Consider the following 72,089-nt stretch of genomic DNA (forward strand, 5'->3'; position numbering starts at 1 on the left):
CACTTTTCTCTTGGTAGATGGTTTAAGTCTTGGGATCAGGCCAGGCATCTTCCTACTCCCCCTTCTAACTCCCAATCTAATTAGGTTTCAAACAGAGGAACACCTAGGTGTCCCTTAGCTTTAAATATTTAAATAGACTCTTGGGTTTCCCAGCAATTTACACCCCAAACTTCAGCACAGACTTGTAAATCTCTAAACTGTGTGAGATTCCACCCCCCTCCCTTCCCTTCCTGTGAGATTAGTGGCTCCTGTGGGGAAAGGGACACTTGTAAGTTCTAAGATTTACAAGAGTGCTGTGCTTTCTAAGGTGTAAATTGCGAGGAAACTCCAGAGTGCCATTAAACGTTTAAACGTGGTAAGCATTGTGCCCCTTTATCCTCTGGGGCAGCAGTTGCTGAGAAAGAAAAGAGCAAGGGAGGGGGAGCAAGGTTTGGGTCTCCAAGTCCAGCACCAAAGTGTGAAACTCGGGTTGGAGGCATCCTGAATTCAGTAGCAGAAATACAAGCATGTCCTTAATAACTTGTTCTTTTAGTTGTCATGTTAAGGATTTAACATGATCAATTATTTAACACATAACTGGCATGAGCCTAGGTTTTGAATGGCTGAAGCACATATTTCATTTAAACAGTGCAGTTATTAAAAATGTGCTTAATGTCTATCCCCTCACCATTAATTTCACCCACATTATTATAAATACGTGCAATAACCAAAACTTAAAGCAAATTTATAAATGACTTTGCCTTAGACAATATATCTGTAGACTGAAAATGGAGAGGGCTGTGGAGAGTGACTTGCCAAAAGTCACAAAGGTAGCAAGCACCAGTTGCATTAAATAAATAGAGTTCGTAAGGGAAGGTCTTTCGAATTTATTTTGACTTCTGGAGTAGAATACATTCTCTGCACAAGATTTTCACAGCCATCCAAGAGAATGTTGAAAAGGCTGTGGCGAAAAATACTGCTCTTGACCCAAAGATATTCATATAAAGACCAAAACGCAGGTGTGATTGTCCCTGTGCCCATTTTGGGCTGTGAAGTAGGGCCCCAGGATTTTCTCTAGAAGTCATAGTTCTACTTGCCAAATTTATCACCTAAGACTCCCAGGTGCAAATATATACACAAAGAGAAATAACCAATTTCAGCTGAAATGTTTCTTGCAGTTAAGTCAATGTTGTTGCCTTTGGCTCCTGAATCTCCATTTCTCCTTCACCGACTTTGAATGAGAAGGAGGTGACAAATGGTACTATTCCAAATGATGAAATCCTAACAACACAATTTCTCCATTTTGGAGAACAGGATAGAATGACTTTATTTTCAAATAATCATACCCCCACTTTTCTAGGCAGGATTACCAAGGCAATGGATAGAATTTACTGGAGGTTTGGAGTTTCAAATCCAGCAGCACTAGAAGTAAAGGGAAATGGAAAAACAGATGTAATTCTGAAGCTTCTTGTTGCCAAAAGAAACATGAAACCAGGGACATGTTCTCGCTCTTTCTTTTCTTCCTTTGTGTCTTGGTTTGCACCAGGATCTCCTCACGGCAGCCCTCAGCTCTTCTCGCATCTGGGTTGCCTTCATGTGGAAAGTTTGTGTGTTCCATATTAAACCCTTTTTTGTTCCCATTGTGTCCCATCCCATGTCTTAGTCTCCAAACTGTTATTACTTCAATTGAGGGATTCTAATTCTTCAGTTTTCCTCCTTTATTTTCTCCTTTGAGTTTAGTTGTTTGTGCAACTTAAATTTTTTCATTTTCATTGTTAGACCACTTTATGATTTTGCTTTATTCTATCTTGTTTATGCTCTTGGGGAGCTATCTGAAATACATTTTAAAATATATGTTTTAGCCCTTCTAGTTTCACTTGTCCACAGACTACCTCATCATTTTTTCTTTACACATCTCTCTTTTCATTTTCATTTTTCCAGATGTTTTGGAGAATGTTTGAGAATATGGAATTTGGAGTTGACTAGTGTGGTTCAAATCTCTTCCCATTCACCAATTCTGTAATTTTCTTAACCACCCTAAGCCATATTTTCTTCATGTATTAAATTGAGATAATGATACTTGACAGTGCTGTTGCAAAGATTAAGTATAATAATGTTTGAAACAGTCAATCAGAATAGTTGGCTTATAGTACACACTCAGTAAATAAGTATTATCATTATATTAATCTATAAGACAGAGGGAGAGGGGGAGTATATTTTTTGTTTCTAGAGGAAAAGAGTAAAATTTGGGAAATGTTAACATTTAACTGAAGATGGAAAAGTCTTACACTATTCATCTAATGTAATTTTAGGAACCATCTTGAGAGCGTGTTTGGAATATAATATGCAAAAGGTAGCATAGCACCAAAATAAGAACTAAGTGGTAGGCCCAGACAAGTTTTTATTCAAGTCAATATTCCCTCCCTCAATTTGTTATGCAGATGTAGTCCAATTACTTAACTTTTCGATCTTCAATGTTATCATCTGTTAAACAGAGATAATAATAAGTATCTTACGCTTGTGGTAAAAATTGCATACAAAGCTGCTGCTTTGTTGTCTGGTGTATAATTTTATATAATATTATTAACTTGGGAGCGAGTTTAAAAAGTCTGCACTCGTATTAAAAACCTCTATATCAGTATGAATTCCATTGAGCCAAAAGGACACATTTTTATGATATGCATTGATATTGGTATTCCTTCTCACATTCTGTATAGAGGCAACTGAAATGAATAAGTTATACTCAAACTTGGAAAACCATTTAATACCTTTTATAAATCACATTATTCAATAAATTCGTCAATTTGGACATAATTTAAGTGTATATATGTGGACAGACAAAACTTACATTGAATGACCTCTACTGGTTCTTTCCTATAGGTTTCTGATTTATTTTCAAGAGGAATTTCCATGGAACTGCTTTACAGTCTACTGAGCTTTCTGGATTTGATAAGCAGCTCACTGGGTCTAATAAACCTATAGACAAAGTCTTATATTACGCAATTTACAACTACTCACCACCTAAAGGATGAACTGTTGTCTTGGAAACGCCTTAAAATCGCATAGCAGTATTTAAACCAGTAGACACTAAGTTAAACCACAGATTTCTTATTTGCTTTTTCTAAATCAAATGTGCTTTTTTAAAATCAGTGTGGCCTTCTCATCCACACTGATAATGACTTCATACATGCTTTTTCTTACAACAAGTATTTTATTGCCATAAGAAAAAATAAATATTTCTGACATGGGTGAATTAACTTTTAAGAATTTATATAAAGTCAGTCATTCTAATTCTACTGATTTTCTATTAAATGTGTAACTAAATGATAAAATTGATTTTATAGTGACAAATATTAGATATCAATCTTCTGGTTTTATATGTACTGGGAATTCAAAGATGACATAAAGATTTTAAAGTTTAACTTTTGGGCAAAAATGAGGTGAGCAATACTATTATTCTGTAAAAGAAAAATGGTATACAGTCCACTCTTCTAAAAGCATCATTTTGACTAATTAATCCCTCAAATGTTTTAGTGATCTACTGTGTCAAATTACTATTGTCTGCATTGCCATAGAAGAGGAAACTGAGGCATAAGGGTTTAAGTAATTTCTGCATAATGACACAGATAAAAAGTGATAGCTCTGGGATTCCAATCCAGTCAGTCTGGCTCCAGAATCCAGGCTAATAATAATGTATATATACACAGAACATAATCCTAAAAATGAAGATGAAGATAGTCCATTTAATACTAATTTAAGAAAAATAGCATTTAATTAAGTGTAAATCTTGTATAGTTATGTTTTTGAAATAAAAAAAAAAACCTTAACAGAAAATTGAAACAATATGCTTCCCCAGGATTGATAAATTAATATAGCAAATGCTCTCTAGGTCTCTCAAACCTTAGAGGGGTTTAATTAGAGGGTATCAATATCATTTAGTTAGTATTGAAATCTCTAAGACTGATAAGAAGCTTATTAGTGGGTCAGACAACCTAAGTTCAGGAAGAAAATTGCTCAATTTAAATGTGTGTTTTGGATGGGGTGAGAGGTGGGTGGAAGGGAGAAGAGTTCTAAAGAATCTGAAGAAAAAATAGATCTTCTACTCTTAAATGTAACAATTACATGTTAGTTAGTAGCAAATAAATCAATATACCTATCATTACTGCAGCAAGGCAATGCCTCCTCTTGGTTAGAGATATGCCCTCACTTAGAAAATTATTACTGATGTTTCAATATATGGATGACATAAAATCTCATTAGGTCATAAATCGGTTAAGTAGCAGATAAAAGGTGAGAAAAACTAGTTGGAATTATGAAAGAGAAGACATTCTTGAAAAATAATAGCTACTACACCAACTGGCTTCTCAAGTTCAAGAAAGTCATGTCCCTTTTCTACTTTTATAATTTAGTTAGGATCTGTGAACTATTTTCTAAAATGTTTTAATACTTATATCTGAGCATATACACATTTTACTATAATTTATATAACATGTTCTTTCTGGCCCTAATTTTTTCTCATCCCCTTAATAATTATTAATGAATATCTCCTATAAAGGAGACTAATTCTTTTCACTGACAGAAAATCTGATGAATAAAAACTCGATTGATGATAGAAGAGGCATAGAGATAATTTTCACACGCAGTTAACATCCACCATACTTTCCTAATGATGACACTTCCTCCCTCCTTATTCCATGAAAGCCAGAATAGTCCCATAGTCTTCTTCATTCAGCTCTTAAATTCATCCACTATTGTGTGCATATGATGTCTGCATGTTGGAAGCACATTCTGATATAATGGATTTCTTCATGAAGGATGAAAAGAGGTCATATCCTTCATTGTTTTTGTTTTCATCCTGAGAAAATATGGAAGATATTTACCATGTAAAAGAACAAAAAGAACTGTGACCTATGTTTCACAAATAATCTCTAGTTTCACATGCCATCATGTTACATTTTGCATGACTGTATTTTCTGCCCTCTGATACATCACGATCTTTATACTGCATATTTTAGGGGAAAGAGGGTTGACACATTGTGCTATGGAAAGAGGAATAGGTCTTTAAAGCTCGCCATCATGTAATATTGACTAGTTAATATGTAAGCTATAAATGGGGAATGTGAAGAGGCCTGGGGATACCTTGTACTCAAAGGATGCTCATACTTAAAATATTTTCTTGACTTCCTTTGTCTCTGTGGCAGCTGGTGTAACAATGATTTTCATTCCTTCCCTGCCTGGCAAAACTGATACCTGCTAAAACAATGCCCGGGTCAACTAGGTAAAGACGGGTTTTGTTTATGCAAAATTATATTTACACGAAATTGCTTATACAAAATTGTTGATAATTCCATTCATATCTTTAAAGTAATTCCTGGCATAAATAGACATAACAAAATGTTTTCAACAAGTGAAAATTCCTGGAGAAAAACCTAACAATATCCTAACATATCTTACAATTTTGGAAAGTAGAGCATCTTCTTAAGTTAGGTTTATTTTGTTTTTTTTTTTTTATTGTAAGACTGTATCTATACAAATGCACATGTATTATTTGAAATCATTCATTCATTTGTTCATTTTGACAAAGAAATGAAAATATTGATTCATGGGAAACTAAACAAGAACAATCAACAAAATTCTCAAGCTTATGGGGACCAGCATAGTTGGGATGCCAAAGGGCTGTCTCTAGCTGGCAAATGCTAGAACAAACTTTCTGTTCTGGCTAAATTTTACTAGATTCCATACATTCTGCTTGGTTCTAGAGTCTCTATGATTGGCAGTTGTCCCAGCCTGATTAGTCGTTAAAAACTTGACCTGTTACCACTAAAGAGTGGAATTGATAGCAAAGGGAAGTAGACCTTTAGAACTAGGTATACGAAAGACCAGGAGAAACCCTGAGACAAAGGTACTTCTACTACATAATATTCTTAGAATAAGGGCTATGATAAAGCTGGTTTATTTATTTTTTATTTTTTTTATTTTTTTAGTCTTGTGCTCACATTTCCAATTAGTAGCTCTATAGGAAGACAAAGTTGATTTTTAAAAACAGAAATATCTTTCTCAGTAGATATTTGACTTTTTACAAAGTAAGCCATTTCATTATTGCACTACCATCAGTACCATGCACAGTGTATTAGATGTCACATTAGCTTCAAGCAAATGGTACCTAGAATTCCTCTAAAGACTAAACTTCTCAAAATGTATTCAAAAGATCACCTCCATCAGAATGTCTTGAGCTCCTAGTTAAAAATGCAAATTTCTCTAGCCTACCCCAGAATGTTGAATCAGAATTTCTGAGGGCAAAGAAATCTGTATTTTAATAATTCCCCCAAATAATTTTTACACATTTTGAAATCTTTTCCCAAGAAAGGTCAAAAGATACTTTCTGGTTCCTGACAGGTGTCAGGCCAAGGGCTCAATACAAATTGAAATGATGCAAGTATTTTGTTATTATCCAAAGTGTGATTATACACCCAGGAATTGCCTGAAACTATCATATATTGGATGGTAGTAAATGTACACTTGCAGAAGTGTGTCCTCAGATATCTACAGAGTTAGATTAGATGATCCTATTTAATGCCAACATAGAAACAAGTTTTAAAATTGTTTCCTATCAGAAACATCCTAAATTTGAAATAAGTTGAGCTTTTAAATAATTTTTCTTTTTCTCTGTTTCACTTAAGGATTACCTTGACTCATGGCTCTTCCTCTCAGTTGCAAAACTAAACATTTGTAGACATGCTGGGCTGTGTCTCTTTTCCAGTTGAATCCATTTGAATCCATGAAGTTATCTGGCTTCTACTTCAAATAATCAAGCAGCATAGGTCTTGTCAAAATTGGCCCAGTCTTGTACAGATAGTTTGTGAAGCATTCAGTAAATCTAATTCAATTGTAAAATTTGTAACCAGAACCCTCATTGGGTGTGTCTCTTTGCAATTGGTTATATTTTTAAACAAAAATGTTTTATGGTGCAATGAATATTCTAACAGTATGTAAGCCAAAACTCAAAGTATGGTAACAACAACAACAACTTTATTCTCTGCTATTTTCCAAGTATACGAATTAACTTTTCTGTCTTAAATTTCATATACTTCTCTAATAATAATAGAGAAACTAATCTGTACCACACTCAGTCTTATTTTTGATAGTACCACATTCTGTGCTGGAAAAAAAGTCAGCATTCCTCCAAATCTGCTGAACTACAAAATTAAAATTATAACTGTATCCCACAGTAGATAGAGGCACTCTCTCACTACAGATAAGCTGACAAAAATGATAAGTTTGCTTGTTAAAATTTCAATGAAAGATACTCAAAAAGTACATGTAATTAATGTATAAGTGATAAGCAAGATAAATAGGAAATGAAGTTTAAATCCCTTCTGCCTTCTGGATATCTGATGTAACTGAAATCCTCCCACAGCATTCATGATGCAAATCTGAGCATGAAGAACATAGAATAACATATGCCAGACCACATAGGCTACCCTATGCCACAATCTAAACAGCTCTCAATTTTAACCCCACATTTCACTGAGAAGAGCATAGCACATGGTGCAGATTCTCTGAGGATACATGTCAAAATCACCAATAGGCCAAATATATTTGAAATATTGTCTACAACACAATATTTTTAAAAAATAATTTGAAGCACATAAGGAAAGATGAGAGAATCTTTTTTGGCTGGTCATATACAGAACAAGAAAGCTTTAAAGGGTCATGGGTTTAAAATGTTTGAAAAACAGGGTTTCACAGGGTCAAGCTAATTAAAGGCATGGCTCCAAGTCCACCTCATTAACTATAGTCATTGGCAGCTCTTGGAGTGTTTAGTTGGGAGATGACTGGGGTTGGCTTCACCTCCTAAATCATCCCTCTAGGATCTTGGAAATCCAGGCTCTATAAAGTTTTTCCCTAGCATACAAAAATCAAATCTGACTGTGTGTCTGTCCACTCCCTTATGTGAGGAAAATGTCTCTCTCTTTTTCCATTGTCTTAGGTCAACATATTCTTTTTGCTTTTAATATATCTCTCTTCCTAGTTTTTAGGGATATAAATTTAGCTTCAGTCTTTTCACTTTCTTATCTCTTTCACATATGTGTGCCCCCCGCCCCCATCGGTCCATTAAAGTTGATCATTTAAATGCAATCTAAGTTATACAAGCCATACCCTCTGCTAGTCATTTGAGCGAACCAATTTATATCAGTAAAATAAAAGAAAGAGGGGAAAAGGACATAGACTATTCTTCTCTTATCTCTTTCTTATTATAGCAAACATTTTTCCAGGGAATGAGGAATAATTGTAAACTACAACTTCAAGAAGACTTTAGAGGGGACACTGCTTAATGCTACAGTTTGTCAGCTCAGAACCACTAAATTTTCAACAATATGAACGTAGCCAACTCTGCAGGAAGTTTCCAGGAGTGGCAGACCTTTCCAAATACCTTTTTTTTTTTTTTCCACGTTAAAAATGTCAGATTACCTAAGGGACCACCAGAAAAAAAATGTTTTGCTATCACTTGGGAGTAGTCTTACGTTATGATCACCTATACAATTATCAATGCCACATTTCTATATTGCATCTTAGTCAAAAGGAAGGCGACACAATATTTATGTACCTCCATGGGATAAAATTTGTAGTGCCTTTTATGAAAGGTGTTTTGCTGAAGCTACAAAAAAATGTAAATCCTCTCTTCTAATGCATCATGATCAATATGTCTGTGACTTTTCTTATGGAACTTTAAAACACACAAAGACCTAAGCTAATTAAATTGCTTCAAAATAACAATTGGGCAGTGGATTATAACCTTTGCACTGTTGATTCATTCATCAACATTGAACACCTATCATATGCCAAGCACTGTGCAAGCTTTGAAGATTTAAAGAAAAATAAACCATGCACTTTTCTTTAAGAAGTGCATGATTTATTGAGATAGACAGACACATAAATAATTATAGTCACTGTGGTAAGTGCTATAATGCAGACATTTGAAAGTTTTATGCAAGTCCAAAGACAAGGCAACACATTACATATTTTTCCTGAGGAAATGAAAAGGGTCTTGAACATGTTCTTTTTTTTTTTCTTTTATTACTTTTTTATTTCAAGTTTTTATTTAAATTCTAGTTAACATATATGGTAAACTTGGTTTCAGGTGTAGAATGTAGTGATTCATCACTCACATATAACGCTCTTGGGTATTGTCTTAAGGCATAAGGAGAGGCTACAATAGTGGTAGGTGTGGGAAAGGGGGAAGGCAGCAGGAGGCACAGAAGTGGAAAGATGTAAGAAGGAAATAGGGCTTCTGGGGACATATTTGAATGTGTTTAGCTTGACTGAGATGTGAAGAGGAAGCTCAATAAGATGACATCAGTAAAGAAAAGTTGGATGGAGCATTCTTGTGAATGCTTGGTAGAGACTACTAATATCACAGAGATCATCGGCTAGGAATGGAGCCATGAAAAAGGCAAAAAGCATTCTGTTGCCATCATTTTAGGATCAGGCTTCTATTCCTAAGCCTCATACTTAAGAAAAATCTTCTTTTGGAGCTTGAGTATTCAAGAATCTTGACCCATGTCTGAAAATTTAATGAGAAGAGTAGAAGTCAAAATATTTCTTTTCAAAGAAATAAGGAGATTTGGGTTTGGTTTTATTTGTTGAAAGAGGAAACTTGTCTCCACCCTTAGAGCAAATTGTTTCCTTGTGGTAAAATCAATTAAGCAGGCTATTAGTTTTTCAAATGAGAAGAAAAACCACAAACTGAAATGCATTTGTTTAAGACTATGTAGATCAAAGGAGCCTTTTACTAAGAAATTAAGGGATAGTCTGTCTATATGGAAGGGAGGGAGAGATTCTCTGAGATACCTTTTTAAAGTATGGATTAAGGTTCACCTGTTGCTTTTTCAAGTATGAATCTCAGCCCACAACCTTTTATTTGTATTACTCCAATTTATTTCAGATTCTCAGCTCTGGGGTGTCAGAAAGCTAAACTTTAGTCTTTTTGATGAGCTCTCATCCCACAACACTGTACTTTATTTCTGGAATCCTCTTCACTGCTAATTTCTGGGGTCAGGTCTTGGGTGGGAGGGAGAAGGTGCAATAGGTTAGTGTCTCTAGTTTTTGGTCATTTGTTTACACAAGATTTTAGAGATGCTTACTACCCTTGTCTGCTGAACTTCTTCTGGGGTGGTGACTACCTGATGCCTTTGGGACATCCCAGGAGCCTGACATCTTTACTCTGTGGTCCAATCTGTATCATAAAACCACTTGTTTCTAAGCTCTTGCTCTCTCATCAATGAGTTGATCATCACATTTTATGACAAACACATTTTGACTAGTTGTAGCATAAAACCATTTCCCTCTAGAGTCTTGCTACCTCCTTGGTCAGGGGATTGAAATCCAGTTGGCCTTTTTTGCCCCCTGAGATTTTTCTAATTTGGACAAACTCCCTTCCTTATGTAGTTGAGAACCTCCACTCACCACCCAATTTCTGTAGCAAAGCCTCTAGATTTAAATAATTTCCTCTTGTTTTTTCTCTCAAGACCATCTATAGTGATTTACTACTTAGAACCTTTATTTTGGAAATTTACAACCTACCATATGCTACCCTTTGGACAAGGAAGTAGTGCACTGGCTATCTATTTGAATGGGGAAAAGAAACAGGGAGAAACCTGTGAAGAGCATGAATTATAATCTTTAATTAATAATAATATATGTAATATATATAATATAATTATATATAATATCATATTATAATAATATTTAATGATTATTTGGACAATCCATCCCCCAGTAAAATCCATGCTTCCTTAAAACAAAATGAATGCTGAATGTTCAACCCTTAAAGTGAACGTGAAACCTATATTTCTGAACTACATGGATTATTTAGGAAAGTATATCTTACATACACAGTATCACCTGGGTTGAAAGTTGAGACTGCAATGCAGAAACGGGAAAAATGTAGAATAAGGAGATGATTGTAAGCAAAGGAAATAGCAGAGAACATTATGAACAATTCAAGAAAAAGACTCTGGAAGTGGTAGAAATAATATCAACTCTGCTACAGCTGACTTACTGTATATTGACACTACTTTATTTTGGTATGCCATATTTGGAAAAATAGTCACAATATCACTAGACTTTTGTAAAGTGAAAAGGAAAAAAATATTTGCCTTCATTTTGGAGCCCTTGAATGAAGAGTCCTTTTATATGCTTACATTATCATTAATGCACAGGAAAACATATGCTATTACTTCAAGTGTTCTGGTTGCCAACATGTACATTTAATATGGTCTGTCTGAATCAGTGTCCATGTGCATTGTTAACAGAAAAAATTTACACTACTTTGGTCTAGAATAATTGAGCCCATTTATACTCAACAGTCTACTGGCAGGTGACCTATATAGCATGCTGGGAGAAATCAGTTTGATATGGGCCTTCCCCTAATGTCTATAGTTACTGGCAATATTTCCCTATTGTTACATCTCTGACCCTTACATCTCATGGAGAGCTTACTCTCCCTTGGCTCTGCTTGGGCAGGATGAACTTTGAAATTAGTTTGACTGTTCTTTAATGGATAGTTATCATATCTTTATCTGATATGATCATTTTAATAATTAATTGTCATGGTATTAGAGTCCTCTCTCTTCATGAATGAGTAAAAGTATAATCTTCTCTGAAAACTGTGCTAAACTTAGGTCACATTAATAGTAATTATTATATAAAGCAATTACTGTATCTTAAAACATGAAATATTCACTTCCATAGAAGGCTGAAATTGAGCAAAAAGTTAATTAAGAACAAAAATGATGAGGTAATAATTCAATACTTCAATATTTTAATCAATGCAAGCTCTTAAACCAAATAATTAGACCCAATACAAAATTTTAGGGCTCAACTTACATGATTTAATAAAGAGATATATTAATGTTTAATGAGTAACATATTTTTCATTGTCTTACCAAAAGAAAAATGTGGCAGTCTATAACTAAGTAAGTAGATCATGTTTTTACAGAATGCCTACAACTCACACTAGGGAGACTGTTTAGAAAGGATTACCTAATAAAAAAGGAGAAAGAACAAGCAGATACTAATGTATATCAATACCAAGCATAACTCAGTTACCCTGTCTGGGAGTCAAAATCTATTACACTCTGGTGAGACAGATGGATTTTCTATTTTCCAATTATAGCCTAGATTTTTACTGAGGTCAATAAACATAAATGTTATGGGCCTTTCATAATATTTTTTCCAGAGAAATATATGTATTTTAAATGTCATGAAGTACATTCCAGTACATAAAAATAGTAGCAAAGATGAAAATTTATGAAATCAGAATCAGAAGCAATAGTCACACCAAAGAAATAATGTTACACATGGAATGACATCTTCCTACATTTAATTATTCTGTAAGCATCCTAATTAGATCAGTAGCTCCCTTTCATAATTTATGCCCACTTTCTAAAAATGTTTTATTTGGTATTAAAAAAAATAAACTGTTAATTTTGAAGGATACTCTTAGGCTTTTTTTTTTCTCTGCACTTTAAGACCAAACAAAATACTGCAATTTCTCACAGACTTGTAATTCTAAGGTTTTTTTAGCTTTTAATTTAAAAAAATTTATAACAGCTGCCAACCTCTACTAAACTTAAAAGACAAGTTCAAAATTATTTTTGAAAATAAATTGCCAACCTGATACTTCAGCACCCTCAAGTTATTTTAGTGTATATCTCCTGCAAACAAAGCTGTTATCCTATAAAACCACAGCACACAACCAAAACACATCTCCAAAACCAGCACATCTCCAAAAGGAGATGAACATTTATACATTACTGTCACTTAATCCTCAGATCCCATTCAAGTTTCTTCAATTGTCCTAATAATGACTTGAATAGCAAAAAATACAGCATATAGTCATTAGCTGCATTTAATTGTCTTGTCTGTTTATTTTCCTTCAGTCTTGAATATTTCCTTAGTCTTTCCTTAACTTTCATGGCCTTGGCATTCTGAAAATTGTAAGCTAATTACTTTGTATAATGTATTCCAATTTGGCCCTAATTAGATTTAGGTTATGGATTTTGATATGGTAATAACATACATTGATTTTGTGTTTCCTCATTGCATCTTATAAAGTGACAAACAATTTCGATCTGTCCCATTACTTGATGTTTATTTTGATCATTTGATTAAGGAAATGTTAGCCAAGTTTTTCTGTTAAGTTATGCTACAACTCTGTAATTAATACATGTCTTATGAGGAGGTAGTTTGAAATGATAAATATCCCATTCTTCATCAAGCTTTCAATATACCCATTAATTGTTTTATTTTAGTATTGACTCACCATATGCTATTTCACTCAATGAATTAAATCCATTATTATTGCTGTTCATTTGATGATCAAATCTTTCCTTATTTAGTAGGACCCCCATTTATTTATTTATTTAGTTAGTTAGTTAGTTAGTTAGTTAGTTAAAAGATTTATTTATTTAATCATGACAGACACTGAGAGAAAGAGAGGCAGAGACACAGGCAGAGGGAGAAGCAGACTCCATGCAGGGAGTTGGATATGGGACTTGATCCTGAGACTCCAGGATCATGCCCTGGGCCAAAGGCAGGCACTAAACTGCTGAGCCACCCAGGGATCCCCAGGACCCCCAATAAAGCAGACTTCTAGGGATTTACCCATTATTTTTTGATCCCACAAACACTCCAGGCTCAACCTGTTCTTTCTTTGCTAAATTTTGATTTAAAATCTAGTATGCTTCTAGGGGCACCTCGGTGTCTCAGTTGGTTAAGTGTCTGACTCTTAATTTCAACTCAGGTCATGATCTTGGGTTGTGAGATTATACCTCACGTGGGGCTCTGTGCTGGGTATGGAGCCTGCTTAAAATTCTCTTTAGTTCTTTATAAAAAAAAACAAAAAATAAAAGCTGGGGTGCTTCGCACTATATCATTTTATTTGTAAATGATTTATACAAATAATAGCAAAGTCTTCCCATTGAGAAGCTAAACCTGCAGGGCAGAATCACACTTCTGGTATAATTCATTTTTATTCATAACACATAGATTGTGTAAGACACCAAAATGCAATCTGAATGAGGCATTATTTCTACCTATCTGGAATTAAACAGTTGGAGACAAAGAAAAACAAAAGAACAAACAAAAAACTAGCAAAAAGAAAAGGTCAGGTCAAGTTCTAAATGCCAAATGACTCATGAAAACTCAATATCAGAACAATGGATAAAAAATTAGAGACACAAGTGCATGTTTTTTTAAAAAATATTTTATTTATTTATTTATTTATTTATTTATTTATTTATTTATTTGAGAGAGAGCAAGAGCTGGGGGCAGGGGAGATTGTCAGCAGAGAGGGAGAAGAAGCAGGCTCCCCATTGAGCAGGGAGCCCTAAGCACAGCTCCATCCCAGGACCTGGAGATATGATCTGAGCCTAAGGCAGACACTGAACTGACTGAGCCACCCAAGCATCCCCATAAATACGTGTTTAATTCTGAAAATGTGTTTTTACCCAGATACTGGAATATATATGTGAAGATGGTATAAAGGATTATTTTCACATTGCAAGTTACAAATAATTTAGAGTAACCAATTTACATGCTACTATTGTCTCTGAAGAGCTCGCACAAAAGGATACAGTAGAGAGGATATCATGAGAGTAAAAAATTTTGCAAATGTCTTAGTTTACACTAAAATATTAGACCTAAGTGGCCACTAAGCCTGTTATTTAGTTTATACTTGCTGTGTCAGAACACACTTCTCAAGAATTGGCAAACCGAATCTGAAATAAATCCAATATGCTAATCTCGGAGAGGAACCAGTTTACTGAGTGATGAGTAAATCCCCCAGAACTGAAGTCTCGAGGAGCCTGCAAATAGGAAGCCTGAGACCCAGGCGCCACAGGATCAGCAGCCAGACCTGCCACGAACAGAAGTAACCATTATGTACTTGTCAGGCTTTATGAGACAGTTCAGATATAAACAGCACTGAGTAGCAGCAAATCCAGTCTTTCCACTCCTCTCTTCTTCTCTATGGCTGTGGCTAAAACCCGCGCCAATGACCACTGAGATTTGTAACACCCTTGTGCCAGTAACACAGGCCAGACGGTCATTAAATTGGATATAAACAAGGCAGGGATTAAAAATGGGGGATGGGCTGTCCGGACCTCCTAGGAAACTATCTGGAGAAACCCCAGATTTCCCAGATGTAATTGTAGGCCCTACAGTTCAAATCCGAAATAAATGAAGGTAATTCCATTTTGGGTGAGGATGGAGAAAAAATAAAAAATTCACACCACTAGACAAATAGGGTAAGTATAGTACGTTTGAAATCTCCCAGGCTCATTCTAACTTTGCACATATTTGTGCATGCATCTCTAACTCTTATTTTATCTCTCCGTCTGTGTATCTATTCACACATGAAGTTGACTAGGATTAATTTAATAATCAGGATATTTTGATTAATTAAATGAATCTTAATTTTATGCAAGAAGACTAAAGAACTCTACGTTAAAAAGACAATAGTTCTCATAAAGTTTTAAAATTACTCTTCAAATTAAGTCCTACTGTGTTTAATGGAAGCAGTTCTTTCAGGGCGCACCACTCAAACCCTCTGTGATCTCATCTGTCTGGGTGGGTCCAGCACAATTGTTCAGGTAACAGTGACCGAAACCAGATTGTAAATCCAGCCACGGAAAAAAACTTCATAGTGCTCCATTATGATAATACATTCTCATAGTGCTAACTACAGAAGCACAATTCTCATTTGGTTAATGAAGCTGAAGCTTCAGAGACCCTTGCTTGCATGGACCACTTACTCAGCACTGAAAGAAGCCCCAGCAATTTTATATTTATCATTGTCTATTATATATCTTAAGTGAAGCCATCCAAATTGTATATTTCAAATCCGAAAAAGAATATGCAAGTAAAAAAATTATTCTAAAAAAAATTTTTAAAAAGTATTCTATTAACTCCTAACCAAATTTATTTCTGGGCAGGGTATACCATTGCTCATTCATTCACTCATTCATTCAAATGCTGTCTATTCAACACTGACCTTGTATTAGGCCTATTGTTGTTGTAGGCTAAAATTTGTGAAAAAAAAGAAAAAAAAATCAGAGAAATGGCTCTTAAAGGTTTGCATTCTGTGGGAGAGGCAGAAACAAAAACATAAAGAATAGGAAGTTAAATTACACAATGGTCCCTGTACTCACCACATGAGTGTTTGCAGGAAAGTAGAAAGACAGTTCAGTAAAAAAAAGGCAGTAAATCATTGAAATGCACATTGAACTTCTGAGTTCTAACTATATTTATATCATTGTTAAGGTGTCTTTTTTGGATAGTGTTGTCTAAATTTACTAGAGGTCTTGGAATATAGCATAATGGGCATAAAGACAGGAAACATTTGGTAAGCTAACATCATTTAAACAAGAAAAAAGTTACTATTCATACTTCAATGCCACATTGTGTTTTGAGAGCATAATGACCCTTCTTAATCAAGTTGTGGAAAGCCGTCAAATGCTGTCCAAATTTAGCTGTTACTTCAAAGCTAAGGAGGATGTGTTTTTTGGTCTTCACTAGGTATCTAGACTTTTCTCTGGTAGTCTGAAATCTCAGTTCACTCTAGTATATACACTTTTCTTGCTAATGTCTATTGAGTTCTCAAGATGAAGTTAGAAATAGAGCAACATAGTATTAGACTTCTTTAAATGTCATGCACTTTGATTTGACCAATAATTGATTAACAAGCTCATGAATGCCAGATCAGGATTTCATTCAAACACCATGTGAATTGTAAATCTCTTCTAAAATAAGTTATATATGATACATACACAGTATCAGGCTCTCTGTTGACATTAAGGCCAAATTTAAACCAAAAGCAATTCCAATAAAAGTTGACAATTTTTCAAATGACATATATAATAAACCTGATTTTAAAACTACTGCCTTAATGATTAACAGAAAGAATAGCATTTGTAAACTTTAGCTATATGAAGAGTACATTTGTCTCCCTCATAACAAGCATGTTCTTGAAATAGAGGCATAATCTTGGGTAATTATTCATTTGAGAGTCATAAATTCAGTACCTAAAATGCATCAAGTAATAGGCTAGGCTCCTTTCACATTAAGCTTGAAAACCAGTGGAGATAGACACCTAAATGCAAAAATTATAACACAGGACAGAAAGTATCGTCATCTAAGAACAAAATGTGGTCACAGCACAGTGAGCGTGGAGCCACTCTGCCACAGACCATGAGGTGATTCTCTAAGAGGAAATGCCAATTTTTATTGACATTTCTATTTTTTTAGGGAAAAAATTGGAGCTTTCAGATGAAGAAGGAGAAATATTTTTAGGGCAGGGAAACAGATCGCAAAGTGACATGCAGTCATGGCAAAGCCTGGTGTACACAGGGAATGGATGACAGATTTGGTGGCTAGATTTCAGAAATGGTTCCAGCAGGTGGTAGGGTAAACTGCAGTCAGACTGGAGTGCAGGACACAGTCCTGTGGACAACAGAATGCCAAGGGAGGTTTGAAGCCAAAAAATGGCATAACCGGAATCTGTAGACAGACAATGCTTTGGCGATGTGGGAAATTAAATATATTTCCATAGGAGAAAAATGAAAAGAAACATAATCTGATGGGAGGCATTGATACCAGCCTCATAAGAGATGGTATGGGTCTGACCTAAAGGCAGTGGACATAAGGATGGAGAGGAGACATCAGGTTTTTAAGACGATGCAGAGGTAGATTCTCTGGTATTGACTGCCAAGTTTATGGAAGTCATGAGGTAGTGGAAGGAATCACTTAGAAGATATCTGCTGTTCAAAAGATTTAGGATTCTCCTGATGAGACATAGAGTACAATGAGACTAGAAAGAAAATCTGAAAAAAAATAAGAAAGAAAGAAAGAAAGAAAGAAAGAAAGAAAGAAAGAAAGAGAAAGAAAGAAAGAAAGAAAGAAAGAAAGAAAGAAAGAAAGAAAGAAAAGAAAAGAAAGAAAGAAGAAGAAAGAAAGAAAGAAAGAAAGAAAGAAAGAAAGAAAGAAAGAAGAAAGAAAGAAAAGAAAGAAAGAAGAAAGAAAGAAAGAAAGAAAGAAAGAAAGAAAGAAAGAAAGAAAGAAAGAAAGAAAGAAAGAAAAATCTGTTTTGAACATACCGAGTTTGAGGTGTTTTGAAATGTGCTGAGTAAAATAGAAATGTATCTCCAAACTGAGAAACTGAGATTACAGCCTCCAGTCCCTATGCATACTTCAGCATATCCATCTTCTGCACTGCTGTCAACATGACTTGACAAAAATTCGACTTTAACCATATCATTCCTTTTCATCCTTCATTGGCTCCATATTTCCATAGAAAAGAAGAGTTTCAGATTCTGTTTGGGACTCCACAATCTGGACCCACTTGCCTCTCCAGGCTTTCCCTCGTGCTCCTTTTTAAAAACATTTGCTTCAGGTAAATCAATATATTGCTCTTTCACATTGCCCTTTCTTTTTTCTTTTTTAAAGATTTTATTTATTTATTCATGAGAGACACACACAGAGAGAGAGGCAGAGACACAGGCAGAGGGAGATGCAGGCTCCATGCAGGGAGCCCGACGCGGGACTTGATTCCGGGTCTCCAGGGTCATGCCTTGATCTCGGGTCTCCCAAGGTGGCGCTAAACCGCTGAGCCACCCGGGCTGCCCACCCTCTCATTATTTTTTTTATGGCTCTTCATTCTGCATAGAATTCCCCAACAAGCAAACAAATTTTCTAAGACTCCAACCAAGAGTTCCCTCTATCATGCCTTTGCTAAAGCTAGACTGGACCATCCCTCTGTACAGTGTATGTCCCCATCTGTGTGCTGTGTGTACCGTAATCCTTTAATACACTAATTTCTCAACTCATACTCCATTAGAACACCAGGTACATTAAACAACATTGTTTTTTACTTCTTCAGTGTATTGTACAATGATTGGGGTGGAGGGAAGGAGAGAAGAAAGAAGATTAATGGAATGAAGGGGAGATATTAAAATGCACGTCGCTTCAAAAATAATTCTACTCTTAAAAATGTATTCTACAAGTGGTACATCTGTAGATGGACAGCTACCCATCCACATGTGTAGAAAAATGTGAACTTGTTGGTGTTAGTGGTACCAATCAGTAAGAAACAACCTAAACGACTCTTAATAGAAAACTGGTTAAATCAATTTTGATATAGCCAAGTAATGAAATACTTTTCAGATATTAATAAAATTTGGTTCATTTACGTGTGTTGATACAAAAAAGAGAGAATCAAACAATAAGATGAATTGTGAAAATCATTGAGTAGAGTATATTCCTGTTTTAATTAGGGGGCAAGCATTCAATTCTTCGGCCTGCTGTGACAAATTAGCACAAACTCGGTGGCATAAAACCACAAAAATTTATTGTCTCCTAGTTCTGGAGGCCAGAACTTTGAAATCCAGGTGCCAGCATGGCTGTGTTTCTAGAGAAAATTAGATCCATGCCTTCTTTATCTCCTCTTCCTTCCCAGCCGCCTTGGCTTGTGGTTACATCACTCCAATTTCTATCTCCAACTACACGTCTCCTTTTCCTTTGTTTATCTCTTATAAAGACACTTGTCATTGGATTAGGTCTTAACCAGATAATCCAGGATAGTCCTATTTTATAATCTTTAACTTAATTGTGTCTCAGAAGTCCTTTTTCTTTTTCAAAATAAAGCAATACTCATATGTTCCAGGGTTTAGATGTGGAGACACCTTTTGATGGGCTGCTGTCAACCCATTACAAACAGTTTCTTGTATTTACATATGGAAATTCTCTGAAAGGCTACACAGAAATTACTGAGATTGGATTTTTTTCCCCTCCACCAAAAGAGGAAACTGGTAATCCTGGTATGGAAAAGAAAAGTATACTTGTATACATTAATTTATTGTCTGAATTTTATTTTTCACTATTAATTAAATTAATACTTAGATTAAATAAAATGTTATCTAAATCGTAAAATAGTTACAAAAATTACCAGTTAAAATTATTCCATTTAATAACTTGAAATTTTACTTTCAAAAACCCCTTGCTATGGTTTGGATGTTTGTGTAGCTCTATAATTTCTGTGTTGAAATCCTAATGCCAAATGTGTTGGTTTTAGGAGGTGAGATCTTTGGGAGGCGATTAAGTCCTGAGGATGGAGCTCTTATGTATGGGATTAGTGCAGTTATAAAATAGACCGCCACATTGCTCCCTCATACCTTCTCTCACGTGAGGATACAACGTGAACACTGTGGCCCAGAACAGGGCACTCTTCTAACATACTGCCGGGAACTCTGATCTTGAATCTTCAGGCTCCACTACTGGGACAAATGAATCCTTGTTGTTTGTAAACCACTCTGTTTTGGTATTTTTGTTATGGCAGCCCAAAGAGACTAAGGCATCCTTTATATAAACAAATCAAGTAAAATAGAGAATGGCCAAGGAGTTGTGATAAGGCTAGCACACCCTAAGACAAAGACAAGCTAAGGTATGTCGAGTTTTATGCAATGACTACACTTTTATCATTGGGAGGAAAAAGGAAATACTAATTCTAGAGGGTCATGTTATTTAAATCTACTTCTGTCCTAGCTCCTTAAATATTAGAACTCTAAAACACATTCGTGCTATATCAAATATATCAGTGTCCCTATATCACAAAGGAGAATGGTCATTCTCCCCTCCCACTCCTAGACCACTGCAGACAGTGTCACTGCTTTGGGCCCTGGAGGGTTAGGGCATCCACCACTGGAGATACACTCTAACTATGGAAATCCAGGAGTTACTGTGGAGCAGCAGGAAGTACATCTAGTATCATCTGGGGCGATGAAAGTGACTTACAGAATGACTTTAATTAAAATGGTGGAAATGACTAGTTCTTGAGCACATATGATATTTGTTAACTCCCAGACATAATCAATGTGGTTTTTCTCAGAGATAGGAGGTCTTCTGAGAGAAATGAGCTAAAAATTGCCATGATTAATTATATAATTATATGGTTATATTTTCCTAAAACGGATTGAAAAAAATATTATTTCTGCATATTCATGTACTTTGCATATGTACAATTAATGACATGACAATAATCCCATTTATTGTATACCTGTTTCCTCCGAGAAGTAAAAGGTTCTCCACTATCAACTCATTATATATAGATAATTTTTTAGAACAGTTTTAGATTCATAGCAAAATTGAGAAGGACATTCAGAAATTGTCTATATACCCTCTCCCTGACACATGCATAGCCTCCCCCGTTATTAACATTTCCCACCAGAGTATTTTGTGTATGATTGTATGTATTTATTTATTTGTTTGTTTGTTTATTTATTTGAGAGACAGAGAGACCACAAGCAATGGGAAGGGGCAGAGGGAGAGGGAGAAGCAGACTCCCCGCTGAGCAAAGACCCTAACTTGGGGCTCCATCCCAGGACCCTGAGATCATGACCTGAGCGGAAGATAGAGGTTTAACCAACTGGGCCACTCAGGTGCCCCCAGACAGTACATTTGTTACAACTGATTAATCTACATTGAAACATCATCATCCAAAGTCATAGTCACTCTTGATGTTGTATATTCTATGAAGTTTTACAAATGTATAATAATGTGTGTCCAGACAGAATAGTATCACTGCCCTAAAATCCTCTGTGCTCTGCTTACCCATCCTTCCTTTCTCCCTAATCCCTGACAATCACAGACCATTTCACGGTCTCCATAATTTGCCTTTTCAAAAATGTCATAAGGTTGGAATCAGACAGTACATGACCTTTGCAGATTGGCTTCTTTCATCTAGTGATATGTATTAAAGTTTCTTCCATGTCTTTTCATGGCTTGATACTTAATTTCTTTTTAGTACTAAATCACATTTCATTATTTGGATGTACCACAGTTTGTCCATTCACCTACAGAAGGACATCTCGGTTGCCTTTAAGTTTTGACAATTTTCAGTAAACATCCACATGCAGGTTTTTGTATGGACAGCAATTTTCAGATCATTAGGGTAAATAACAAAGAGCACGGTTGCTGAATCCTATGGTAAGAGTAGGTTACCGTGCCCTGGCTCACTACCGCTGGTGGTAGAAGCGCTCCACTGCAAGAAATAATGGGAGCCACTATCCCAGTGAAAATCACCTGCTGGCTACGTAGTTCCTTCTTAAGGGCAGGCCAGCCTAAGGGTGGAATAATGTATTTATGCCTGTTAGTCCTTTGTTTGGGGGGCTAGACGTCCCTTTCCTGCTCTATCTCCTCACAAAGAGGAGACATCAATCTGGATTTCCCGCAGGAATTTAGGGCCTATCCAGCTTCTCTCTCTCTCTCAATTCAGGGTAGAACTTGGAATGATAGGAAAGGAAGCAGTTTTAATATTAGAAACGATTTATTAGAAAATTCTCGCCCTGAACTGGTGTAGCATGTGATATGGAAACTGCCATTAACTTTTTTTTGTTTGTTTGTTTGTTCTTTTCTTTTCAGCTTGGGAGAAATTTGCATGACATGAGCGTTGTTGAGATTGAGAGAACTCCACTTCCAGGCTGTTAATGACTCTCTGCCCCAAGTCCAGGCTCTGTGGGCTACAGAATGGGTTGCTGCAGTAGTCATACCAGGTCAGACACCATGGATTAGCACCACAGGGGGGAATATGAGGGCCACTCACAGTCAGTCTGGAATCTATTTGGGTGCAAACTTCCCCATGATTATCCACATCAGCAAACTATGGAGGGGCCCTGGTGATTCAAAAGGAACCAGAAAACAGAGACATGTCTCAATAGCGGTCTTGTGATCACTTCCAGGCATATGAGGTTGAACCTTTTATTAATGTTCTCAGGCATGACAGTTAGGAATGGATGGACATTCCTTACTCTTCAGCATGCATGCACACGTGTGCATACACACACAGCAGCACAGTGCTGTTTCTACTTTTGTTAGAAACCGCCAAACTGTCTTCCAAAGTGTTTGTACCATTTTGCATTCCTACCAGCAATGAGTGAGAGTTCCTGTGGTTCTACAGCCTTACCAGTGTTTGGTGTTGTCAGTGTTCTGGATTTTGGCCATTCTAAAAGTTGTGTAGTAGTATCTTGTTATTGTTTTAATTTGCATTGCCCAAACAACAAATGATGTAGAATATCTTTCATGTCCTTATTTGCCATTCATGTATCTTTGATGAAGGGACCTTGGTTTGCCCTTTGACGTCACTTCCCTGATGAATCTATGAGGAGCTGTGTACTTTTCAGTTTGTTCAGCTTTTTACTTATTAGGATAGAATGGGAACTTCCAAGCTTCCTACACAATGATTGGAAAACAGAAGTTTGTGGTTTCTTTGTTTTAGTTTAAATTTTTATTCCTTTTAGAGTCTAGCCTTCTGCTTATCTATATTTAAAGTATAACCAAAGTAAACTTTCCACTGGTATAGGGACTGTCCATCCTATGAGGAAATGAATATACAATTCCAGAACTATTTTTAATTGGCAACACTATGCTAATTGTCTGGGCATGGGCCACATGCTTATCTGTGAACCAGGGTATAGTACTCTCTGGCCAGCTTGGGCCATGTGCCCAATGCTATTATGGTGGATACAGACGAAATAGGACTACAGGCCATAGAGTGGTAAAAACAAAAGTCTGGGCTGACTAAACGTAATATCCCTACAGTTCTAATAAAAACATTAACGAAGAGTCCTTTACCAGGGTAAATATCAAACAGATATTTAAAAACTTTTAAAAATCATTGTTTTCATAAACAAAATTAATATAGCAGCAGAATAATGTGTACAAAATAAGTTAAGAAAAAAGAAATACTGACATAGAAGAAGGATCTGTGATTTTGTCGTCTGACTCTAGATACTTAAATTAGCTGCTTTCATTTTCACAGAGGCTTTTTAATCTTTCCCAGTCCTAAGGAAATCTAAGAATGGAAATGGAATATAGAAGAACAAAACGAAATGAACACATTATGGTGATAGTACTGAAGTGCTTATGGTAAGCACATATACCCATGCATTCATCGATTTCCCTTTGAAGCTGTCTGCGCACCCTTCCATGTGCTATCAGCGTTGTTGACATCCTCATTCAATTTCCAGCAGCTGTTCTGTGCATGTGTAATAATTTCATGTCTTGGGGGGAAAGCTGGATCTTTTCAAGTCAAGGAATAATTATTATTTCAAGTAGCTCTCCTTTTTCAATGAGAATCCTTTGGGGGTCAGTCTAGCTTCTAGCCTCTCTGTGAATGAGAACATTGTGTTTATTGGTGCTGAAATTCTGTAAACTATAGAGAGGTTCAGATTCCATTCCTTCCTTCTTTCCTCACTTCTACCCTTCTATGTAAAACTCTTTCTTCTACACATTAATTGGAGTACATGGCAGTAAGATATTATGCATGATGTTAAAACTGCTTCTAATGTGATCTGCTTTTTTATCCTGTATAAGCTGAAAATGTGACTTTCAGGTAACACTGACCAATTTTTAAAGCTTATTTATTTCTTAAGAATATTTGTATTTTAAGACTATTATTCTTAAATATTTTCTGCATTGTCAAGATATTGGCTGAGTTTTTGGAAATTCTGAAGATTTTTTTCTTATGAATCCTACAGTTTTTATCAATAATAGGAAAGCTTATTTAAGGGTATTTCATAACCTTTTATATATATGAATGTAATTGTAAATGCAGCTACTTGAAAAATGAGATAAGCACTATAGCTTATGATTATTTCTTCATAAAGATGTCTAATTTCAGGAAAAGATATTTTTAACTCACAAATAGTAGTAATAGTCTTGGTAAACAAATATTATATGATTAAATGTTTTGAATTCTTTAAATGCATTGTTTTATTGGTATTAAAAAGTTCTTGGTAAATCCTTCCTGTCAGGTCAACTGAGAGACCTCTTCTACTAAGCTGTGAATACTCTGAAATCTCTGCCATGTATTTAAGGTTTTCTAAAATTATGAGACTGTCATTAGTTAGTGGAGGGAATGTCAGGGAGAGAGAAGAGAAAAAGTTTTTCTGCCTATTGGTAGGATGTGTCAGAATTAATCAACAAATGGGATTAAAAAAAATTACACATGCTTCCTCCAAACCCAGCAACATGATTCTGATATCAAGGTCCTATGCCTTGAGAATCACTATCTCAATGAGCCACTTTTTTTTGCTGGAAATATGTATTTCAGTCTTCAAGTTGTTGAGATGATCAAAATTTTGAGAACCACTAAGCAAATCAGGAACATGTATTAAATCAAACTAAATCTTTAATGGTTAGTAAAAAAATATTCAGATAACTTTTTTTTCTTTATTCACTACATATTTTCTTGTGTTATTGGGTAGTCTTTATTCAAACTTGTTATTCATCTTAAATTAACATTTTCAAAATAAATATCTAGGAATAAATTATCTTCCTTAGAATTTTAAACATTTTAAATTATTTTTTTAACTGAGTATGCCATACTTATAGAACAATTTGTGTGCTCAAAACTAGTCTCCATCTTAGATTATAAATTTCAGGAGTCTCAGGATTGTGTATGTTTTATGTTCCAACCTCAGCACTGTGTTTGGTATATTGTAGACAATGAATTTTTAAATGAAAGAAGACATTTATTGGTAAGGAGAGAACTTCACAATTTATTTTGGACTTTATTTACATTTTATGTACATTACAAAATAATCACTTGCTGTATAGAAATTCTGGGATCTTTATCAGGAGGAAAACTTAACCTAATTATAGTTTTTAAAACAGAACCCACCAGGAGATACCTATTAAATGGAAATAGTATGAAGATAATTCCCAAAGATCTTATTACACTAGGAACAAATAAAAGGCATATAAAATATCATTAAAATATATATTTAACCAATGATCTGTTACGATGAAAAGTATATTTTCCATAAATACCTACTACTTCATTGCAGAAACATTATTTTCCTCAAACTTAAGTTGTTTTTGTAGAAAAGTAAACATTAAAGCCATAATACTTATGTGGTAGAAGTAGCCTACTAATACTTTAAAATAGTCAAAGATCATTCTTACTTAAAATATTAGATAATATTTTGAACTTTTATTAAACTATTCTATTAAAACATTATCATGATTATCACAAATTGGTTTTTAGGGAAGATGACCAGAAGCCTGTTGCTAAGTCAAGGAAGAGCTGTTTCTGTCATCAGAGGGGCAGTAAACAAGCAATACAAAATTACAGTTGTATAAACAAGTTAAAGATTAATGGTTCCCACACTGTTTTCCTTTCATTGGCCCCTTTGGTAGGTCAAATGACCCGACCGTGTAGACCACCTACTCACAATCTCACCACACACCCAGACACTAGCTCTAAGTTTTCTTACTCCCTCCCTGCTCAACTTGGTTTTTATCATTTAATGTTACAGGAGAATGAAAAATAGAGGAGTCAGTTACTGAAATGAAGGAAAGAAAAAAGATCTAGCAGCCTCACAGGTGTTCTTTTGCAAGGTGTTAATCATGTACCTAACTTGTGTAAGGCTTCAAATTTAGTTCTAAAATCAGTGCTAGGAGACTGTAAAAACACTAACACTAATTGTACTGTTTCTCCAGATGCCATTTAATTTTTCTTTGCAAATCAATAACATTGATTTTTACCAATAAAATGATACAGTAGCAATTGATGTCTATGGTTTGGTATCTATGATACCTATGATTTGAGATTTCTCAGAAACTTAGAACTTCAAAAAGAGCACTGCTAAATGTAATCTATACTTTCAACCGCACCCGTCTCCTCATCTTTAGTGATGTGTTCTGAAAAGCCAACTGAATCTTTGACCTGAAAAATGACCGTTTTCTAAAATTATGTTCCGTATTTTCTAGATTCATTCTCTTCCCTTAAAATCTATCCTCTTTCCTTTTTTACAAAGGGAAGTTACTTACCTTTAGCTTTGATTTGTACTTCTCACACTGAAGTTTAAACATGAAATGAAACACTTTTTTACTTAAAGAACATGTGTTTAAAAGTTAAAAAATACCTTAGCACACTGCAATTATTTAATAATTGGAAAGTATTATATTTTATTATTTTATGAACTTTTATCACCTTGCTATACTGCTATAGCATTTTGCTCAGAACTCACAGATCTGTTCTTTATGGGAGGTATTTTAAAATACCTTCTTTCTCTGAAAAAAAGAAAAAATACCTTCTTTCTGTTATAGCTATTAGGTAATTTTACTAAGCAAGCATTTTTATTCATGTTTCCAAAATGCATTTTCCTCTTAAACGTAGAGAATTAGCAGCAATTTAGTTTATTTTACAAAGCTCTGTGAGTACTCTAAAAGGTCCCTTTCAAAGGGAGATAAAAACTAAAGGTGATAATGAGTCCATCCAGATGGAAAGAAGAGATACTAAAAGAAAAAAGAGTCATAAAACAAAAATATCTCTAGATCAAAAGGTATTTCCTGTTTCTAATCTTAGATTGTCATAGTTTATAGATCATTTTCCCCAAGAACATCTTTTATCTGTTATCTTTCTAACTTACATTTTGAAAAAAAAAGAAGTCTGATTCTATCCATTACAAAAATCAAATAGTTTGTAGTACTTCTCCTGCTTTTAGTAGATTTACAAATATCGAACAATTTTTGCTTTGTACCACACAGAAACTGTGTTTTTTTTTAAGAATCTTGGAAGTGTTTACAAAATGCCATATGACAAATAGGAACAAAAACATGCTAATAGAGAAATAGTCCAAATCACCAATTTGGGATGTCACAGGAGTATATTCTCTTTGTAGAGGAATCTGACAAACATTCCCCCAGAGGCATAAATGGGCAGAAAAGTGGATGCTACACAAAGAAAAATGAAGTTAACTGGAAGCAGAGTAAAGTGAAGCAAGCCAAGTTAAGCCATTAAGTCAAGAAGAGTATTAGTATAAATATATGTAATATTGAATACCAAAAGGAGAACATTTATTTAAAAATAATACAAATGTTTAAAATTAATTTTTCATAGTATCCAATATTTCAGTATTTGCAAAAGGAGAAGAAACATCAACAATTATATAAGGGAATGAATTATTCAAAATCTTGAAATTATGAACTTAATTCCATTATTAAAAAAAGCTCAAAAGCTAGTTTAGTGGGAAGAGGGACAGAATCGTACTTTAGGTCTTCTTATTTACACATCTTTACTAATATGTAGATTCTTTCTTTTTTTTTTTTTTTTAAAGATTTTATTTATTTATTCCTGAGAGACACAGAGAGAGAGAGAGAGGCAGAGACACAGCCACAGGGAGAAGCAGGTTCCATGCAGGACCATGATGCGGGACTCGATCCGGGACTCCAGGATCACCACCTGGGCTGAAGGCTGACACTAAACTGGGAGCCATCCAGGGATCCCCTGTAGATTATTATTTCTATGAATATTTATTTCAATAGATGTATACATATTATTTTTCCCTATTAGCTAAAAAGTTAATATGGAGACATATGAATGTAGGCCACTACATTAAAAATCAGGTATTACATCCAAAAGATGAAAAAATAAATATAATAAATTGGGGGGCAGAAGTTACCTATTATAATTTTAAATTAAATTAAATCTTCTGTATAAGCTATACTTAATTACAGAACTATATCACTTATCCATAATTAATAAAACTCATATCAATAAAAGAAAAATTAGAGCACATCAGAAACATTTAAAAACTTTTAAAAATCACTATCTAAGGAAAACAACTCATAAAAATATGAACTATTTTTTCTAGTTTCTGTTTATGCAGTTTATCGTTATTCTTGTTTTTGGTTTTGTTATGTCATCATTGTTTGCTTTTATATACTTGTAATCATGTAACTAGTCTTTCCTTTTTCACTAAAACATCTATCATAAATATTTTTCATATTAGTATGAATGACCACAGAACCGCTTTTAATGATAACATAACCATGTGAATATAGCATATTATACTTATTCTCCTATTAATAAATACGCTTTTGCTTCTTATGTTTTTTTATTTATTTTTATTTATTTATGATAGTCACACAGACAGAGAGAGAGAGAGAGAGAGAGAGAGGCAGAGACATAGGCAGAGGGAGAAGCAGACCCCATGCACTGGGAGCCCGACGTGGGATTCAATCCCGGGTCTCCAGGATTGCGCTCTGGGCCAAAGGTAGGCCCCAAACCGCTGCACCACCCAGGGATCCCCACTTTTGCTTCTTAATATTCATGTAAGATTTTAGTTTGGTATGACTCCACGATCAGCTTAAAATAGAAGGCTATGGGGCACCTGGGTGGCTCAGTGGCTGAGCATCTGTCTTTGGCTCAAGTCGTGATCCCAGGGTCCTGGGATCGAGTCCCACATCAGGCTCCCTGGAGGGAAGCCTGCTTTTCCCTTTGCCAATGTCTCTGCCTCTCTGTGTGTGTGTCTCTTGTGAGTAAATACATAAAATCCTTAAAAAAAAAGAAGGATATAATTAAATAAGTTCTAAGTCACATATTATGCAGATTATTCTAGATGCTATTTTGAGAAGAAACAATAAGAATGAAACCTGTTAGGTTGCTAACTGCAAACATCCAAGAGAGAAATGATGGCACAGACTAGATTGAACACAGCAAAAGGTTGAGAAGTGATCATTTATGAAATAAATATTGATGGTATAGCCAATTACTTTTGCAGATGGATTCGATCAAGTGTAAGAGAAATAGAGAAATCAAAAATGACTCCACAGTTTGAGCAAATGGAGAGAAGATGCCATCCACTGAGATGCACACCATGTGAAAGCTGAATTTTCCAGGGAGGTGTGGATTGGAGTGGGTTGGTGTAGGTGCAGTGGTAAGGTCAGAAGTTCAGTTCAAAAAATATCAATTTAACATCCAAGAGAATATTTAAAGTAAGGCTTGAATATGTGAATCTGAAATTCAGGAAACATGTGTGGACTAGAAATATAACCACTGGAGAACCACTGGAATATAAATGGCTTGTAAAATTCTGAGATCATCCAAGAAGAAAGACTAGATAGGGCTGAGTTCTAAAGACTGTGCTTGGCGCCTCCAGCAATATAAGTTGGGGCAGGACAAGAGAACCAGGTGGAGGCCTCAGCGAATGGAGAAAATTCAAGAGTATAATGCCTGGCAATTAATAAGCAAATGTACAGGGGCACCAACATGGCTCAGTCTGTTAAGCGACTGACTCTTGATTTCAGCTTAGGCCATGATCTCAGAGTTGTGAGATCGAGCCAGCCTGTGCTTCCCTCCTTCCCGCTCTCCCTCTGCCTGACCTCCCACCCTGGACCCCTGTGCCCATACACATGCACACTCTTTCTCTCTCTCAAATACATAAATTAATATTTAAAAACCCACAAATATACCAAAACCCCCCATAAAGTATACTAAAAATAAAGAGTGATCAATTTAATCAAATGCTCTATATAAATCAAAGCAAGGTAAAAGCTGAGAGCCAACTGTTGAATCCAGCAACATGGTAGACATTTAAAATATTGTCACTTATCCATTATAAAGTTAATCATGCTCGATAAAGACAAGTAGAAGACAGTAGAACAATTTTTAAAGGGGCAAAAAAATTCATCTTTGGGTGGCCCTGCCACCAAAAGAAAGGGAGAAGCCCACAGGCAACTCTTTGCAAGGATATTACTGAATGGGAAGAGAAAGGATGCAGAAGTTTGGGCCAATTGTTACAAACAGTAATTTTCAGTTTGTTTCTCTTAAGACCGTGGAAACAATAGCATGTTGCTATGCAGATGAGAATGATTAGAGGGAAAGTTGATGATTTAGGAGAGAAAGTGGAGCAGCAATGAAGCGATGGATGTAGTGGAGTAGGTTAGAGCAGGAGGCATCGACTTCAAGCAGGAGCATGGAGAATTCACCTTTGTTGATGGCAAAAAACAGAGAATAGCTAAAAGGAAGATAAATGTGTTGTTGAGAGCTGGCGGGAGTTCATTTCTGGTTGCTTTTATGTTCTCACTGAAATACTCATCAAAATCATCAGCTAAAAGTGAGGCTAGGGAAAGAGTTGTTTGGGGTTTGAGAATTGCGGCCCCAATTTGAAATTAGTACAGCCCGCCTAGTTGAGAGATTTCATCCTGCTTTTTTCTGTTACCCACATTATTTATATTTTCACAAATGAATGGTGCCATGTGTCTTTTCATTATTGTTTTTCAAAAAAAAAATGAGTGTTAAAATGGATCTCCTTCACCTACTCTCTCATGGGCTTGATTCTCTGAACTGATTTTGTAATGCTGATAGCATATATATATATATGTATATATATATATACAATTTTCATATATATATATTTATGAGCTATATAACTGAGATATATAACCATATATATGGTTAACAATCAGAAGAGCATTTAATTCCTTCGAAGTTTGTAAGGCAAGGTAGGAGTTGGGGAGATTCCTAGAAAATATACAGAAATGGAATCCTGCCAAGTGTCTTAATTTACTCCCTAATTCATTGTTTCTATGTGTGTGTATGAGAAGGATACAAGTCACAAGAGTATGACACTCATACATAACTGAATGCTTTCTTTGGGACAAAGTTTCAATCTATTCATCTATATGATTTTACAAAGCAGAATCATTCTAGAACTCAATGAATTCCTACTTCGGTTGGAAGTATACTGACCTCTGGAGTAGAGGTGAGGCATAATATTTCTCTAGTGGGAAACAAGATTAAGGTAGTCTTCAAGGTAGTCTACAAGATTAAGGTAGTCTTACAAGGCTCCTTCAAAGCATATGATATTAAGTAGAAATTCAGTTCATGGAGCATGGGGACAAGCGGTCGTTTGATACGCATTCATCGATTTGCTCTTAACTTTCACAAAAATTAAATTTAGAAGTTACAATTTTCCTCCTTTAATTTAAAATACTGGGGTAGTTTGAGCAAAATATGGTCACAACTTACATTTTGTGCCAAGTGTTAATATTTATTTTATCCAAGGGAGTTTTCTTAGCCAATATTAAAGAGCACATATGGTTCTTTTCTGTGGAAAATACTTAATATATGTTTTTAGAAATTTGAAAATAATAACAATAAAAGTAATCTATCAATCGTGTGTTTCCATGTGCTCAGACACACACACAAAAACAAAACACAAAGTTTTATTTTCTTAGATTTTATCCAGCAGTTATAAAACACCATATTTCATTTAATTTTGGAATTATTTGTTCTACTATTTTGATTCATTAGTTTTCTTAGTTGTTTTGATCTTCTTACCTCATTTCTTTATTCAAAAAAGTAATAATAAGTAATTTTAAGTTACCAAGATAAGCTAAGTCATAACCACTGTTTTTAGTACTTAATTTATTAAATATATAAAACACATTTACTCATTATAAATAGGTTGCAAATAGTGTATATATACAAAATCAAGTATTTCAAGTTATCAAAGGTAAACTTTAATAAAAGACAAATTAGAATTACAAAATTTTTTACAGCACATTTTGCCATTGTTTTGTTTAACTTTCATTTTCAAACATGCCATTTTGTTTATCTCCAGATGTGCAGAGCTGTGAAGACCATATTGAGTGGTATCATCATTTTTATTCCAGTTTCACTTCATCAAATTTCATAGATAACAATGGAAAGAAAGAGAATTCAACTCAGAGGGACAAGACCTTAAAAGATTGAGTATAATAATTTAGATTAAATATAATGGGAGCATCTTCAAAGAAGTACATTCTATGCACAATAAAATATGAAATAGTTATGACCTTCCAAAGTCCTCTGGATAAGAGATTCCCCCATGCATCTTAGAAACTTACCTCCTTTATTTGAATGGCACCAGAAATTCCACGAATTTTTTTAGAATCTAAAACATATTTCTTTGTAATGAATGAGTATTTCTATCTATTGAGTCAGTGCATTGCTTCAAGAGCTTAAATGTAAGAGGGCTTAAGTGTTTAAGGAAAACACATGTAAATAAATTTTAAATATATGCACTTTGGGAAAAAGTTTATAGCGAGTAATAATGGCAGAAAGTAGTTTAGGAATAAATGCGATACTCAATCATGCATAACAGATTGTAAAATTCTCTTAGCAAGACTCTATGCCTCATTCTGCTTACCATATCCTGGATGCTTTTTTGATCACTTCTTTCCATATAAGATCGTACTGGGACAAATGCTGGAATCCATAGAGGCAGCCTAAAATGGATTAGGAAAGGAAAAAAAAAGGAGAAGAAAGAAAGAGAAAAGAAGAAAAGAAAGGAAGCTCATACACTACAGTAATAAATGTACATTGGTGACTAATCAGATAAACACTAAAAAATATCACATTTTCATTTCTATAATTTAATTAAAAATATTATAAAATCTTAAATTCTTCATTTTCACAAGCAATATAAGGATTGTTATTTGATCTTTACTCTCACAAGATCTATAAGGAAACATTATTTTCACAGAGTGTCTGAATATGTGTTCTTCCTTTTTTGGTGAAAAATAATACATTAACTGCTAGAAATAAATAGAAACAGAAAATATTGTGAATGAGTTCACATAGCATTGAACATTGAATTCTTAGACATTTTGATTTGATATCCTAGATATAAATTTAAATAGAAAAAATATCAGTAGTTTAGTATATGTAATAGAAACTATTTGAAAAAAAAAGTTAAAGGATTGTTATACTGTGCATTTTCATGACATGACCTTCTCCTAGTTAGCTCAGATACATCTCCTTGAGAATAATTAAAATGTTGCAGTGAGAGTGTAAAAGGAAAACAAAAATCAATACTCAGACTATATTGCAAATACGAATTTTTGAGAAGATACCAGGTTTGAGAGTGAAGCATTGCTGAGGAAGAAATTAGTTTTTAATTTTTTTACCACCCATTTTACCAATCAAGATTCAAGCGCTGTAAACCAGGCAATGGCAGGAAGTCTTAGGTTGACAGGAAGAAATCAGCAGACTCTCTGAATCCTGGTTGTTACAGGGAAAGTACCAGGCAAGGAATCTGTCAGGTAGATGTGCTAATTTCACTTCTCTGAGTTTGGCCTGCAGGTGTGAATGTGTCAATTAGTTTGATTAGAAAGCTGAAGACAAAAAAAAAAAAAAAAAAAAGAAAGCTGAAGACAAGGAACTTTTGTCCAATTCTCCATTTGGGACACTTGGAAAGGACTCCTCTCCTCTATGGAAAGGACCCTGTGCCAGCTTAAGGGACAGCATTACAGTTATGGGAATGGGGAAAAAGCCACAGAGAAATAAATTATGGGATTAGCTTCCAAGTTCATCTTGGTCCCTATGTGGCAAGAAAGAACATTCCATGGTGGATGGAGTGCCTGGAGCAAGGATCCATATGGAAGAATGGAAGAATGGAAGTCTGCAAGACAGTAAGGGCTAGGTAACTGGGAGCCATTGGTGAAGCAGAAAAAATTTCATTTTGTGTTCATCAGCCTCAGATATCAGGAAAAAAAATGCCAGGAGCAGAATATCCAAAGTAAGGACCAGGCCAACCAAATACTGTGGCAGACACAGAACACACACCCTACAGGGGACTGAAATCCAGTATCTGATGGATGAATCCAAAGACTCTCCTTTTTTTCCTTGTATATATCTAAAGATTCCAAATTGGACCCATCCCTGAACTCAATACCATCCTTGAAAATATCAAGTGCATAGAGAGAATGGAAATAACAGTCAGGATTTCAGTTTCTAAGGACTGAGGATTTTCTTAGAGGACTGTTAAAATTATTGGATTGGAATAAATTTTAAACCAAATTGAACTAACAGTAGCCTTTTATTTCCAACTAATCATAAAAGAAGTCAGAACTATTATAGATTAAACAAAATAAAGAAACATTTTTGTTGTTCTTCTGGGCATCAACAGTGGCATCTCTGTGACACAAATAGCAAACAGCATAAAAAAGTATCAATATTGCAAACATTAAAGATTGCTAAAATACTCTAGGGGAATCAGAAAGGAGAACTAGAGAGTAACAATCATCAAGTTTCTTGGCTAAACTAAGCACTGTTTTAAGTATTTTGAATACATACTTTTTTTTTTTTTTTTAGATTTTCTTTACCCATTTACCATTTTACAACTGAGGCTGAAAAAGTATAAGTAAAGTACTTGGTCTTAAATTTCAAAATATTGACCCTAATATTCTTTTTACAAACTGTTCTGCTAAGAGATGAAATGGTACCAATCATTAATTTTATTTATATTCGTATTTTAATTGCTATATTTATATTGTTATTTAAATATCTGTACTTGTATTGTTCAAGGTAAGGGTTTAGTTATTTGTAGAATATTTTTCTGTAATAAAATATGGTTGGAATCAGGTATTTCTGCCTATTATTTGATTCAAAATAAGTAGATGAGTATAGGCATGAGAAGTTGAGATTATAATTTGTGAGGAAAAGAGAGTTGTAATTACTTTAAACCTACAGGACTATAAAACTGACTTTTATAAAAATTTTATAAAAGTAAAAAACACATTTATCTCTCCCCCCAAATTATAAGATAACTATATTGGACATTGGAGAAATGAACTGAATTTATTTGGGAGAGCTTCAATTCCCTACAGTATTAGGAAAATAATACAATAAAAACATCAAATTTGCAATAGTATAAATTCAATACGCAGGGTGCATGATGAGAATGAAAATAATTCCTATTAATAGATTCTACATTAGTGGGGCTTCTGGGTGGCTCAGTCACGATCTCAGGGTGATGGGATTGGGCCACTTTGTGCCCTGCACTCAGAGTCTGCAGAGTCTGCTTGTCCCTCTCCCTCTGCTTCTCCTCCTAGTCTTTCTCTTTTGCTCTCTCTCTGCTATAAATAAATAAATAAACAAACAAACAAACAAATAAATAAAATCTTTAAAAATGATTCTACATTAATAAATTCTAATAAAATTAATAAAAGGTCTATTAAGATTGATCTTAATAGGAGATTTAAGACCTCACAAAACAGCTTGCAATATACTCTTAATTCAAAGAGTCCTATCTCATCACTAGAAAGTTTCCTTAAGGGGCCATGCTAGGGCATCCCAAAGTTATCTGTTACATATGCACATACATAGTTTCAAAATAGTAGGAACCAATAAAAGCATTCTATTATAATCATAATTATGAGTATAGCTAGCATATATAGGTTTAGGAGCAAACACAAATTATTCATTGAGTATTTAACTAAGTCTATGGAAATAGCAGTACCCAGGCAAATTTTAAATAGGTTAAAATGGATTCAGAGTGAAATGGACATAGGTCAATGTTTTTCTGGGAAAAGTAAATCATTTTGGTTAAACGAGTGTCTCCTGTAGATTTCCTATTAGTTTTTATTGTATTCAGTGGATATATTAAGCTACTGTTATTGATAACTTTCAAATCTCAAAGGTAAGGTACGAGCTGAATTATTTTAGAGTATGTAAAATTTGTCTTATAAAAAGTTAATAGAAGACAGTGTTGAGATTTCTCAGAGTTAGGGCTTTTGGAAGTTAAGCCAACTGAAAACAAAATTGAAATGTATTATGAAAACTATTATTTTTTTAGTAGAGTGGGTATTCAATAGCATAGCTGGAATAAACAAGATAATATTGGGGGAAAAAACCCTAGTAGCTGTGCTAGAAAAGTAACTTGCAGTTAGTTCAAAAAGATTATTTTCCAACATCAAGTATATTTACTTTTTAATTCTTTTGTAAAAGTAAAGAGACCTGATTCCATGTGAAAGAGATTAGGTAGGAAAATATTGTTCCTACTCTAATTTGAACTCTAACGTAAGTAAAAAGTAAAGTGTATACATTTTTATTGAGGCTTTGGAAACTGAGTTCAAGTTCTGATTTAGTCAGGGCTTGGGGTAACCTGGAGTAAACAACTTAACCTTTCTGTGTGTCAAGGTCAACAAAACAAAAGTGTTGAATTAGGTTATCACCAAAGTTGCTCCCAACGTTAAATGTCTCTGACTCTGAGACTTCCAAAAGTCTGGAAAATAATATAAAAATTCAGCTAAATTATTTACCAGTGAAAGCAGTTATATAAGATAAAGGATTTCACTAAAGAAGATTTCTAAATCTTCTGTCATTTGCTTATGGCAGGGCGTGTGCATTAATGGTGACCCAGCAAAATTTAATTTAATCCTCTCAGACAAACATGGGAAACAAAGTGCCAAATAATTTCCCCATCTCATTTACTGAAATTTCATCCAGATGTACAGTTTCATCCAGATGTACAGCACAGACAGTTCAACTCTGGCTGTGCAGAGAGCAGTTCGTGATGAGAATGGCATAGGCCCTATGGCCCAACCCTTCACATGACAGCCTGGCATAGCGTGAATGTTGTCTTACCCTTTACTGTAGTCATACTCACAATAATACTTAAATGGAAAGGAATCTGAAACTGTCTCTTTCTCTTACACACACATACACATACACACAGCTTCGCTTCCAATGATTTGAACTCTTCTGCAATATTTAGAGCCATTTCAGCAAAAAAAAATATGAATCATCCCATTTACCATCATTAGAAATTAGATAAATATCACTCATATAAATACCAAAAAGTAGAATTAAAGACATTTGTGTTCATTATTATTACATCAAACAAGCCATAATGATTTGATTCTCTGAGAAATTGTTCAGTAATTTATTGAGAATTTACTGTAGTCGATAGCCTGTTAGAGGCTGAGACAAAGAATTACTAATATTTACTACCCTGTTATGAGTATATTAAAGTGAAATTGGATTTAAAAAAGAATTAAAGTGGCAATTATAAATTAAAAACTGAGAACCAAGAGTGTAGCATATTTGGATTCTACTGCCTTGATTGATAATAAAGCACCAGAAATTTTACCACCCTTGCTTTATACAATTAGCACAAATGTTAACACAGTGAAATAAGTAATTTATGTCATAGAATTATTTTTATTTTTTTAAAGATTTTATTTATTTATTCATGAGAGATGGAGAGAGAGAGAGAGAGAGAGAGAGAGAGAGGCAGAGACACAGACAGAGGGAGAAGCAGGCTCCATGCAGGGAGCCTGATGTGGGACTCGATCCTGGGACGCCAGGATCACACCATGGACCAAAGGCAGGCACCAAACCGCTGAGCCATCCCATATGCCATAGAATTATTATGAAAATATTTTTTATCTCATCAAACCCACTGAAGGGATATGGGGACTCCTACCCCAAGATATCTACCATCTGTATATTCAGAATGATTGCCAAGGAGGAAGGACATGCCTCTAAATTGGATCAACCACAGGATTCTATGTTAAATCAGTAAACAAATAAAGGGACTCATTGATATTTTAATAGTAATTATCAATCACAGAGGTGTGATGCTGGAAGAGGTCATCAGAATATGTGACCACTGGTTGACCTACAACCTGGACACCAGCAACCAAAGACTCCTCACCTTTTCCTCTGTCTTTGGAGTATACATTCTGCTTACCATTTCCACAGTGGGAGCTGTTCCAAGGATATAGCCTTGAAAGAGTAAGGTACTGTTGAGACAAGCTAGATGGTATATGTGACTAATTAGGCTCCTATATAAATTTTTAATTTAGGCTCCTATATAAATTTTAATTCATCTTGTGGCCTTTCAAGATAAGCCTTGTAAGTACATTTTCTCACTTATTAAAATTTAGTAATTCTATTAATTTAATTGTTTATTTCATTTTATAGAAGTTTTGCATCTGAACTTGAGCACACATCTATTTAATATTTTTCATGATGAAATGGAAAGTTCACATAAGCACTTTTGCACATTGAAGTATGATGGTTTTCTTGAGGAAAAGCACTTGCACAGTTGAGTTGTGAACTGAACAATTCCTTTTTTAAAAGGAATGCCATTTTTACTTCAGAGTATAGCAGAAAACAATGGCTACTGAGATTTGCATATTTGGCAGACATTTTCTCAGAAATGAATGAAGTAGGCCTCTAATGTTTAAGAAAACAACTGGCAACCAATGGCAAAACTCAAGCTTTTAAGTGAAAATTCAATGTTTTAGAAGATTCCCATCTGATATCATAAGCTTGACAGTGTCCCAATATTTCAAGACTTGTCTGATGAGTTTGGTAGCAATAGTAATAAACATGATACTGAATAGTAAAATACATAAAGTACTACCCTGGTACTGAATAGAACATATGTAAAAATCTAAAGATCTCCTTAAATTGGTGAATCAGTGTTTTGTGTCTATTACATATTTATTTCATATATAACTATGAATCTATTTTGTACATTAGTTTTATTTTGCATTTTTAAATAACGTTAAAAATTGAAAGAGGTTTTTACAATGGAAAATACATTAAATAATCTGAGTATAATTGTGGACTTGACAATAAGCTGGAGATTCAAAGATTATTTGAAACCTGTCAATAGGGATGCCTGGGTGGCTCAGTGGTTGAGGATCTGCCTTTGGCTCAGGGCGTGATCCTGGAGTCCCGGAATCGAGTCCCACATTGGGCTTCATGCATGGAGCTTGCTTCTCCCTCTGCCTGTGCCTGTGCCTCTCTCTCTCTCTTTCTCTCCCTCTGTCTCTTGTTCTCTTAAAAAAAAAAAAAGAAAGAAGAAAGAAAAAGAAAGAAAGAAAGAAAGAAAGAAAAAGAAAGAAAGAAAGAAAGAAAGAAAGAAAGAAAGAAAGAAAGAAAGAAAGAAAGAGAAAGAAAGAAAAGAAGCCTGTCAATATGTGTCAGAATTCGAGTTGGATTTTATCCCATGGAAGTTTAAAAACTACAATTTTAGAAACCCAGTACAGGAAGGGACCCAAGGGGCTTTTTGGTTCTCTTCTCTCACTTTATGACTGAGGAGTCTAAGGACGTTTGAATAACTCATTTGAGATTACACAATTGGTAGCAGAGTGATGACTAGAAAGTAGTATTCTGACATCGACCCAAAGCTAATTCATTTCCAGTCCAGCATCTGCCTTCCTAGAAGTTATTCACTGCTCCATGCTTCCCACTACATTCAAGCACCCCAAATACTTCTTTTTTAGATTTCCATACCTTTTCACCATGAGTCTGTGGGTCAAACATCAGCTCAGCATTGATAGTGTTGCCATCTTTAGGCAGGAGGGTTATCCAACTAACTATTTGTATTAGAATGTGGTGCTATTTTGTTACTTTTTAAAAGAACAGAATTAAAAAAAAAAAAAGACCAAGTACTACAACTAGTAATTAAAATCATTGGCCCAGAAAATTAGTTCATTTGAAGTAAAGTCAAGAGTTTCTTGCAATTTTCGATATATAGCATCAGAGTGTTCACTCTGTTCAAAAAGTATTCAATGAATTCTTGTGTATTTGAATTGAACAGAAGTGAATTAAAATGAATTGAATTGAGAAGTGAGCTACCCACACTGGAAATTGTGGTAACTCCATGAGGCCGTTAGGAGGCAATGCAATTCGGAACATTAATTTCTATGAAACCACAAATGATGACTTTTTTCCAGCCTTGATTTCCATTTTAGTGTTGAAATTCAAACCCATGTTGTACTTAACATTCCAGAAGATGAGAATATATCATTATCAATTTTTTTCCTTCACTAGGTTAGGTAAGAAGATAATGTACTCTTTATTTTGAATGAAAATATTCATGGCTGAGACTACAGTAGGTTTATTGTGGGAGGAGGGTGAGGGTGAGGGAAGTGAATAGTTTGGGAAAGACCTTGAGAATGTCCTTGCCATCCAAGAAAGATAACTATCTTCCTTTTTACAGTATTCTCCAGAAATGGGAAAAGCCTACCATGGTCGGAATTCCCTATAAACAAAGAAACAAACAAAATCCTGCCTGCTGTTGATCTTGAAATGTTATATACAACGCAGATGGTGGTAATGAAAGATGCAGTTGAATGCTTCTCTATTATTGAAAAGTTTTAAACTGTTTAATTGCTGTACTATTTCATTTCATCCCCTTCTGTCATTTTAATAATATTTCTAAGAGAAACAAAGAAATGTCTATAATAAATTATTGCAGGAGTATACTAAGTTTTCTCAAGCACAAATCTGATGAGAATGGAACTTTAATGATTCTGACTCTGTCTATTCAGTCGTAGATGGAACCATTAGATCAACAAAGCCAGCTGTTTTTAAGTTCCATTAGGAGCCAGTATTAAAATAAAAGTAAATATTAAGTCTGAACTTACTTCTATTTTACAAATATTGTCATTGATTTTTAAAAATACTTTGCCTGATTTATCTTTTCAATTTCAACTTCTTCAACTTGATTGTAAAATCTTTTTTCTTCTCATTTTGTGTGTCAAATAGAACGTGTTTCTCCCCGGAAATAAGATTCTTTGAGCTACCCTCATGACTTCAGCCACCACATCTTCCTTTCGAGGACTCCAAAATATCCTAAAGAAGTGTTGGGGTAGCATCACTACCAATTGTGACATGAATAAAATTAACTTATGTCACCATGTAGATCATTATATCCTGAATTAAGGTTAGATTTCGAGAGACATTATGAATTTAAGGAACTCATTGGGGCTTATGTCAAAACCACTTTATAATAAAATCTTTATTTTTCCACCAGAGAAACTGTATACTTTTTTTTAGTGCTTAACTCACAGCTGCACTTAGACAATACCAAACTGCTCAACCACGAATGACTAATTTTATCATAATATCCTCGATTCAGGGTGTCTGGGTGGCTCAGTGGTTGAGCATCTGCCTTCTGCTCAGGGCTTCATCCCAGGGTCCTGGGATCGAGTCCCACATTGGGCTCCCTGAAGGGAGCCTGCTTCTCCCTCTGCCTATGTCTCTGCCTCTCTGTGAGTCTCTCATAAATAAATAAATAAAACCTTTAAAATAAAAAAAAAAAAAAAAGAAGTGTTGGGGTAGGACCACAGAGATATTTTCTACAAATTGACTCAAGTATTTTATGAAAGTTCTATATGAAATCTTGCTACTTGAGTAGGCTCCTCAGAATTTGATATGGTCCAAAATAGTTGGGTGGATGGAGATTTATACTCCTATCAGATAAAATTGAGAAACCAGAAAAGGTTGGATAAACTTTCTCAAAAGTCAGCTTATATTTAACAACAATGCAGAGAATGGGGAAGGTGTACATGTTGAGAACTTACTATTGCCACATAGTTCACACATATTAACACATATGAAGTGAGCATTAACACAATTTCATTTTAAAATTCTACTCTTGGGAAAGTTAAGTAATATCTTCAAAGTCTCCCTGTCATTAATCAACAAAGTGAATATTCAAATGATTTTTTATCTTCTATTCATAGTCTGTATTGTTTTCTCTACTCATTTCTCAGTTGTTCTTATAGCCTCGAAAGATTCTCTTATTGGATTTGGTAACTACCTGTTCAGCAGCAGTAGTGGAGTCCCTACTAACCCTAACCCTAACCCTAACCCTAGTCTAAATTTCACTTTCTTTGGTCAAGATGCATTTTTCTCTACCTCTTTACATGTGGGAAAACACACAGAGAGAGACCCATTAAAAATAACATGGGAGCATATTGGAATCATAATTATTCCAGCACTGCATCAGAATTCGACTGACTAAATAATGAAATTATTCTATATTTTCAGGTGGAAAGAGGATGGAAAATAGTGCTCCACCATGCAGATGTTCTAATCTCGATGACCCAGAGTAAGGAAGACCAGCAATTGCCTGAAGATAACCAAATGCCACACAGCTTTTGAGAGAGAATTGTCAGCTTCTCTATCACTTGAAGATAAGACATGGGATTATAAGATTTATCATGAAGAGATATTTTTACAAGTAGTTTTTTAATGAAGCTCTATTTTTCAATCCATTCTTCTCTTCTTCTTCAGAAAGAAAGACAAAAAACAAACATTTCCTAGCCATACTAGTAAGATCATCATAGCTAGTAAATTTTCTGAGAAGTAGAGAATATATATAAATAAAACTTTAAATATATATGAAACATATTTTATAAATACACTAAATTCTCTATCATCTACCTATTTCTCATAGGAATTCAGAATAGAGAGCAAGGCAATATCAGCAAAGGTATTACTTAAATAAAAGAAATTGTTTAGAAGTCATGCTTCTGTCCTGACTATAGGGGGAGTATATTTCTAGCTAGTTGATCATTTTTTTCAAATTCCACTGGAGATGATGGATTCAGTGTGCCTAATAAGGAATCTCCTTACTCAAAGCGATTGTAACGTCACAGCCATTCCATTGTTTCTGGGCAATGTCTATTTTAACTCAGCACATTTTAAAATCAGCAATTATTGCAAAGGAAATCAGTATTGTTCATGACAGTCCCACCATTCTTCTCTGAAACAACAGAGACTTTATTAAAAACGAAGTTGTATATGGCTATTTTTTTGAGGGTTTTTTTTTTTTTTTTTTTTTTTATTACCAGTAAAAGAACAAAACATCAGACAAGACTATTGTCTGATCCATCTGGTGCTATGTTTCCTCCACACAAGCCTTGTATAACACACACAATATTTCAACTGCAAATGTTGTTTAGCTTTTAAAACAATTGCCTATCAAAGCATCCAGGTCCCATTGATAATGGAGCAAAGCCTTTCCTGCAATTGTGAGCCAGGAAATGCTGGCCCCCTTGGCAAGTCTCATATGTCCTGTTGCTTGTAATCTCCCTCCCTCCTTGCTGGAATGTGTTATTTTTAAGCAGCTAGACTAACAGGAAGAGAAAGTTGTTACTTCTTTTCATGGGATGGAGCAAGCAGGGGAAGGCAACTGTGCTTTAAGAATCGGGCTGATAAAATTTTAAAACCACTTACCAGGTACCAAGCTACCGCTGTGAGGGAAATCTCCAGTTCCAAGCCTTGTTGTGGATGGAGGGTAAGTTCTCCATTCCATTGCCCCGATACATTTTGCAGGCTTCTGAGAACTGAAAAATAAAGACCCAAACTTTACTGGAGGTGCATAGAACTCCATTGTTCTGTACTTGCATGGATGAAAGAATGTGTTTCATTTTGCTAAGAACTGCCCTGAAAATAAATCACTTTAAAGAGAACCGCAGAAATAGAGACACAGTTTATTTCACAATGATTACTGAACATTGAACCAATATTCAAGGGAACTTTTTACTGACCACCACAAACAGAATTTTATAATTTGAATGAAGAAATGCACTCTCTCATACTTGCCTATATAAAAACTGATAATATGGCTTCAATCTATCAAATCGACTTTTATTAAAATTATTTGTAGCCTTACTTAAATCATTCATTTTTTGATCCCTAAGAAAATGTGCTTTAAGAAGCAGATGGCTTACCTTAAAACAATTTTAAAAATATATAAAAAAAGAAGCAGATGACTTTTAAGAAAGCAAAAAAATATCCAAGGACACTTTTCCTTTGCTCTTCTTGAGAAGACAAAAACATGTTTCTGCTTTAGATCCTTTGCTTCTGCTGCTCCTTCTCCCTAAGATGCTCTTCTGACTTTGTCAAGTCTCCCTGTCTCCCTTAATCAGGCCTCTGCTCAAATGTGATCTACTGACTGTATAAAACCACACACCCCACCCTGATAAACATTCTCCATCCCCTCCCCCATTTTATGTATTTTTTCATAGCCTTTAACATCACTGATATACTCTGTACATGTAATTGTTTATTTATTAACAATTTCTCCTCATAAGAATGTAAGGCCCATGAGAATAGAGACTTTGTTATGTCCACTGTGGCATCCTGAGTCCCTCGGAGAGGGCCAGACCATGGCTGATCGTAGCCATTCAATAAGCAAATGTGGAATGATTGAATGAATTAAGTTCGAGGTGCTTCTTTCTTAAATTTTCATGGTGTACATTTCTCCTACACATCCAGATAGCTCAAATAATATAGTTCTACAGTGCAGAACACTGTAGTCTAGTTTACATGAAAGATGACACCAGTATATTGTAAAAATCCGTAGAAGTCACACATGCAAATGTTTGTGTGTGCATGTAGTCATCAGGTAGTGAAAACTCAAAAAGGATGTGGGATGTAGTTAATTTCTCATTATTATTCCTGTCTTTGCTAATCATTTATGTTCCCTGATAATTTGACAGTAAGTCACTATGGTTAGATATTGCAGCCACCTACATCTGTGCACCAAGGAGCCAAAATCTTTTTAATTCTACAAACTTTACTAACATTCATGTATCCTCCATTGCTACTAATGGCTCCACATCTACCCCAGATTTGCAGATCCATTCATCGCAGTGTTTTTCATTTATTCTTTGAGAAGTTAGTTATAAATATTAGTAGAGTCCAAGTTGATTGGCATTTATCACATTCGTAATATCTCTCTTCTGCCAAACTTTAGTATTTTTTAATGCTTTATGTTAGAAAGTAAAAGAAAGGGATGTAGAAATAACAAGTATTGAAAAGACAACTATTTTTATTGAAATGGAATTCCTCCTTGACTTTTAAGCCCTCAATATGGGTTTACCATCAAGAGGAAGAGAGAAGAGGCAATATAGCTTGCAACTTTTTGCCTGTTTCAACCCATAAGACTTGTAGTTCCTTAATTGCCTCTGGTTTTTTGTCCCTTATATCACAGTGAGGCGGAATTTAATATGTGGTGTGATGAAGCAAGAACAGTGAGTTTGTCATTTTTCTGCCTTCCCTACCAAAGGAGGGTTCTACATTAGTCTTAGATGACTTAGAGGCTCTCCCAAATCAACCATTGTTATTGGTTTACCTCTCCGCATCTCCTCATCCTTCCATTCCCAATTCCCACCCCTAAATGACTTCTCAAGATTTCTCACAGGGAGAAAATTTGCAATAATGAGTTAAACTTTTCTACTTTTTTTCAGCAAACTCCACATCTGGTCTTAGATTGACAGAACTGAATCTCTACGATTCACATGGGCCTCCAGCCCTCCCAGGTTTACGCTGCAGACATTTGGTTAATGAACAGGTCAAGTGAGGATCCCTGGGTGGCTCAGTGGTTTCGCGCCTGCCTTTGGCCCAGGGTGGATCCTGGAGTCCCGGGATTGAGTCCTGCTTTGGGCTCCCGGCATGGAGCCTGCTTCTCCCTCTGCCTCTCTCTCTCTCTCTCTCTCTCTCTCTATCATAAATAAATAAAAATAAATCTTTAAAAGAAAAAGAACAGGTCAAGTGCCTGGAGCACCCTTCTAAGACTGCATTCAGTCATTAGCAAGGTGAGCATTTTTTATGAATCCATTGATTCATTAACTCTGAATATTAAATACCCAGCACTCCCTCTTCTCCTGACCTTTTTTGTGCTTACTGTCTACAGAGTCTTGGTTGTGTTTACTGCCTCTGTTCTGTGCCTCCTTGTTGTCTGAAATCCTGACCAGTCAAGCAGGATTCATATATCATCTGACCACTTGTCATCTCCACTTGAATTTCTTACCAACATCTCAAACAAAACATGTATCAAAGTTAGATCATAGTCATCTCCTTCCCTGCAAAAACTATTTTGCTCCAGTGAACTCTAGGTCAGTTCAAAACACCACTACTCATCTAAGTGTTTAATCCAAAAGTCTAATTCATCCTTACCTCCTCTTTTTTCCTCATCCCATACACAATCAAACACCCAGGTCTGTTGTTTACATTTTCCTTCTATTGCCAGAGCATGTTTCCTTCTTTCTCTTCTTATTACTAAAAGCTATTACTGAAATAATGTTTTAAAAAAGTACATACACTGTTTCTTAAAATCATTTTGCTTAATATTTTCAGGACATTTAAAAAAATAAAATACAAAACATATCTATCAAATCCATTCTATAAATCCTTTATTTGTTTCTCATTAACCATGGAAACACAATTTGAAACACCTACTACAATCTGGCCTGCCCACTCCTTCAGTCTCATCTCTTTGCACAGGCCTGTATATTCTCTCAGCTTTCACCATAGTGCATGAATATGCCAAATCATCTGCCTGACATGCTCTCCCAGGCTCTGATCACCTAAGGAATCAGTATGTATCTTCAAGGGTTGGCATTAACACCATCTCCTTAAAGAAGTCCTGTCAATCACCACATTATTGATCTTGGTAGCTTTAAAAATTCATAACAATTGATTGTATTATTTACAGTTTTGCTTAATTCCCAATTACTTATTTTATTGCAGGCTCCAAGAAGGCAGGACATGCCACCTGTATGTCCTGAATCATCTGCTGTGATGCTTAGTATGTAGCAAAAACTCAAATATTTGATAAATCAATGAACAAAAACAATCACTGAACAATTATTAGGCCCAAGTCTATGATCCCCAAGCTGATATTTTGATTTTATGAAGTCAATTCAAAATTCTTAGCTGCCATGAGAAAATTTGAGTAATGTCTCTTGGTGAGTCACTATACCTTCTTCCATTTCTCTCTGTTTAAAAGTGGTTTCTCTCTCTAAAAAGAAAAAAAATGCCCTTCAGCAAAAAGTCCTAATAAATGTCAGCTAATAAAAGAATGAATGTAGCAAACAAGCAAGTTGAGAAAGAAAGAAACACCAAAGATATTATGGAGAGAAAGAAAAACCTAAAATAACATAAGGAGACTTCTTAAATTTGGAATCTAAGGAAAGTCTAAAGAGTAAATAGTCTATTGGGAGAGTAGCAGAATGAATATTAGATTTAGTTATTTAAAAATTAATCAAGACAAAAAAAAAAACAATTAAAACCAGTGTCTTCCTAGCTAGAGGAAGACAATAAGCTGGTAAATAAACAGATGGTAAATATACTAAAGATCTAACCTAAGAAGGTTTATATGAATAGGAATGAGGATGATTGTGATGACATATATTTTTCACATGTCACAAGAAGGACACATCCATCAGAATCCTCACAGTGGGCAATAAAGTAGCTCTTATGCTGAACTGGGAGGATAAGACTTAATAGAACATCACTGTGAAGGATGGGTGGAACTGCCCAGGCAAACGTGTTAAAAATCACACAATGGCAAAATGTGTTTTACCAAAAACACATCAGCTGGGGCACCTGGGTGTCTCAGTTGGTTAAGTGTCTGCCTTTGGCTCAGGTCATGATCCTGGGGTCCTGGGATCAAGCCCACATTTGATTCCCGGCTCAGCAGGGAGTCTGCTTCTCCCTCTGCTCTTGCTCCTCTCCCTTGCTTAGTCTCTCTGCTTCTCTCTGTCAAATAAATAAATAAAATCTTAACACATACACACACACACGCACACACACCTGCTTTCTGTCCTTGTATACACGACAATAAATGATTCTAGCTAACTTCAAGTCTTACCCCTGGAAATTTTGAAATTGTAGATGTAAAATAAATTAAGACAAAAAAAGGGAGGCAAATTTATTGGAAAAAAAGCCAAGTCCAATTTAGAAAGCTCAGCATGTAGATAATTGAAAGCAGTGAAGGAAATTGTTTCTAGATAGTATTCTAATTCACATGGTTTAATTTTCAACTGATAAAGTATAGCACAGCCCTGACCCTGAAACATTCGATTTAACAAGCAAAGTGCTTTGGAGGAAAGCAATGTATTTTCATGGCTCTCATAGGGAGCAAGTCTATTATACCAGTTAGGTAGGCTTTTCTAAATATTAATTAGTTTTTAATTATTTTTATCATTAGGCTTTCTGAATCTTCTTAATTTTTCTCCCTAACTTAAAACTCCTTAACAGTTTTTCATTGTGTGTGTGCATCACCATGATGTGGTGATCTGGGCTTCTACCTCCCTGAGCTCTTTCTCTACCACTTCCCCCACTTTTTCCTCTGCTTTCTCCTCACTGGCCTCTGAGCTGTCCCTCAGACACACCCAGTACACTCCTATCAAGGGACTTTTCTCTCCATTCCCTCTAAAAGGGGCTCTTAGCATTTCCTGCCCGAGAGCCCTCTCTGGCATCCTAGCAGTCCAGCAAAGCCTACAGACACTTCTCAAAATGATGTTTTATACCAAAAAAAAAAAAAAAAAAATCACAGGATTTACAAATGTAACCAACTACATTGAAACAAAACTATCAAAAATATTTTAAAGCTAAATGTATTTTATAAAAACCCCTATGCTTCTTTATTAACTTATTAGAATAATACAGATCTTGGGCAGCCCGGGTGGCTCAGTGGTTTAGAGCCGCCTTCAGCCCAGGGCCTGATCCTGGAGACCAGGGATCAAGTCTCACGTCGGGCTCCTTGCAGGGAGCCTGCTTCTCCCTCTGCCTGTGTCTCTGCCTCTCTCTCTGTGTGTCTCTCATGAATAAAAAAATAAAATCTAAAATAATAATAATAATAATACTGATCTAGAGGCACATCTGACAATAACCATAATGTTCAAGTGGTAGCTAGTGTCAAAGTTTTTCACCATGTCCAAACACTATTATCTAAAATGAAAATGTCCTTGAATTGTTTGGGTAACAAAATTACAGTTGCTGCTATGACTCCCATGGAGTCTTTGTAAAATTCAAAATGGAAGGGGATAGTTAATATGTAACGTTTCAATCTTTTTACTAAATCAAGTTCATAGACTGCCTGAACTTCAGGGGGATATCCAGATTAAAAACTCCTATTTCATAGAACGTCATTTTCCCAGGTATCTACTTTACTCTTACCACAAGTACTTCCATTGCCTACTTGAGTGTCCCTTATTTTGTGTGTGTGTCTGTGTCCCTCATGTCTTCCCTGAGCAGGCTAGTAGAACAGCACCTCCTATGTTAGTTATTACATATCCACCTAATCTTAGTTTATTTTTCTCTGTAGCACTTACTGATCCACTTTATATTTACTCATTTGTTTATTTTCTGTCTCCCCACTGGTATTCAAGCTGCGTAAAGATAGCAATCAATCTTGCAATCACTGCCATATCCCCAGCACTTAGAACAGTGTCTGGAACAGATTGAGCCTTCAGTAGATACTTGTTGAATGCACTAGATGAGTGAATGATCTTTTAGCCTGGCCTATGAAATACTTTAAGATCTCACTTCTGATTATTTTTCCAGTCTCATCTTGCACTGCTGATGGCCTACTATGGCCTACTATGCCTTTCTGGCCTACTATGCCTCCACCACTCTTGTCTTCTGCTTTTGGGGGGAACCAAGTGTCATCCTGCTTTAAGCCCTTCATCAAGGCATCTCAAGCTCCCCAGAGTGATCCTCTTCCATCTCTCTTTCACACTACTTGGCCTGGCAAATCTCAAATCCCCTACAAGTCGGGGAACACTTTGCATGAGGCAGATCTCTCTGCCATACATACTTATAGCCAGTTCTCTATTTCTTTCATTATACTCTTTATACACGTAATTCAATAATTATTTGCATGATCTTTCATTTAGTGTCTGTTGTTTAAACTAGACTAGCTGACTAGAAACAAGTCACTAGTATATAGAAGTCGCCAACCACAGCCCCAGGGGGCTCAGCAGTTCAGCGCTGCTTTCAGCCCAGGGCGTGATCCTGGAGTCCCAGGATCGAGTCCTGCATCGGGCTCCCTGCATGGAGCCTGCCTCTCCCTCTGCCTGTGTCTCTGCACCCCCTGCTCTCTCTCTGTGTTTCTCATGAATAAATAAATAAAATCTTTAGACGTGCCCAACCAGCATTTAAAAAAAATAATAAAATGAATAAACCAAAAAAGTCACCGAGACCGCCCTCTATAGATTCCTCTAAATCTAAGACTTGGAACAGAATAATGAAGTGAGCTGGCCTAGCGTGAGCAATCATTGCTTGCACCTGTTGTCTTTGAATTAAATTCTAATGAGATGGCAGAGACCACTCATAAATATTTATGAAGACGAGGAGTTTGGCACAACCTGGCACTGGGCTGCAAACCCCAAGTGATGTTATTTCTTGTTCAGTAGCTTTCCAGTATCACAGCCACGAGTTCCATCCTAAAGTGTTGCCAACATTTTGATCTCCAGAAGGAGCTTCTTTTTTCTAGCTTGATTGTAAAGCCTGAATTTAGAACAGACTCAACATTTTCATATAATTTTATTTTAGGGGCAATAAGCTTCTTCGTTTTATCCTTAAACCACTAGTTTTTAGTAAACAGAGTACTATGTAAGAGATACGCTTCCTATAAAGTAAGCGGTGTAAACAAAAGGAACAGCCCTCTCCCTTTTCTTAGTCCTATTGTTTACAATCCTGGTTAGGATAGTGATGTTGGATCTTAGGAGGGAGGAATATTCAGTGCAGATGTCTGAGTTAAAGAAGGATTTGTAAAACCCAAAACTGAACCAAGTTAACAAAATCAGCAATGTTGTTAGAGTTCTCAAGAAGAAAAAAGTTCATAAATTCAAAGGGCAACTTCTAAAAACAATTTCATCTCTTCAGGAAACATCTCCAGGTTTTCTGTCATCAATACAGATATCTTGTCACATTTCTGGAATAGTTCATTGCTATCTGTCTAGTTATAATTGGCTCTTTAGAAATCTCTTATGCCAAGCTCCTCTGCCTTTATAAGCTGTCCCAAGAATATACCAGTATTTTGCCAGTATTCTCACAGAGTAGAGAGAGACTGATAGTCTCATCAATGAACAGGACAGACCTCAATGTATTAGAAAAAGAAAGTCAGGGATAGGTAAGTACATTATTCTGAATTTAATTCTAGGTCATTATTTGAGAGTAGGACTGAATTAATGTCAATTCAATTCAAAAAGGGTCAATTGCTGGGACACCTGGGTGTCTCAGCAGGTAGGCATGTCTGCCTTCGGCTCAGGGCGTGATCTTGGAGTTCTGGGATCGAGTCCTACATCGGTCCCTGCATGGAACCTGCTTCTCCCTCTGCCCATGTCTCGGCCTCTCTCGGTGTCTCTCATGAATAAATGAATAAAAATCTTTTTTTAAAAAGTGTCAATTGTTACTTGGAAGTGATTTTCACTTTCACTTAACACTCTGGAAAATGAAGCAAAAGGAAACACATCTAAGAATCTCTTGAAAGGTACAGAAATATCGATGGTCATAAATTGAAATTTTTTTACATATTTGGAGGTATTATAGAGGGTTTTTTCATAAAGACATAAACCTGTTACTAAAATGGTCATTAGTAAAATGAGTTAAACCAGTGAAAACACAGAAATTATTTTGAATAGAGATCAATTGATATATTCCCAAATTATTTTTGCAGCAGTTTGTAGCTTTTAATAAAAATTTCCATGATGTAGCACCTGGAAGGCACCATTGGTTAGGCCTCCAACTCTTCGTTTTGGCTAATGTTATGATCTCAGGGTCATGTGATGGAGCCCTGTGTTGGGTTTCATGCTCAGAGGGGAGTCTGCTTGAGATTCTCTCTCCCTCTCCCTCTGTCCCTCCCACTTATGCTCTCTCTCTGTCTCTCCGTCTCTCTCTCTCTAAAATAAATAAATACATCTTTAAAAAACGACCATGACAAATAGTATACTCTGTCAGTAGTGATTAATGGTAGAATTTTACATTTCAGACATGAGTTCCATTGAAACTCAATGAAGTCACCACACTGTTCTGTTTCACTCAAGGAGGCCCATGCTTGGCATGTTCGCGTGTCTGCATGCACATATATAATTGCCACTGGCCATGGTTTAGTGCCCTCTATAATTGATCAGTGAAGCAAGAGTTCATTTTGTTCTATTCATATATCTACTCACACGTTCCCTTTCTCTTTCTCAGAGAAAGAGGAGAAAAAGGTCAGACAAAATTTTTCTTTTTTAGATTTTATTTATTTATTTATTTATTTATTTATTTATTTGAGGGAGAGAGAGAGAGAGAGAGCAAGAGAAAGCACGAGCCCAGGGCGGGGGGGGTGGGGGTGGGGGTGGGCAGAGGGAGAAAGAAAAGCAGGGCCCTGGGATCATGACTTGAGCCAACGGCAGGTGCTTAACCAACTGAGCCACCCCGTCCCCCCCAAAAAAGTTTTGTAGTAACTTATCTACCCACCATATAATGTAAACGACTGAGCTTCATACCGGTAGGAAACAAGTGATAAGCCATTTCTGAGCAACTCTGAGAAATATTTTTGGGTTCATCTTTATAAAAAAAATATCTACTCATGAAGATATTTTGCAAGTCCAAGTGTGAGTTTTGTTTACTTGTGCCCATCTGCATTAAATGTATTTTTGCTCATCTGGTGAGAAATCAATTGCAAAACAACAGCTTCTCAAAATTAACAGTAAAAAACCAAACTAGTAATCACTCTCAATGGCTTCAGTACATTCAATGAAAAAAAAATCATGTGCTACGTGGACAGATATTTTTTTAGGCAACAGGAATGTAAGCTTCCCATAAGGGTTGAGGAGAAGGGCATTTATATTAAAATAAATAATAGTGAATATATGGAAGAAGCAAGCAATTCTGAAGAGGCCGTGATTAACTCATCTTAAGCAGGGAAAGAAAGGGCTCAGAAAGGATTATGCATCTGAAAAAGTTTTTGGACAAGAATATATATTTCTGGGGAGAATAAATTGACAAGAGGGCAACAGAGCATTAAGAAAATGAGATCATAATATTCCGTCTCTTAAACCAAGATCACAGAATAACATCCAGATACATCAGGAGGAAGAGAGGGGGGAAAGTAATATGCATATGTACGTGTGTATATGCACGTGTACACGTATGCACACACGCATATGACATGTCCAAATAGATGACATGTCAAAGACTAAATCATGAAACATGAATAGACATTAAATCACCTGTGTACCTTTCAAGAGAAAAGCAGTAAACTGCAGTGCTATTTATTCTCGGACCATGTAAATAGCAAACAAACTTCATCAAGAAAGACACAGAAGTTGGAAATCAGCTAACTATGAGCATCTTCTCATCCCGTTTGATCCTGTTGCCTCTGCTTGTGCTGGTGGCTGGTGGGCCTGGGGAGAAGTTTACGCAGATGCTGTGCAGAGCCTCCCAACCCCACTCTGATGCTGCTTTACTACTTTTTAGAGGGAAATACCTCTACCTGAGTGTGGTCAAAACACATGAATAGGTTACAATGGCTGTAGCTTTAAATGTACCTCATAAGCATTAAAATTCTTTCTGACAGAGACAATTTAGTTGGAGTAGGTTACCTCTCAGGATGGGAAGAGGCAGGGGACATTTGAGAAACAGGGAACAACTTTTTTCATTTGGGTGAGCTGTTACCTAAGGAGCCACCCTTAAGAAATTAGCTAATTTCAATGTTTTGTTTTCCTGAGTGGATTATTTATCTGGAAAATTAAAAAGATGGAGAGATTCTATGAGGACAAAAGGAATGAGGCCGCTAATAACCAGGAGAGCTTCAGTGGGTGAAACTAAAAGAATTTCAGAAGATATGTTATAGATTTTACTTGAAGGTAAAATCTCTTCCTGAAATCTCTTCCATCTCTTCCTGAAATCTTTAGTGAAATCTGTATTACTCGTCACACATACTTGGTTGAATTGTTGGTTTTCTAACCTGTCATTGTATGAACCACAATGTGGAATAGGAGCTTAGAGTATTGATGGGAGGCCGGGCAAATATGGATTTTAACTGGATAATTATAAAGTCTTGTGTTCTTTATTGAAAAAAATGTATAAGATGCTCATTAAATATAAACATTTATATGTGAAGCTTTTACTAGACATACCTTAAGAAAATAAAACTCAATCCTGCATTGTTTAGAATGTAATCTAAAATGCTGAAATAAATAATTCTAATGGTAGGAAGTATATGTTATTTTCAGCTATTTTTTGCTAGGATGGAGAGACTCCTTGCCATTTTTTTTTTTTTTTTCCAGAAGGAACTATGACAATGCTACATGGAGCCAACAAGTCTTGTTTAAAACATGGCCATTTTGCTTTGTTTGGATTATAATAATTTCTTCTTGTACTTGCCATGTACTTGTCATTCTATCTTGCAATTTTACACAGGGATTTAGTGGGGGAGCGTTGAGACATATCTGCATTTTACAAGTGTGGAATGTACAGCACAGAGAAGTACTATGCCCATGGTCCCAGAGAGACAATGAGGCCGAATCCAGATTCAAACCTAAGTAGTCTACCTCGAGTCCACACACTTGCTCCAACAGCACTAGGTTAGCTCAGGAAGGAAGCCTTGGTGTCAGGGAGTGCTGCTGGGAGCCAGCCTGGGAGGACAGAAGCAAGGCTACCTGCACGTGAGGCGACCAGCAGCCCAGTATTCCTTAGATTTAGATTCACAGTCAGTGTACTGCCAAAGTTTAATTGAAACTGTAAATGTAAAATGAATTTTCTTTTTCCTCCAGTAAATGCTAGCTATCCCCCCCACAGAGTAACTGGTATAACTTCGGCCAAGTTATCTACAAATAGAAAAAAAAATTCAGATTCAATTACACTTTAATATTTTACAATGGAAATTTTGCCTTATTTTCATTTATTCCATGTATATGTGTGTATGCATGTATGCATTTTTTTTATTTGTCTACTTTGTGGAGACCATGCCTGTTATTGCCAAGCTGATCATCTTTTCTGAGAGAAATATCTCTAAAAACATAATTTTTTTGGGGGGGGGTGTTAAAAACATAAGTCTTAAAGTCGTTTTTTTCTTAAGTTATTTTTTAAGACTATTTAGATTTTAGTGATTTTTTCCCCTAATCTTCAAGGAGTTTTGCCGCTATTCCTATTCTATTGTTTTTGTTTTGTTTTTATGTCTCTCTTTGCTTTACATATTCACTCACTATACTGTAAAACTAACTTGTAGGCTTTTCTCTCTGCTTTTTCAGAAACACTGTGGCTCCTCTCTTTCTGCTGCCAGTTTCTCAGTGTTGCACTAACTTCTGGTTTTGGGCTGTCTTCATTCCTGCTTTCTTTGGGTATAAACCCTGAGAATAACATTAACCTCAGACCTGTCCCAGATTGATTCTCAGTTCTCAGCTCTCTCTCACTCCCAGTGAGCTGAAAGGGAGAATTTCTTCTGCCCCATGGTTTGGGTGAAATAAGTCATATACCATAGGAAACTGCATGTTCATTTTTCTGTGGCTTTTTCCTGATTTCTTTTCCAAAGATCCTTTGGCCTCTCACGTTTTCTGAGTCACATTGCTGAATATGTTGAAGATGGACTTCAATCCAAGTCACTGCTCTGAATCCTGGCACTTTTACTTTATTTAACACATTTTATTGCTGCCCCACTAGAGATCCCTTACATTAAGAACAAGTTTTTTTTTTTTTTTTCTCAAAGTAAAGTCATATTTAAGCAATAATATAACTAATATTTTTTTACCAAAAGTCTTGATTAAGGTGCCCTGGGAAACCACTTGTGTTTACTGGATGAAATAAGTTACAAATAGGGGCACCTGGGTGGCTCATTTGGTTAAGCGTCTGTCTTCAGGTCAGGTCATGATCCCAGAGTCCTGGGATCCAGCCCCACAGTGGGCTGTCTCCCTGCTCAGTGGAGAGCTTGCTTCTGCCCTTTCCCCAGCTTGTGCATGGGCTTGTGCACTATCTCTCTAAAATAAAATTAATAAAATCTTTTTTAAAAAGTTACAAGTATGTTACCGTAGTCTCCCTGATGGAGACCCCAAGAACCATTTCTCTCATTTATAAAAATTTGAAATTATTCTTTGGGCTTTTCCACTGGCATGGGTCAGATTTCAGCTCTTGAACACTGACTCATCTGATTGTGTTTCTTTCTCCATACTAACTGATTAAATGGCTTTGAGATAAATACATGTTTCACTTCTAGAACATACACACAATTTCATGACATACCCTTTGTGCATCTCATCCTGCTGCACTTTATTTTTCTATCCTACCATAATCCCGTGTCTCATTTTCCTCATCTATTTTAATGTTATTTTGTCCAGCAGATATTTTTGTCAGCCTCCATTAAAACTTTCTAGAATGCAATAGGGTAAATAAATTACACCTAATTACAGAAACTCAACAAAGGAAATTCTGAGGGAAGGTTCTAGATTGAACAATAACAACATTTAAATATAATTGTAGGGCAACCCGGGTGGCTCAGCGGTTTAGCGCCGCCTTCAGCCCAGGGTGTGATCCTGGAGACCCGGGATCGAGTCCCACGTGGGGCTCCCTGCATGGCGCCAGCTTCTCCCTCTGCCTCTCTCTCTCTCTGTGTGCCTCTCATGAATAAATAAATAAAATATTTTTTAAAAAATAAATGTAATTGTATCAATAGTTTTAAATGTTTAAGAAAAGAAACTAAAAATATAAATCTAAAAGGACACTCAAATTTGTGAGTAAATATACACCAAACTCCTTAATTTGGGGCAGGGGGAAACTTTATAATGTTTAGAGTCTGTGTTGGTGGGCTGAATCTAAAGGTTTAACTGGAACTCAGCTACATCCATTCGTTTACATTCTGTGACTGCTTTCGGCCTAACTCAGTAGTTAAGAAGTTGTGACAGAGAGCATATGGCCTACCAATCCTAATATATTTACTATCTGCTCTGTTAAAAGAAAAAGTTTGCTGATCCCCCCGGTCTAGATGATTGTGTTAAACCTGCTGAGCTATAATCAGCCAGTGAGTGTTGCACCTGTGTAGTGCCACCTATGGTGAGCCCAGGAGGCCAAAACTGGAAATGTGTTATAGCGTATCTGCTAAAGAAATTCCGGATTCTGGTTTCTCCATCAGTATTAATTACAATACAGTCCTCTGGGGTCAAACATACTTATCAGAGATAGTTACTTATTTTTGAGGATGTGTGCACATATTATTCACATATGTATCTTCGTGGTGTGAATACCTAGGCAATATGTAATAGATTTGTTATGTAACAAAATAATTTCCATGTACATGGAGAAAATTTTCAATTTTCCTAATGGACTCCCACATTACACAGTTCATATACTTAAGATACTCTTCTATTTTTAAAAAAAAAATGAATTAAATTTGTCAGGAGACCAAAAATTCCTTAGTAGCAACAAAATGGGCAACCTCTGTTTTGATCAGCTTAATCCAACTACATATCTCACAAAAGCAAAGCCATCTTTTTCCACCCATATCATATGTGTCTGTCTGCATGTTTGGGAAAGGGCTATGAAACCTAAGGGGAGTTATTATGTTACTGATGAAAAGCTCAAATCTGTAACACATATGTGCATTTTAGTACATAGTATCTGCTTATTTTCATTAAATTGCATTAAATGCTTCAATATGTAGTGGAGTCATCTTCCTAAGGAAGCATATACTTGTGGAATTCTTTGTGGTATCCTTGGGAATCCCTTTACCATGTATCCATGGCATTTTGCCCCTGCTAGCCTCATTCCTTCCTGTCCCCTGGTATATTTATTAAGACAGGCAAATTTTTCCTCTCTTACTCTAAGATTTTGCTCTTGTCCCCAAGCTTCTGTTTTTGAACGGAAAGAAAAGGCAAAGGACAATATATTTGAGGAAATAATATAACACTAGTAGAAATTACTGCCTGATAATCTGTTTTCTTATTTAAAGGCAGAAACAGAAGTGTTCTCTCATTTTCCCCCAAAAATACTGTACTTTAGACCTAAGCTGAGGCTCAAAGTAGCAGAACAAAGAAAACTGATCTTTTCCAAGGAGGGGAGATTTCACCCTTCATACAGATTCACCATAGTAGGTGTATGGAATGAATAATCACAATTTTACAAAATTCTATTCTCTGCTACAAGGCATGCAGGTCTATGTATGAATGTTTTCTTAAAAAAAAAAAAAAAAAACAAGGTTGATTTTGAAAAATCCTCTTTCAACATTCTTTGATTCTGTTATTACTAGGAAATAATAATGCAAACATACCTCAGTATTTACATATTATTTTATAAATATGTTTTTGTAAACATATGATAATACACAGAGGTTTATGCTTTTACTTCTTCTAAGTTAACCACTCATTTTGTATCCACTTTGAAGTGAGTGTGCCAGGGATAATATACTAGATACTAAATAAGTTTTCTTTTCTTTTTTTTAAATATTTTATTTATTTATTGTATTTATATGAGATACACAGAGAGAGAAGAGAGAGGCAGAGACACAGGCAGAGGGAGAAGTAGGCTCCACCCAGGGAGCCTGACTTGGGACTCGATCCCAGGTCTCCAGGATCAGGCCCTGGGCTGCAGGCAGTGCTAAACCACTGCGCCACCAGGGCTGCCCCATAAATTTTCTTTTTAATCAAACTTTTAAAAAACATAAAAAAATAAAATAAAAATAAAAAACATTTAAAGATTTTATTTATTTATTTGAGAGAGAGAGAGCACACAAGCAGGGGGAGAGGGAGAAGCGGGCTCCCCACTGAGCAGGGAGTCCAGTGCAAGGCTCAATCACAGGACCCCGGGATCATGACCTTAGCCAAAGGCAGACACCTAACCAACTGAGCCCCTAGGTGCCCTATCTTTTTAATCAAACTTAGCTTCATGTCCCCAAATCCATCTTATTTATAAGATTTCCACTTTACTAACTGAAAGTCATCAGCATGTTAACTTTGAGGGCAAATAACCCATTTTTCTGAAACGTAGAAATCAAAGACACAAGGTTATTTATTTTTTATACACAGAAAAACAAGTGAGGTATCAGAAAAAAATAATTCTAGATGCACTTCAATTATTGCTTTTTAATTTCAAATAGAAATATATGCAAGATGTTTGCTTCCTAGAAAGAACAAAAAGTGTAGGGAGGACATATGTGATGCTATGGCATACTCTGTCAATAAGTGTAATCAGGAAAGTATCTGTAATTCTGAAAATCAAAGAAGTGTAGAGCTTAAAAAAATAGAAGTGTAGAACTTAAAGAAACTGTTGTCTCTCATCTAGATGAGTTATTATAACAAGCAAACTTACAGTTTACAAACTTGTGTTTACACTCATCCATGGGTTGATGCAGCTTTGTTACATTTTATGCCTACTGGGGGACTATCAAGATGGTAGCAGAGATGAAGAGATGACGGTCACAGTACTTAACTGTAGGCGCTCATTAGTCACTATAAACATAGCTGATCTTCTGGTTTCCTCTGCTTCATTCTTGAAATAGAACTTGTATCAGGTAGCAGAAATGGGAAGAATATTGTCCTAATTTTAGGTGCTTACAACTATGTTGAAGGAAATAAACAATTCTTTATCAAGCTTAGGTAGAAGTGAAATATGTGTTAAAATATTTTTTATTTATAAGTTTAATGTATTTTCGAATAGTTTGCCTATATAAAATAGATAATTCAGAATTTATTGTTGATGGTAATGGTAATGATAATAATAGCATAATATTAGAATGTCAGAAACTGTTCTAAGCAATTCACACATATTTAACTTTTAAAATCCTTAACCTTTGGTACACCTGGGTGGCTTAGTCAGGTGAGTATGGGACTTATGATTTTGGTTCAGATCATGATCTCAGGGTCATGGGATCCAGCTTCACACTCAGTGTAGAGTCTGGTTGAGATTCTCTCTCTCCCTGTCCCTCTGCTCTTCTCTGTCTCCCATGTGCATGCATCTCTCTCTCTCTCTTTCTCAAATAAATCCTTAAAAAAATAAAATCTTCAACCCTTCACAGTAAGTCTGAGGCAAAAAAAGTAAATAATTGGTCCATATTCACACAGAAAGGACAGACAATCCAGATCTGAACCACATCTCCAAGCTCATATTAAAATAAATGTGTAAATTAAAAAAATTAAAAAAATAGAAACCATTAATCTTTTAAAAAAATAAAATAAAATAAAATAAAATAAAATAAAATAAAATAAAATAAAATAAATGTGTATGCCTTGAGGTCTTAGATTTTTAGCAAAATCCCTCTAGCTTTAGCATTACACATAGTTTCTACTGCAAAAGAGATACTCAAAAATGTTTGCTTCAATAAATGAGTCACATATTATTTAAGAGGCTGTAGACTATAGTGTTTAAAGACATCAACTCGGGATCCCTGGGTGGCGCAGCGGTTTGGCGCCTGCCTTTGGCCCAGGGTGCGATCCTGGAGACCCGGGATCGAATCCCACATCGGGCTTGCGGTGCATGGAGCCTGCTTCTCCCTCTGCCTATGTCTCTGCCTCTCTCTCTTTCTCTCTCTGTGACTATCATAAATAAATAAAAATAAATAAATAAATAAATAAATAAATAAAGACATCAACTCTTCATCAAGGATTTGAATCCAGGATTAGCAGCCATGAATTAAAACAAAAAAATCTCTGCTCTGCTTTACTTTTCTATTTTGTTACATAGAGAGAGTATTTACCTCCTAGAACCAAAATGGTTAAATGAACTAATCTGCACAAAGTGCTTAGAATAGTGCCTGGCACATAGGAAACACTATGGAAATGGAATTGATGATTATAATTATGCTTTGGTGAGTTACGTGGTGTCCCTCCAAAGCATATGTTGAAGCCCTAATACTCGTGAATGTGACCTTGCAAATAGGATCTTTGCAAGATGTAATCAAGTTAAAATGAGGTTACTGGATTAGGGTGAGCCCTAAATCCAATACTGGGTCCTTATAAAGAGAAAGAGATTTGAGGATACAGAGAGACACAGGGAAGAAGGTCATGTGTTGACAGAGGCAGAGATTGGAGTGATGTTGCCTCAAGCGGACAAATGCCAATGATTGCAAGCCACAAGCTAGGAAGAGACGATAAAGCATTCTTCACTTCAGGGAGAGCATGGCTCTGCCAACACCTTGATTTTGGACTTGTAGTCTCCAGAACTGAGACAATAGTGTTATCATTATTACTATTACTATTGTTATTTAGCCTCAGGATGAAATACAGTAATTCGGTCTGAAATCTCTATTCACTGTTATATGCTTAAATTTAGTCTACTCATTTTAAGCCTTGAGTATTTGAGAATCAGGATGCAAAATTTGGAAGTGAAAGCGAAGTTTATGAATTTAAAGTTGTTCACACAAGGTGGTGCGAATATGTGGTTACTAGTTCCCACATTACATGTCACAGGTGGTAATTATCAGTCTCTATCACTCTGAGAAACCACCCAAAGAATGAAACTAATAGAAGTCCAATGCATATTCCTAGAGGATAATGCCATTTTGAGATCTGGAAATTCATTTTATTCCTTGGTTTGTTCTGGTTAAATTATTTTAAAGATTTATTCTCTTATCCAGGTATCAAGAATGTGTTTTCTGCTCTTTATTCCCAGAGAAAAAGCAATGAACTGTCCTGGCAAAACTTATCACTTTTGCTGAATTATAATATGGCAAATAAATACTGTGATTTAAATTAAACTATCAGATGAGATGATTGCATGGTTTCCAGACCTGAGAATGAGTTCATGTTCTTTTCTTTTAGGGCGGGGGCGGGGGGAGCATGATGGAAGAAAAGTATTTCATCCATGTGGAAGAATATGGAGAAATAAAACTATTTTTATGTTACGGAGCAGGGGTTGCTAGCTGTATATTTCTATTATGTTGAAGCCAGTATATAGTTTGGAGATGTATTTGTTATGTCACTTAGTCTATTCTAAAAAGACAGAGAGAGAGACACACACATTGGAATTCTCAGTTGGTCATTATATCAAGTAAAATGGGTAATATGAAAATAGCTAGAATAAGAAAAAAAGAAAATGATATAAGTATTTTATATTCTTATTATGAGTCATATTTCTTTGCATTCAGCAACCAAGGTCAAACATCAAAATTTTAATTCTTGGAAAGATGAGAAAGGTAATTTGCACACATGTGCATAGAGTATGTATTTATGTGAGCACTCTATCAGGTGATTCTAAAATCAATATTGTAAGTTGATTTGTACCATCTAGAGAAAAGCTCTAATTCAATATGATAATATAGCGGTATTTTCTTTTTAATAAAAAGTAGAATGTTACTCATTTTTTTTCTCAGATAATCAATTGAGACTGAAGTAAGAGAAATTAAGGAGTCAATCCCATCTACAATTGCACCCAAAAGCATAAAATACCCAGGAATAAACCTAACTAAAGAGGTAAAGGATCTATACCCCAAAAACTATAGAACACTTCTGAAAGAAATTGAGGAAGACACAAAGAGATGGAAAAATATTCCATGCTCATGGATTGGCAGAATTAATATTGTGAAAATGTCAATGTTACCCAGGGCAATTTACACGTTTAATGCAATCCCTATCAAAATACCATGGACTTTCTTCAGAGAGTTGGAACAAATCATCTTAAGATTTGTGTGGAATCAGAAAAAGACCCTGAATATCCAGGGGAATATTAAAAGAGAAAACCATAGCTGGGGGCACCACAATGCCAGATTTCAGGTTGTACTACAAAGCTGTGGTCATCAAGACAGTGTGGTCCTGGCACAAAAACAGACACATAGGTCAATGGAACAGAATAGAGAATCCAGAAGTGGACCCTGAACTTTATGGTCAACTAATATTTGAGAAAGGAGGAAAGACTATCCACTGGAAAAAAGACAGTCTCTTCAATAAATGGTGCTGGGAAAACTGGACATCCACATGGAGAAAAATGAAACTAGACCATTCTCTTACACCATACACAAAGATAAACTCAAAATGGAGAAAGATCTAACTGTGAGACAAGATTCCATCAAAACCCTAGAGGAGAACACAGGCAACACCTTTTTGAACTTGGCCTCAGATTTCATAATAATGATAAATCACTTGAAAGTAAATCGGGCAGATTCAGTCTTCAGAAAATAATGTTGCAAGAAAATATCTAAAAACTAAATATGCACAAAATCATATGAATCTAGGGGAAAGTATGTTCACTGTGTTATTTTTTATTTTTTTGTTTTATTTTTTTGTTTAATAAAAATAAATATTTCATGTCAGATTTCAAGATACCTAGCAAGGAGTACAGTAGCTAAATTGTCAATATAGGTTTTGACAAACACTACATTTTCATACAGAATTCTCTACTCCTCTTACTCCTTATTTTTCTATTCTTGAAAAAAAAAAAAGAGGAAAAGAAAGAAAAAGAAAAAGAAAGAAAAAAGAAGAAAGAAGAAAGAAAGAAAAGAAAGAAAGAAAGAAAGAAAGAAAGAAGAAAAGAAAGAAAGAAAGAAAGAAAGAAAGAAAGAAAGAAAGAAAGAAAGAAAGAAAGAAAGAAAGAAAGAAAAAAGAAAGAAAGAAAGAAAGAAAGAAAGAAAGAAAGAAAGAAAGAAAGAAAGAAAGAAAGAAAGAAAGAAAAAGAAAGAAGGAAGGAAATGATGGCAGCCATCTACTATTTATCCTTTTGTTCATACTAAATGTTTATATAGTCCTGATGCATGCAAGATGTTAGGGAAAATGAATAAAATAAGATAAGAGAATGAGTATTCATTCAATAGGTTTCACAGGAACATACAAGACAATCTGTCTACTGCGAACAGACATTTCTGCTTTCCTGAGTGGTTTTGCCTTGACCCAGGTGATCTTCCCCTGGCCATCTCTTCTCCCTTTTCTCTACAGCTATTCTGCCTCTGGACTTCACAAATCTAGAAGACAAGGGCAGAGTTACACCCTCCCACATCATAAAGGAGATGGCCAGACCACTGTGAATTGCAACCACATTCGATGCTACCAAGCACACAAATTTAGAGGCCTTTATACGAAGCCATGGATGAGAAATTGCAATGGTCTCAAACATGGAGAATTTGAATCTCTGACCAAAATCATAAGTTAATTCCTTTTATAAGTTTTTCCTTATATTTCAGATAGTTTGCATGACGTCATTATAGGATCATTTGATCTGTAGATGGTATAACCAATCTGAAATTATTTAAATCTCTAGAAATTAAAGACTTAGTACTTTGTGCTTTTAAATGAAGAACATAATAAGTTAGAGTGTATATTTTAAACTACTTTTGGACTCCAAGGTTGTGTTCATCTGCTAGAGCTGCCATAACCAAGTATCACAGACTAGGTGGCTTAAAAAACAGAAATTATTTTCTCAACAATTCTGGAAGCTAGAAGTCCAAGATTAATTAAGGGTGTTGATAAGTTTGATTAAAAAAGAAGGATGCTTCTCTCCTAGAGTCGCTGATGGCCACCTTCTCTTTGTGTCTTCACATAGTCTTCCCTCTATCTTCCTTATATGTGTCCTAATCTCTTCTTATAAGGATGTTGATCATATTGAGTAAGGGTCCACCCAAACGACCCCTTCTTAACTTAATTGCCTTGGGCACTTGGTGGCTCAGTAGGTTGAGCATCTGCCTTCGGCTCAAGTCGTAACCCGAAGATCCTGGGATCAAGTCCCAAGTAGTGATTCCTGCCCAGCGGGGAGTCTGCTTCTCCCTCCCCCTCCCACCTGTTTCTCTCTCTCTCTCTCTCATGTTCTCTCTCTCTCTCTCAAATAAATAAATAGATAAATAAAATCTTTTAAAAATCATTAACTTAATTGCCTCTTTAAAGGGCCTATCTCCATAATATCTCACATTCTGAGGTACTGGGGGTTAGGACTTTCACATACAAATTCTGAGGGGACGTAATTTAGCCCATAACAAAGGCATAACTGAAACATTCAAAAATTACCGGAAAGTTAAATTTAGCAAAGATGTGAAATTAAATAAATACCCCTTTGAAACCTGAAAGTTGAAATAAAACTTTTTAGAATATTAAATGTAACCCAATTTCGAGTTTGGTAGCTAATTTTTCTTAAAAATCTTTCCAAGCTGTAAAGGATCCACTCTAGACAAAAATGAATTTCTCATATCTAAACTGGAAAAAAAAAAAAAAAAACAACACAAACTTGCCAAACTGGTTGTTCTTATTTGCATATATAGAGGACTTTTATTTTTCTAAGGTAAAAAAGTCCAGGGGGCCTCAGCATTCTTCTTGTGCAGCATCTGGTGCCTCATAAGCCCTCTATTAGTCTTTTAAATGCAGTGTGACATTATTTAAGTAATTTCCTCTTGCCTTATGATCAGAGCGATGCTCACTTTTCACATAGTCTGTAACTAGTGTAATTATTTGAGCCATTTTATGCCAATGACTATTCTGTTCAAATTTAAGATGCAAATAAAACACACTAAAAGTTGAAGAATGAGGGACATTTTTGCAGACAAAAAAAAGAAAAAAAACTGTAATGTGTAGTACGATATGCTTTTGTCTCTCAAATATCTCTACTGTCCACAGGGAGAGGTTTGGGGCAGTAAAATTATAGAGTTTAATTTTTTTAATTATTGCTTTGACCTAAATTAAATTGCAAAAACTCCTGAGGGTAAGAATTTAGGCTATTTTCTGTCATGTGCTTTCATTTTTTTTTTTTTTTAAGATAAGTTTTGTAAGAAACAAGAATGAGGCATTAACATCAAATGCCTAAGTGAACATGTGTTTGATGTTAGAGGTGGTGGGTGCCAAGGGTTGAGATGTCTAAGTAATTGCTGGGGAATATTGGCTGGTAAATATAATGGGAGAAAGTGGGACACAAGAGTAGAGGTCAGAAAATGTGATAATGTTTGAGACAGTGAACAAAATACTCACTTAAGGGTATTATTTCAGACCAGCTCTTTAATCATAAAGACATGGGAGTACCAACCATTTTACTGTGTTCATTTTTTTTTTTTTTAAGTTTCAAGTCTCTCCTCCAGTTGATACTGCCAGAGTCCTCACAAATAAGTTATAATCAGTTGAACCACTCAAGATTAGGCTCAATCATTAAAAATTCTTAAAAAAGAGATACTCTGGGAATACAAAAAGTGAAGAGTAATATTCAATTACTCTTCTATTTATTCAAATAAATACATTAAAAAAACTAACATTTGTTCTCAAAATTCTGCATAGCCCTTCATCCACCTGCCCTCAAAAGCATGTTTTCAAATGCTTCAGTATACTTTGACGCTTTCATTGTGGCCTTCTCAAAAGTATTTTCATCTTGTGCAAATTTTAGAATCTGAAGCTGAGCCTTATTTGAATGGAATTCTTACTAAACAGGGTAAAAGATTTCTTCCTGATTCTCTCTGATACTTTTTATCCTAAGGGCATATATCATAACAATTAAAATTAGGGACTTTCCAGTAAAATAGATGGCTCAGAGAGCCCCTCTTCCATTAGTTGCATGTATGATTTTTAAGAAAGTTCTTTAACCTATGTAACTTCAAAGGGTTATTGAGTGGATTAAAATAAGACAGTGGTCTAAAGTGCTAAGCTCATTGCTTGGCACATGGTTACACTCTTTTTAGATCGCATTATGGTTTTCTTACTGTACAGAGTTTATTCTACATGCATACATTATTTTAAATATATTATAAATATATTATAATACAATATGAGTGACAGACTGTTTTACTCTAATGGTTCTATTAACAGAGGGACAGGACAACTCAGCTTATCAAAGACAATTGAATGTGTACTTGATACTGACTTAAGCTTGCTCTATGGATGATAAGGGGCTCAGGGAACCACAGGGAGATTACAAGGTGAACTCTGGGAAGGCAATTCCTTACAGGACCATGAAGCATGAGTACTGTTGTCTTTTTGTGACTAATGGGAGCCAATCTCCAGGAAAAAAAAAAAAAACAACAGCAAAATGGAGGAAGATAGCTCTCTTTGCAGTCTTAGACTCAATGCATACCAAGTGAGGGCTCTGAAAGCCAAGGCAACAAGCCTCCGTGATGGTGTCAGAGTTGCTGTTCACAACCACGCATACATCTGAAGGTGACAGACACTTCTTAGACACCTTTGTTCAGTTGCTTTGGTTGCTGGGGTTATAGCAGTTAATACACAATTCCTGTTCTCCAAGTCTTTAGTTTGGCCGGAAAAAAGTAATATAGTAAAACTGATGGAAGGGTACCAGAAGTTACTGCTTAAAACATAAATCTCTCTCTCTATATATATAGATAGGTTTTTTTGTTTTTTTTTTTAAAGAGAGAATTGGGGATGCCTGGGTGACTCAACAGGTGAGCGTCTGCCTTTGGCTCGGGGTGTAATCCCAGAGTCCTGGGATCGAGTCCTACATCGGGCTCCCTGCATGGACCCTGTTTCTCCCTCTGCCTATGTCTCTGCCTCTGTGTGTGTGTGTGCGTGTGTTTCTCATGAATAAATAAATAAAATATTTAAAACAGAGAGAGAGAGAGAGAGAGAATTGCTAATCTTGACATTGAGTTTATCCCAGGGTTGAGATGTCTAAGTAATTGTATTTTAGTTTTTGAAAATCTGTCTTAAATATTGTACTTTCCAAAAATCTATTTGAGAATATAATTAGTAATCATACTAATTGTTTAAGTAAAGGGAATTTTTGTCAGTTTAGAAAAGTCTGTATTGGCTTCCTTGCTTTCTGGTTGTCAGTGCCAGGACAGAACTAATGTGTCTGGTTGGGACACAAGGCACCTGACTCTCCAGTGGATGTTGAGGCAAAAAAGCAGGAGCTTTTATCTTCAGCCATAGCCTCCTAGGATGTATTAGCTAAACGATGTATTTATGTAAACATTTTAGAGAAGAAGATCTTAACTCTTACCAGATTTTCAAAGTAATGACCAAAAAATAAAAAGTAACATTTACTTAGGGGGATAATGCAAGACTAAATGCCAAGCCTTTAAATTCTATTTTTGTGATAAAAACATCACAATGACTCATATTAGTTTAGCTAACCTTTTGTCCCTAAGATAATTTTTACACTACCCTCAGATGAGTCCAACTTTCCCTCATCTTTATTTCTGGAATTCACTTTTCTCAACTAAAAAACTTGCATTTTCCATAATGTCTGTCTACTTCCTGGAATATCAAGGTCGTTTTTCATTTCAACACTATCCTCTAAATTTAATTCCCACCATATTCTACTTTACAATATTGTAGCCATAATCACTAAAGCATTTTAACAATACTGTTTATTCCAAAATCAAGCTATAACCATTATTCATTTCTCCAAAACAAAAACTAAGAATAAAAATTTAAAAGCATTAATTTATTTTACAAATTTTTAAGTCATCTGTTATATAAAATAATGCATTGAATTACAAAATTTCTTATCCTTGCATTGTAGGAATTAACCTATTCAAATTTTGACCTTGGTCTTTGGCATAGACCATTGTGATCTCTACAACTTCTTTTTAGAATATACAACAAATTTCTTTTTTTTTCTTTAAGATTTTATTCATTTATTCATTAGAGAGGGAGAGAGAGAGAGAGAGAGAGAGAGAGAGAGGCAAGGACATAGGTAGAGGGAGAAGCAGACTCCATGCAAGGAGCCCATGTGGGACTTGATCCCAGGACCCCAGGATCATGCCCTGGGCTAAGGCAGGCATCAAACCACTGAGCCACCCAGAGATCCCCTACAACAAATTTCTTAATGTGTCTTGTCTTAGTTGACTTTTAAAATGTTTGGGACATGACAATTTTTAAATATATGCATGTGATAATTGTAAATTTATCCCACACCACAAATAGCTACATATATTTGTGAACTTCACCACCTTTTTACTATATTGCTTTTCAAATAACATAAGAGGAGCACCTGGGTGACCTTTAACTCTTGATTTTTGCCACAGGTCATGATCTCAGGGTCATGGGATGGAACCTTGCTTTGGTCTCAGCACTGGGTGGAGCCTGCTTAAGATTCTCTCTCTCTCCCTCTGCCCCTTGGCCTTCCCCAACCCCTCACATGCACGCTTTCTCTCTCTCTCTCTCTCTCTCTCTATATATATATATATATATAAATCTTCTTTATGAATTTCAAAAACATGGGCAGCCCTGGTGTTTCAGTGGGTTAGCACCACTTTCAGCCCAGGGCGTGATCCTGGAGACCCGGGATCGAGTCCCACATGGGGTCCCTGCATGGAGCCTGCTTCTCCCTCTGCCTATGCCTCTGCTTCTCTCTCTTTCTCTCTCTCTGTCTCTCATGAATAAATAAATAAAACCTTAAAAAAAATCAAAAACATAAAATGACTGGTAAAAGGCTTATTTGCAGTATTTAATACTTATAATTACTATATCTTTATTAAATTTATTTGATTACTTTTTATTACTATTTCCAATGATCTCTATGAATATCTAAATATCTGAAAATATCTATTTGTAATATATTTACACAAATATAGATATATTATGTAAATATAAATATCTGGAAATTTCTAGAAACTAGCAACAGTATGAGCCATTTTAGCCTGGTGTGTCTTTCCTGAGTGGTACTCTTTTATTTACAAAAAAAAAAAAAAAAAAAAAAAGTTAAAGAATTTAGGAATTGAAGAGATTTGAAAGGATATTAAAAAGTAATTTCTCAAGATTAATTGTGGAAAAACACAACTCGGTTTATTTTGTGATGTATAAAATACATTAAGTTTGGCAATCACTTTGTTTAATCCTCCAGTAGTCATAAAATTTTCTCCAACAAATGATTATTTCTCAGTTGTCACATACAGCTGAATAATAGTAAAGTACAAATTTATAGAAACTGATCTACTCAATATTTTAGAACTGAATTGATTGATATTCAAATACTTGCACAAGTAGCACTGAGGGAAAGTAAACCATAGAGTACTTTTGAAGATAACAGTATAATAACCCATGATATGATGCTCTGAGTCTGATTTTTTAATTAACTTTCCATTTTGCAAAAGCAAAATGAATACCTCAATTTTTTTTCCTGGTTATTCTCTTAGTTTTTTACATTCCATTTCTAATTTCTCAGAATGGTTTGGAATCAACTATAGTTCCTCTTTTCCTTTTTAATGGCTCCTCACAATTTCAAGTGATGTATTTTTTTTTTCAGTATAGTTCTTTAATGGTGAGAAACACTGGGTGTACCAGAATATACTTGACATTCATAATAATCAAGTTTAATCTCATTCACATAGAACATAAATCAAGCAATAAACTTTCTAGTAGCCATTAACACTCAATAATCACAGCCAATACTTCCACATTCCTTACAATACCAAACTGAATTTCCCTTGAACCTAATATCTTTTAAAATCTATTGCATGTTATTCTCTATTTTGCAGAAAGGATTACACAGTAATATGGAAAATCACAATCAAAGTATGAGAATCAAGGTATGAGGTGATTTAGAAGCCACCATAAAACACTGTATTCAGTAGTGTCAGTGAAGATACAGCATGCTTACGTTCTCATTTTTATTTTTTATTTTTTTTTGTATGTTCTCATTTTTAAATTTCACCCAGTACAATTATTTTGAAGTGCAAAAACTTTCCACGTTAAAGTGTTTTCTAATTTTCCTTTGGGTCATCATTTCTATCATCAGAATAAGAAACCAAGAATGAGTCACAGACAAGAGGAAATGAAGACAATTGTAGCACAGTTTATATGTCAGATTTGTGGTGCCAAATGCTTTACAAGCCTTTTACATGTGTTCTGGTATTTTGCTAATGCAGCTACAATATCTCCAGGGCCTTAACATCCTTTCTTTCGTCTCTCAAGTGGCCTATAAAAGATGGTTAGAAGAACATAGAATAAAAAAAGAAAATGACCAGCGGGGTTTTCTGGTCACTTTTTCCAGTTTGATCACTTAAAACAAATTCCTTTTCCTTTTCATTGGTTCTGCTTATTTTAGAGAAACAGTTTAGATATTACAGAAACCCACAGGCTAACCAAATATCTAAGAAAGTTCCTCTCCCTCTTCTTGATGTTGACAGTGATTTTAAAGGACCCACAGGTATAGACAATGATATTCTTGGGTATTTTATGAGCAAATGGAATATAAGCTTCCCTCTTTCTCTCCCATCAGCAATGAAAATAAGCCTAAAAAAAGGATTCAAGTTCAATTAGGGATTGTTTAATTGACCTGCTGTTGAGTCAATCCTGATTTTCTTTTCACACGTTGAACTACAAAATTTATAGTGTCTGAAAATGTTGCTTTTTACAATGTGTGTGAAAATTCTGTGAGCCATATCCTTCCAGAGCTGCTGAAATTATCCAGAGTGAACATTAAGTTTACCCTCCTCAGAGAAAGGACTTTTCCTTCAATGGGTGGCTTACCTACTCTTAAACATCAAAATGGTTACACTTGGTTTCTTTTTTTTTCTTCTTTCTTTCTTTCTTTCTTTCTTTCTTTCTTTCTTTCTTTCTTTCTTTCTTGCCTCTATATTTTAGGGTGAGAATATATAATTAAGCAAAACATATGGGCATTAACATTCAAAGGCACTTGGAGAGTTATAATTCAATAATGAAAATACATATATATTCTTTTTTTTTTTTCAATAGGAATGAAAGTTTCATGAGCTGGAAAACTATACACTGTACACTTGGCCTAGTTTCCCTGATAAGCCTTACTGACTCCACTGGACTAACTTTTTAAGAATCTAGTCAAACATACTGCTTACCTATAGCTAGTAAAAATAAAGCTATCCCTTCATTTTAAGGAGCAAAAAATAAATATTATACACAACATATGCAAATTTGATTAGTATTTACTATTATTCTTCAATTCTAAATATATTATGCCACAAGAAATATTTCATTATAGTTTTTGCTTTACCAACTTAAGCTCCCCCCACAATCTAAATGCTGATATACACGAATGAATAATGGGACATTCTGCATCAGCTACCCGTTACTGTACAAAAAAATTATTCCACAATATA

At 35.4% G+C, this 72,089-nt stretch overlaps 1 long non-coding RNA gene across 1 annotated transcript; it reads left to right on the forward strand.

The window, feature by feature from the left end:
• Nucleotides 1–18,123: 18,123 nt before the first annotated feature.
• Nucleotides 18,124–42,915, forward strand: LOC140612059 (uncharacterized). The gene is made up of 4 exons (XR_012013377.1): nt 18,124–18,433; nt 22,456–22,586; nt 23,852–23,958; nt 42,440–42,915. It is a non-coding gene; the product is annotated as an uncharacterized lncRNA (long non-coding RNA).
• Nucleotides 42,916–72,089: the final 29,174 nt, after the last annotated feature.

Source organism: Canis lupus, chromosome 20 (assembly GCF_048164855.1).
Source record: "Canis lupus baileyi chromosome 20, mCanLup2.hap1, whole genome shotgun sequence".
In the NCBI taxonomy this organism is placed as follows: domain Eukaryota; kingdom Metazoa; phylum Chordata; class Mammalia; order Carnivora; family Canidae; genus Canis; species Canis lupus.